We start from the raw sequence: 60,948 nt of genomic DNA, 5'->3' as shown, positions 1-60,948 counted from the left end.
TATTCTTACAGTAGAAGTACTCCAAACTTTTTCATTGGGAAATTGTTGCAATTTTCTTTTAAGTAGGATACATGGGATTATATAAATAATCTAATAATGTATAAATAGTGTCAGTGGTGTGCAGTTACAATCCACATCGTCTCAGGATGCCTCACCCTCAGAACAAACCTTGAGCAGAACCCAGCTCATATGGAAGGGCCGATCTGCTTGAGGCCAGCCTGATAGAAAGAAATAAAAATAAACTGAAGGGTGGAAAAGAGAAGTGAGGAGAAGAGAACAGCAAAAGCATTCATGCAGCAAATAAACATTGTACAAACCAGAGTACATGATACTAGCTGATGCATGATACATGGTACATTGATAATGGATAGCACTTATAGTTTTAATTGTACTTAGCAAGGATATTGTGTGCTCCTGAAGTTGATGGTATAGGAATAAATAGAAGCACAGAGGCACACAAATACGCCAGTGACGATAGTAGTTATTGTACAGTTGAGTAAGTCCACCTGCCAGCTGCGCACATTGAGATTCAACGTGTACAATGTGGCCCCATTGACTTCATGCAGTGCATGCATGTCGCCAGCAGGGGGAGTGCACGCACAACTCTGTTCACCAAGTAAGGAAATAAAGAAATAAAAATATAACCTGTGGTTCCCGGATGTACAGTACTGCTGCACCTCCCCCTCCCCCTCCGCTTCTTCTCTCCACCCCTCCGCCACCGCCTGCTTGTCAAACCCGAACCTCCTCCTCCTCCGCTTACTGTCCCCTCCCAGCGGGTCTCCCTCCCTTTGCCACTGCAGTGAAAGCCTCGGTAAAGGAGAGAGAGAGACGGCGAAGAGAGCCTTGAAGCTGGGTGTAAAGACCAGGACGAGACCTCGCAGAGAAACCACCGCCGTGTTTGTTTGTTTTTTTCTAACTTGTATTTCTCGCCTCAGCTCGGCGGCCCCGCTGACTCCCGCAGTTGTACCTCTTTTCCGCTAAACATCGCCTGGATTTCATCATCCGACCTGCAAGATGGTAAGCAGCTCCTATTTTCAACCGACTGGTAAACACACCAGTAGGCAGGCCCGCGTTTGAATGTGTCGAATAATGTGGCGTTTTGACAGGTTGTTTTTTCTTTTGTTTTGTTTTATTCGTAGTGAGCGGCTCTCTTCTTGTTTTGTAACAGTCGACAGCGCAGAGCTGTTGCGAGAAGGAAACGCTTTTCTCACCCACTTTTGACTCCCCCACCCCCCCGCCGCGCTCTCTGTGCAATACCCCAGGGCTGACAGTAGCCTGCAGCCTGTGGCCCACATATTTCTTATCCCTTCTCGGCGCAGCGCTGCACTCTTATTAGCAACGAGGCCTGTGCAAATTAGTTTTCGTGACAAAAATACGCGCGTATTAGGCCCTGGCTGGCGACTAATTGTGACACATTTTACGCACCAGGCAGGGGGAAATGAAGCCACCGCTCGTGTTACCGTCTTTGCTCGCACAGTGGCTCTGCGATAGACGACATTTATTTACCCCTGTATGTTTTCTTGTTAGCATGGCGCTGCCGTGCTGGTAGTTGCAACATTGATTCGTCCGAGCTCGTAAGCTTTAAAGAATAGACCGAGGCTACGTTTGTGTCTATTTACAGCCGCTGTAGAGGAGGCTGCCATAGCAGGCCACGGGATTGCTACTGACACACACACACAAAGCACATTTACAAACGTTGACGGGCCGCTTATTAACACGGGGACGTACAGAGTAGAGACTATGTGCAAAGTAAAAGAGGAACACAGTGAAATGAGGACACAGAAGAAACACAGCGTGATCAATAGCAAACGAGCTCTGCATCCCGATAAAAGAGTCTGAAGATAAAAGATGAGCCTTAAGATTGGTTTTAAATATCAATTGGTGCCAGCAGCTGAGGATGCTCCATCACCTTTGGTTTTTGAGTGGATGCGTGGGATGCAGAGCAGTGATTGGTCAGATCTGCTGACCAATCACTGCAGCTGGAGTGGACCTGGCCATGGGCAGTAGCATCCAGGCACGGATCCATATTTCTATCAAGGATCAAAGTTGTGGTTCCGTGTACTGGATTCGTACTGGACCATAGATTGAGCACACCTCCACGGCTATTTATACAATTTCTGATCAATTATTCATTGTTAGCCTGACTGATTGTTATTGCACAAAATTGGCAGTAACAGCCATGTCTGCAGGTGCCTGTTTAGAATCTGTCCAGGGAGGATTGATTTGCCATTTTCTTATTGCTGTGAAAAGAAAAATTGAAATTTTCATTACCAAATCATTTGTGGAACAGCTACAGTTGGTTGACCATTTGTTGTGGCAACTTTATTTGGTTTGGGTTTAGCAAACTTTGGTTTGCTCAGGTGAATATTGGATAATGATCTTTGTTTAAGTTTGGTCTGAAAAGCAACAAGAAATGTCAACTAGGAAGACTGTTATTTTAAATGTTTGTTATATTTTTAATCTGAAAAACATAGAGCCTAGTCATAAGTCTTCGTCAGCATTATTGATGAGCAAAATTAAAAAGCTTTCCTCTTGGAAGAGCTCTTATTTTAACCTCTGAAAAATGAATATAGGCATAATATTTCTTCATATTCGACAATGATTATATACCAACAGTCCTTATAATGTGTAAAGTAATTAGCATTGTTATGGCTGATGCTAATCTCTGAAGGGTCTAGCTACGGTTCATTCTGCACATAATTTTCATAAAATCAGGTTTAAAAAAAATTAAATACAAACACGTCACTCTCACACAAAGTAAGAGCAGCCCCAGTTATCTGAATCTGAATCTTCCACACATGACACTCCATTAAAAGGCAGTAGTGACAGCGGCTTCTGTACTTTCTTATAATATGAACATGTTATCCCAAGCTTGTTCCATTTCCCCTGCAGCAGTCTCGGCTCTCTGCCACAGGGTAGAAACTCTTGTCATACAGACAGTGTGCCAACTTATGGTACGTCACAATGTATTCTTCTCAGCTGCAGCTTTTTGTTGGGGGCAGGGACACACAGTTGCTTAAGCATGTAGTGGAGTGATCTGACGCTAAGGGGACCATATGCTGCCCAGCAATCAAGCGCCACCCACATAAGGACCGAGCCGTAGCTAATGTAAAAGAGATAAAAGCCACAGCGAACCACCAGCAGAAGTGATGATCAACACTACATGATCCATGCTGCACTTCCAACCAGCCCACTCAATCTGGATTTATTCTCCTCACTGGCCGGTGCATCTCTGCAATCACCGACACAGGCTTGAACTCAAGTCAGTTTCATCAGTAAACATTTATTTGTCTTGTATGTCAGCCTGTGTGCCCAGTGAATAGGATAGTATCATTCAAATGGTATGTTATGGATTAGGTTGCCTCTGTTATCGCTGGTTGGATCTAGGGCTGCTATATTGGTTATTTTCTGTGTAGTAAATAGTCCTTCTGTAACCACTGATCAAGAAGAACGTGCAAACATGAATGTCTATTCTAGAAACGTGTTTATTACTAAATACTGTCACTAATTACGAAAGACTGAGTATGATTTAAATTCAGTGACAGTGCTGATTGCAATTGGAAATGCCAATGTATTATTTATCTGCAAAAGTTTGCTTACACTCACTTAAAGCGAAACGTTAATGGGAATCTACATTGTTTACGTTAACAGGTCCATATGTGCAAACACAAACTGCTTATAAATGGCCTGGAAGGCAGCTTTGCCACACTAGCCATTAGTATCTGCTACAGAGAGTCTGTGTTCTGAAAAGCAACAGACGAGGACGCAACTATGACTCCAAGGCACTGACCGCCAACCATCAGACAAAAATCACTGAAATAGACCAAATACTGGGTTTTGAGGTTAAAAAGCCAGCAAATTATCTCTTCTGAAGGTAATTAATCATCATCCATTGTTGGTGTTGTCAGGTCGTTGCAGCCCAGAGTGAAGCAAGGTGTTTAGGGGATATAATGCACGAGATACATTTCAGTAGTGCCCAAAAGTAAAAGGTAAAAGGTAAAACATTTTGGGGTTTGGCAGTAGGACAAATGTATGAACTTTTGGTGAGAAGCACAACCTAGCTATGGAACCAACAATATGCTTTTTTTCTGCCTTGGTCTGTTACCTGCAGCATCTTGTATACTCTGAAGAAAAAAATTAAATGTTCTTCATTGGAAGAAACGTCAAAAATCCAGGATTGGTCAGCACAAATGTCTTGCAAGTAACATAAGTAATATGTTTAGAAAAACTTTTGAAAAGAATTGTTTTATCAAACACTAGTTTTATATTGCAGTCTACTGCTGCGTGTAGTGATTTGGCAAAAAGCCTTTTTAATATCATTGTGCCCTCAAGCATCTTTTAATTGACTGGCGTTGATACTGTTGTCAACACATTGTCTTCCTCTTGCATGAATCCTCATTGTAGTGCTGTTGCGTTGGTTTACTTGGTGCCAAAATGATAAACTATTCTAAATTAATCACCCAGTAATAATTCTGAGTAGATTTCAATCATGAAGTTGATCCCAGATCTAATTATGTGTGCTACTTTGTAAATTGAATCATTGTAAACCCAAGGTTCATTTTAACTTTTACTGCATGAAACTTTTAATGGCCTTTGGCTGTTACTTTTGCCATGTGAAACAAAATCACTGATCAGTTAACCAACTTAATCAATTAGAAATGATCTATAGTTGCAGAAGTTTAAGTTGTTGGGTAAAAATGGAGGAAATGTTTTTCGTGTTCTCAACACTTGGCAATTACAGTGTGGCTCCATCACCGCTAGGTTAATTCATAAGAAGATTTAGGCATTGTTAGTTTACACAGCATTATGAGGCCTTCAAAGCCCTTTGTAGACAAGCCCAAGCCAGGGATAGAAATGGCTGAGAGGATTAGCCCTGCTGGAGTTCCTTCAGGCAGCTGAGATTTTGGTAATTATTTTCATATTTGCACTTGACTCCTAAATCTGGTACAGATCCTCCACACACACTCAGAAACACACACATACCCACATAGAAGGCATATGCATCCTTACAAAGGAAAATTCAAACACTCCGACCAAGGCGATATTACAAAACAAGATTAAAAAGGTGGAAGAGAAGGAAAGTATCAGAATGCCAAAGACAAAGATGACAAACTCGAATCAGTTCATTTTAATACCCGTCTATGTAACTGAGGAGTAGTTGTTTTAGTGATATTGCGCCGTCAGCTGGCTATTGGCCTGGGTTTTGCCTGCTGTTCAAAGCTGGACTGAAAAATGGAAGGGTGAAATCTATTTAAAGACCAGTCTGAAAGCACAGCTCAACGCTCTGCTGCGACTCCGGAGGGTGCAGTGTGTTTATCATAAAGCTCGGCTATATGGAAGGTTCTGTACTTACAGATACATGTGTTTGTGTGGAGGAGGGGAGTCGTGTGATCCCTGAACCAACCAAGCAAACTAAGCAGAGGGAAAGCATGCAACAAATAAACTGACTTGAACCCACACGCAGCACAAATGTGTTACTAGCTTGCATTGTGTTCATAAGTAAGTAAAACATGCCAAGCGCACGCATGTGTTTAGAAGGAATGTTTTAATTGATTTCCCATGTGCATGCACATACCAGAGTTATTTGCATTTTAGATGGCCTCCTGGTTTATGACAAGCAGTTACTTTACCCCTCCCAAGTTTTTAGATCACTAGCAGACAATATTATTTGTACATTTGTATCCAACCAACAGTGTAAAACAGCATTAAAAAAAAGAGACGAGCAGGAAGACCAGACATTAGAGAATAGATAGTGTTTATATTTGCTTAAAAATTAATTATCTTTCAACATTTGATCAACTTTTTGTTAATAGACTAATAGTTTTAGCAGCACGGTGCGTAATTTCTGTAATTGCTGACATTTATTAGTAAATGAGTGTCATAAGTGTTGATTTGAAATATGATCACCGAGTGCTTTGGAAACTGGGTGGCCAAATGAAAGCCTGTGCCAGCATGGGTAATTATATCATCTGCTTGTGGCACTGTCTGCTGAAAGCAACACTGAGAAGCTGACTGGGGCATTTGGCCTAAAGAAAAATAATTAATGTAATGTCATTTTTTAAAGTTAAAGATTAGACCATAAATAAACACATATTCAGCTCTGAAACTGGTTTTTGAGGTTGATACTGGTGTTTGTGCATATGATTAAATTAACGTAGAGAACAGGATCCAGTGTGTCCCTCATCAAGCCTTTTGACAATATTTCAGGCACCACAGATAGAGTTCAGATGATGGCGTATGCCTCTGCTCTGTTCTTGCCTTTTTGCCTGTTAGTCACTGCATGGTTTATTCGTTTTTAGAATTTGTTCAAGCCACCACTTACATGTTCTTGGTTGCACTATAGTAAGGGAACAAATGTGCAGTGGCCTAAACGTTGGCTAAGCAGGCTGTTTGCCAAAAGTTTGCTTGTTCAATCAACCCGTTTGGAAAGGGAACTGAATGAGTAGCACTTGTCACTGCCTCATGTCATGGCTGTGCTGCAGACTAAAGATTAAACCCCCAAACTGCACATAAGACTTTAGTTCTGCTAAAAACATGTCCACTATATCATTAGAATTAGTTGGATATGAGTTTAAGACTTGCTATGATAATAATGTTTAGATGGAAGGTTTTGGCCTTTTAATTACGATAAATTAGAAATGTAACTCGACAGATTTACAGTAAGATAAGTATACGTTCTCATGTCCTGCTGAAGCCCCATTCCCTTCGGGTCTGCCGCCCCTTGCTCTGCTCCCCAGTGTTTCATGTTGTGACTGGGTCCTGCCGGTCTATAATTAGTCAGGTTTTGGGGTCGGCCACTGCGTTGCCACTGAACCAGCCTCGATGCCAGACTCTTCATTATGCAAAACGTGTTTTGTGTGCTAAGGCCTAATTGATTCTGAATGAAGCATGAATTATTGATGACCCAACACGAGTCTTTCTCTTTCTGCCTCTATTCCTCTCGTGTTTGCAAGATGCTTTATTTGCTCCATACATCCCTGTTTCCTGTTTTGTATTTTTATAATCATTCCATCTGGTATGCTTCCTTAGCATCTTAGCATCTAAAGAGGCAATTCCGCAAGAGCTGCATGGAGTGGTTTATTACAGAATACATATCAGCATTTACTCCTCACGCCATGTTGAGAACACAAGTTATCTAAGGCCGTAGTTAGTAAACCTGTAATCCACAAAACTAAATCTGCTTTGCTGTAAGTCTGCTTACCTCCAGAGACCCTACAGCGAGCTCTTAACTGAGAGTAGATGTCAGGGATGTCATCAAAAGACACACCCAACTCCACTTTATCCACCATCTTGTTAACAAGCCTTTTCTTTAGTTGCTTCAAAGACATGTAGAGATTATCTTCATTGGCACATTGTGCTTTAAAAAGCAGCATCCTCCTGGATTGTGTGGTAATAGTTCATTGTTTTTGTACAAAAACATATGATGCATATTTTGGAGGGATTTCGAATTGTCTTTCGTAGTTGTTAGTTATTGACATTGAATACTGACTTCTGTCCTTGACAGCGCACACTGACTATTTATCTAAAAATAAAACAGTATTTCTAGTTTTTAAAGCTGTTAGTTTTTGATGAAAGTGCAGTTGTGACTGAGTGTGTAGAAGTGACACCAAATCTTTATTTCCTGAACATTGCCATGAACCCTGAATAACCATGGAAGATCAGACAAAGAAAAGTCTCAAATAGCAGGGCGGGTAAGCATTGAGAGTGTGTCCTTGAACTTGTGGACACGGCTTCATGGCTGTCACTATGAAATCCAGGTGTGTCCAAGTGTAGTACAAGTCTGTGTAACGTTACAGTGCTATGCTGCAAACAAAAGGACTTTTCCTCATGGGGATCAATAAAGTATCACATTGTCACTATTACTGAGCCACACAGGCAATGGGACACCCGGTAATGGTGGAGTCATGCGCTACGCATTGAACTACACTGGAATCCAATCTCTAAACTGGCAGTGCCCAGCCACTCTCGACTTGTTTCAGAGAGGAAAGCCATGTACATGTCAGCCTTTGATCGCTGCACTAGCGGCTGACTTCACTCTCCTGATAGGGTGTCAAATGCTAAGGCGCTCTCCTGGCTAATCCTGTGTCACCTCTTTCTCCTCACTGCTCTTAAAATACCACAACTTCTGTGAGGTAAGTCTGCTGCTACACGGCAGCACAATGATAAGCCTGTAGATGACATAACTTGGGTCTCAACCACACTTCTCTGGATTTAATGCCAAAGTCCATCTGTTTGTATCCCCCTAACATTTCACCCGTAACTTAATTTCTCTGCTGTTTTTTTACAATGACAAATGGGATTCTTTTTTTTTTCTACTTTTTTTAATAGCATTATTTAAAGCTTGGGCTAAAACAAAGACTTCCGACTTTGGATACAAACATGATCCCCCTTGTCTCGTGCTGCCTTCAAATGGAAGTCATGAGCTCCACGCGATGACATTGGAAGTCGTGTATGCAAAATGATTGACCTTCATGTGGTGCCATTATTTGTAAGTCACGACAACGCAACTGTTGGTGTTCAGAATCCACCGAGGCTAACAGTTTAGCAAGCTAAGACTGGATGACTTAATGTAGGAAATGAAAAGGCTTAACGAAAGGAAGAGGACGTTGAGAATACCAACATTTTCCTTAGACAAGTTGCAGTGAAAACTCGATATGACTAAACTACAAAATGGTAACTTATAACCCATTTCCAAAATCTCTCTAAACGTAACAACTTGGGAACTCAAACCTCACCAAAAATAGTCATTTGACAAGGTCTTAATAACATGAGAGAGTTCATGTGGTCTGAATTTGTGATCACGGTAAACACGACCCAATTTAAAGGCAGCATTCAACTCGGACAATCCTTGAATAAAAACCTTATATTTGACTTCCCTGTTTGGACAGTTACAAAAATCTGACTTTCAAATCTTGTTACATCTGAAAAGACAGTTTAGGTAAGTTGTTTGCATTCATTTGAAAGACACTAAAGTGAGTAGCTGGTTTTCTAAACTGCATGTCGTCCATCTTCGGACTTGCTGGAAGTTTAAACTGAGCTGCGTGTCCAGTTTGTTAACCACAGTCTGAGCTGGCATTCCTCAGTGCAGCTGCGGGACGATTCCAATCGATTGCTCGCTGGCCCAGGGCACTTCTCTCTCTCTCTCTCTCTCTCTCTCTCTCTCTCTCTCTCTCTCTCTCTCTCTCTCTCTCTCTCTCTCAGCTGTAGGATCCCCATCCCATCTGACCCACCTCCCTGCAACAGGGATCCTCATTGGCTCCCATGTGAGTGTTCAGCATCACTCTGCCAGCGATCAGATACAAGCTCAGTGAACACTGCAGCGTGGGATAAGACAGGATTCGGATGTGACTGCTGATATGAGCCAATAGCACATACATTGCTGTGCAGAATTTTGACAATTATCTAGTTTTACTTTGGAAAAACTGGGAATCACAGAAGACAAAAGTTAAGTCATGCATTAAGAGCTTTGGGTGTTTTGTTTCGGGAAAAGCCACATTCATGTCAACCACAGCACCGTGAAGATAACCAGAAGATAATGACTGTGTGCACTACACTACATTTCAGCGTCGGTACACGTTGTACTGAACATATCCATTTAAGATCCAATCAATCTCTTATATTGAACAGTGTAGTCTCTAGGGCCCACAGGCCAAGCCATTCCTCTTACTTCATTCTGTTGATTGAAGACCTGTTTCAGTTCTCTCTTTCTTTCCATCAGCTCATTGTATGATACAGTGGAATTCTACTTACGATGAGCCATTATCTCTAAATGCAAGCATATTTGAATGTTGTGTTGTATTATTACTGTCACTGGGAAAATGTGTGGTATGAAAATCAACCCTGTGCTCACCCCATATCACCAGGCCCTATTGTCTGTTGTGTCCTAGAAGGTGCCATTGTTTGTTTAATAAATGAGGAAACAACTTTGAGTTCTGTAGAAAACCGGCTATTAGCGGTCCACGGCCACATTTAGTAGGGGGAGACCTGCATGCTTTACATAAGAGGAGAGTATTCACCTCTTGAGAAACAAAGCAAGTCTGTTTTCAGTGTTTCAGTTGTAGATGTGGTAGCTTTCTTTGCATTCTTATTTACTAAGGGTGGTGTTGGTGATTTGGGTTGCTTTCTTCTGCAACAGTTGAAGCTTTTTTTGGCAGGTGCATGCCTCTTGTCACACGGTCTGTAATGAGAGTTGTAGTGTGAATAGCAGTGCTAACTGTGTGACTGTTAAATACAGAAATGAAAATAAAATGATGCCTCACTGTAGATTTAAAATATTTGTATGAACTTGTAGATACGGTTGTTTTTCAAAATAGAAATTTCAAATTGGTCCTGGTTAAAGTCAAGCAAGAACTGTAGCCATAACATCAAGAAGCTTTGTTTTATACATGCAGCTGGTGTTGCTTTTACTTCATGAATACATAATTAATTATGAACATTATTGGTATTTTAATGATATCCCCCAAGGGGCAGAAAATTAGCTTCTCTATATGCATGTGTACAGTATATTGGATGTATTTTCACTTGATGTATGTGGTATGTGAGAATATAACTAACAATTTACATCACACATCATTTGTCACCCTGACAAATTCAACATCTGGTTGTATTTTCCCAAATGGAATATCACAGCAGTAAAGTTTAGCTTTTCACAAAATTATGCACCTCAGTGCCACAAGAGGTGTGTTTCAGAAAGTGTCAGGACTGATGGGTTCCTGTTTGACATTTTCAGCCATGCACGGCTGTAGTCGAGAGGGATTTCAATCACAGTCGGCGTATTTTTAATAAATTCAACACATGTAATTGGTTGCTGGTTAAACTCCACATGTATTGCGCGTAATTTTAGGTTCCTCCTGCTTTAACATGATGGCTGCATTTCTAACTCAAACTGTCTTCTTTCTTTAGGGAAATGAAGCCAGTTACCCCCTGGAGATGTGCTCACATTGTAAGTAGTTTCATCCTTGATTCAAACTAAAGACAATTGTTAAATGCATGGTGAATATTAATGATTTGTGTTATAATATGCTACCTGCTGTACTTAGAAAGTGCCACATTTGATGTCTGCCTAGTAGACATGTTTGAGCTCCTGAGTTTTGAGGAGGAGGAGAGCTGATGATGTGACTCACATTTCTTCCTTGTTGGCCTCCTGCACCTTCCCTACCTGCTGATACATCAACACAATATCTCAGCCTTGTGTTGCTGAAAACTCCCCAGAGATGCAGATTTCTCGTCGGCTCTCTCTGGTGCAAGTGGCACATTTTAGACTGGGAGGTTGTTAAGAACAAGAAGGGTATGTTTAATGAGCACTGAGACTGTGACGGCTCCCTCTGTAGTGTAGGTGTGCTTCGGGGATTGTGTCGCTGTTTAGATCGAACTTAAGAGTTATAGATGTAGCAGAAAAATATCTCGATCAAACGGTGCAGCAAAGAAAGTGAGTCTCAGAGTTGTGGGTGGAGACAAACATGCTGAGGATTTAAAGTTACACCAGAGTCATAACTATAAGCAGTAATTTTCATGTATATTTTACTAGAGTTACTGTACTACTTATAGTTTTGAGACCATTTGAGATGCTAGCTCCCCAACAAAGGCACACATACACACAAACATACTCTCAGTGACACTTCTTGTTAGAGTGAGTGGCGCTGCTGTGGCTGGTCCCTGGTCCATACTTAGATTGTACTACTGTAACATCATGGGGGACAGGACCTTGGCCTGCCAGGCCCTCCAGGCATTCCTTCCCCAGGATTATGCCACTGCAGTGAGGGGAGGTGGATTTGGATGATGCGTGACCCTGAACTGAACCCGTCAAGGACCTCTGCATTCAGTCTAGGATATTTACAGCTTCCATTTCTCTGTCCATTTCTTTCTCGCTTCTTTGTAGCTACCACTTCACCCCAGTGTTTTTGTCTTTCTACCATCTCAGCTCTATTTTCTATTGAGTAGACATGAAATAAAACTGTATCGAATATCCCAGTTTATACAGGCAGACAGTTGAGAGGAATTACAAGACTAATGGTGCAACAACACAGGTATATATTGAATGCATTTATATCATTTAGAGATACTCCTCATCAGATATTCTCAGTTCGTCTACCTCTGACTCTCAGTTTCTCTTTCCTTGATTTTTTTTCTTCTCTCTCTTCGTCTTTCTTTGGCCGTCTCTCTTACCCTTCACCAGCAGAGCAGCTGTTCAGCTCATCAAGTGCTTGGACAGCCAGGCACTAGCTGTGAACAAATTAGCTCTGGCCTGCTGGTCAGAGAAATATATCCTGCTGCACCTAACTGCCCTCAATGAGACATGAACCAGCAACGTCCACTCACCTGTACCTGCCAACAGTCACACAACTCTATGGATGTTCACACATCAACATGAGGAACTTCTCTGTGTATCACCTTGATTAGATGGATTGTGAAATCAGGTCACTTTTCTAGGCTGGAGGATGAATTTTTGAAAGGCCTGTACCCTCTTATCAGAGCAGTGTCTCACCACTGCCGGCTTAATCGTGCTTAGATCAGGCAAAATTTAATGGCCTACTTGTAAAAGCGTGCATAATTACACACACAAACCGCAGATATGCACACCTCCACACGCACACATCTTGTGCAGTACACACTTTTCTAAAGTGCATGCACGCACCCACTCTGTTCCGCCACTCTGTTCACCCCACACACACACACGCACGCACTCACACAACCCCCTCACCACATCATGCTCTCAGAGAAATGCAACAGAGAGCCTGAAACCATCGCAGGTCTGTCTGCAGCCGCCCAAAATAAACGGCGGGCAGCTTGCTGGAGTTCCATGTTGCTAGGGGTTTCCCTGAAGGCAGGAGCCAGAGCCACTGTTGGGGGTGGGGTGGAGGGTTGAGTTGGGGGTTTTCTGATGACGGCATGGCTATAAATACACGCCGTCAATGCTCTGTCCTGCTTCGTCTTCGGTTTGGTTCATGCAGGCGAGCTGTACATTATCAGAGCGGCCAGAGCAATCAGCCTAATGCACAGAGAGCTGGATCCCTCCTCTGTAGTACTCACTCTCTGCTCTGTAGCCTCCTCTTACCAGTGGCCTAAATGAGATAAGGCTGAGGGAGCGTGAGAGAGAGAAGGTGTGTGTTTTTGTACACGAGCCTCTTTATTTAGTTCCAGAAATGGCCCGGTTTTGAAATCCACAGGTACACCAGAATCTGTTCTGTGCCCACCTGATGTGGCTGCATTTAACTGGCTCTTCTGGTTGAGGTTTAGAATTAGGCACAATGAAACTGAACTGCAGGATGTGCAGCGATGTAACGATTTTTAGGTGTAAGGTAGTAAATAGAAAACACAATGCAAGCTTATCCAGATAGATTTAGTTTTGCTATTCCATCACACTGGCTGGCTAATTTCCCATGAATGTTCAGAATTAATCCAGAAGAGACTCATCTCGAAAAAATGTGACTTGTGCTCTTTATAATGCAGTGAATTGTGTCTCTTTGTTTGACCTTCTCTAACTGTTCAAATTAGTCTTTCAAATTCTCTGTCTCGTGTTTTATATCTGCAGGATCAAGCTGAGTTAACACTTACGACTTTATAAAGTTACAGAGAAGCCACAGACGACAGTTTAAGCAGACCCCTTTATGAAACTCAAGATAACCTGATTTGCGTTTTTTGCTTCAGTGATTATAGTCTGTGGGTTTCTTTTTCAGCTTGTTTCCTCTTGTCTTGCAGTATATTCCCTGGATACCACACCCTCATTGGCTGAGCACAACCCCGTTATGCTAATTGGCACAGTATCATGTGTCAAACTCATGTAATTACTGAGCTGTGCATGTAACCTTCTCATGTTTGCCCACACTTGCACTTTATCTCGCGCGCTCGGTGGAGCTTCATGCTGCCGGGTCGATCAAGGCTGTCATTTTCAGCAACCCGCCAACTGTATTTTTGCTCCGTGGCCTCGCTCCCCTCCCCTGTCTGCCTCAGTTCAGGTTAGCCGTGTTAATGGAGTCACATGTCTCCATTAATGTGCAGGGTGAGCCGTCTGAGGCCTGAGCATGCTTAAGAGGACACATTCATTAATGACATTCTGGGAACATTGCGATTTATAATTAAACAAAAATGGGGAGGAGAACCCAGTTGCACTTAGCAGATTTCTTTTATTCACACAGCTGTGTTGTGGTTTAGTGGTTAACTTTAGCTAGCTGACTGTTATCTTTTCATGGTGTCAAGCAGAACAGTTAGTGTGTGATCAGAGATGCTGCCTAAATGATTGATTTGCACCTGGTATTGCTTTTGGGACTGACTGAACTTGCAATTTCTGCTGTAGCTCAGTTAGTTAGAAATAGAATTGTCTCATTGAGTCATCATCTGAACTACCAGATGACTTGTAATATGCAGCATAAGATTGTAAGCTTACTATTTGGCACACAAACACACACGTTAAGACAACAAGAACAGCACGGGAGGCCATGCAAGACGAGCAATGTGCCACAGTGGAGAACGAGCACCATTTGGCTAACCACTGCCGTATCATTTTTTTGTTAATTGATGCTTATGCGAGAGTCTCCAGTGTGCAGTCAGAGGCTGATGATATCTACATATGCATGTCTCTTTATGCATACACCTCATGAACAATTGTTTGAACGTACCTCATTCCTTCGTCTCTCTGTGTGTGTGTGTGGGCTACTTTGGGGGGCTAACGGGTTCCAGTTGCCTAGTAACACAGTTAAGGGAGAATACCGCGTTTATGAAAGTGTGTGTGTTTGGTGCGCTGTGGTGGAGTATATGAGATTATCATAATCATCTCACAGTTACATTGGGTCTCCCTCAGAGCGGCTCATTAGCATAGCAGTGTGAGGAGCCTCTGCGACTATGCAGACCTCACAGAAACCATTTCTTTCACATTGGAACTTTTTTTTTTTTTTTTTTTAAATAGTTTCTCATCAAGTGGTGTATTATTATAGAGTTTTATATTATTACATCAAGCTCCTGAATCATCTCGCACTCATAAAAAAATGTGATTACAGATTATAAGATGATCTAGTCCATCCCCCATCAGATAATATCTGGAGCTTTGCTATAACTTTATTCATATTCTAACATTTAGACTGACAGAGGTGTGCATTTGAGTGTTAGTTTGCCACATCGCCCACATCCTCGCATCGGTTTTGGCCCGATGCTGGGGTTAAAAACATACTGATCTAATCTTTCTCTGTGAGCAGGATCCATCTTGCAGTTTATAAACTCGAAATTTATCCAGCTGCACCTAACTGCCCTCAGTGAGACATGAACCAGCAGAGTCTTAACGCCCACTCACTTATACCTGCCCTCAGTCACACAGCTCTGTGGATGTCCACACATCAACAACCTTTCCCTGTGTATCACCTTGATTATCTTGCAGTTTAAACTTGCCTATTTTAAACCTTTAAACATCCAGTCCCTCAACAACTTCCTGTTTTTCTTTTTGAAGGGGCAAAATATGTTATGTTATCTGAATTGCTTTATCTACAGCTGTAATTCTTGACGCAGTCTATGATTGCGTGTACAGGTGTTATTGCTCACATACTTTATCTCTATAGCGTCTTTCAGTTTTTTTTATTTTGGGACTCTGTTGTTGGCCTTGAAAGCAAACATTGGCTCATTTGTAGCTTATTTATTAGGCACTTTTTCATACATGCGCCACATTTTGGCTGCTGTAAAGAAGGAGCAGGGTGGTCTAAGGCTACAGCACTCATAAGAGTTTGCATAAGAGCATGAGATAAGGATAGCTGAATCAGGGAACTTTATCCGTTTATTGACTACTAAAGCTCCAGGTACGACACACTTGATACAGTGACATACGGACAGAATGTCACACGTTTTAGAAATAACCATATGTTGGATAAGTCAGTTAAACTAAGTGCTGTAGTGAATGTACCGTCTTAATCATACGTTTTATTTGGCCCAGCTGGTGGCCTCATGTGTCTGCGATGTTGGCAGACATGAGACTTGTCGGTTTGAGACTGAGAAGGGGACTCGGAATGCTGTTATCCTTACTAGCATGAATAATACATGTACCTGCTCACTTGGCAGCCCCTGACAACAAGAAGGGATCTGGGCACAGCGCTCAGGTGTTCCCTGCTCAGCGGCAGCACCAAAGTTTGTTGTGTGTTGTAAATGTCACAGCAGGTTTTCATCTGTGCTGCACCGTATCCTACTGACCCAACTGTGTAGCACTAAAAGGAACTTGACATGGACTGTGACATGGGGTTGCTTTGAAAGATTAACATCTGCCGTTTGGCTCACACTTTGACCTTAGGACCTGGGAATAATGAATATGTATATACTTTATTTAGCAGACTACAACTAATACTTTTCTTTATTCATTTTGTCTAGAAAATATCCAACAATACTAAACCATTCCCATCATATCGGCTTATCTTCCAGTGTAGCCAAATGTGTAAAGTTTATTACCAAAACTATTAGTCCACTACTTGTTTAAGCTCTTAATATTTGCTGGTGCTTGTGCTTTTTCTACCACAATACATGCAGTGTAGGACATTATGTCATCATCTTAGTCCTGGTTGCATCTTCACAATATTGTGTCTGCGCAGTCCTGATTGCAGCACAGCTACTCCACATGAATTCGATGATTTTATTACACTTTGTAGCACCTGGCTACATTTATTTGCACATTAATGAGGGAACGTTGATTTTCTGTCACACAAATCTGATACAGATCTGAACCTGTTAGCTTGAAGTAATACACACACACTGGTATGAAAAATCTATTATAATTAACAAACAAATTAGCTGAATTAGTAGGAATTTTGCATACTAATAACTTAATTAAACCATGTGTTAAATGTCTGTTTGCATATTACTGCTAGTAATATGGCCATACCTGTTCTATTTTTGATCATTGTGGGACATTTGAGTGTATTTAAGGGGACATAGCATGCAATTCATCCTTTTTGAGCTTTTTCTACATTTAGTGGGGTGTGTGGCATGTCTGCCAGCTCAGGGAAGCTGATACAAACCCATGCAGCCAGTTTGTTATGAGTGGTCTGAGAGTGAAAATGTGTGATTCAGCGAGCTGTTTCAAATTTGACTCACTGGTGACGTAGATGAGTTGCTCTGAACATAAGTCCGCCCCTGAGGCCTGTCCCTGCACGGCTTTAGACCACCCCTCCTTCTCTTGTACACAGGTAGCGACGACGCTAGCGAAGCCGCATTTCGTTTCAGCAAGCATCGAATACATATGGACAATGAAGCAGTCCTGGTATGTAAGCTGCTCTGTGCTTGACTGTAAAGGCTCACGGGCATCTTTACACCGAAACCCAGCCTCAGGAGAAACGAGCAAAGTGGCAATACTCAGCGTACATTTACTGGAAAATCTGCTTTTCGTGACTGATAACTGACATATAGACATGTAGCGTAGCTGTCTATAAACTGTACTAAGTAAAAATCATGTTGGTTGCGTACTAGCAAACAGTGGCTCAAAGTAGCATTAAGTTCTCCAGACATTCAGAAACTTCTTGTTCAAACCTTTATTGTCGAACTTCCACCTAACTCCTGGCTAATTTAAAACAAGAAATGGGCAAAGAGGTGCATCATGAGTGCAACTGAGTCTGCTGGGGGACTCTTAGGCAGACAACTAAGATACAACTATTATGCATGAGTGTTACATTAAAATATTGTCATGAATGGAGAAATTGCCTACAGAGAACAACTCTATTTCTTTTAGTTTTTTGTTTTTTACCAGGCTGTGAATATTTCTGCTGTAAAGTTGGACATTTTAATATGGAGGTCTGTTTGATGATTGTCCTAGAGGGTCTTTTTTTCTGTCAGACCTTTAATCTACACTTTAATCTTTAATCTAGTAAATTTAAGTATATTAGCATATTTAATTTTCAGCCTTTTGAGCCACACAGTCTCAGTTGAGTTCTCCATATTCAAAGACCTGAGTTACCTGAGACCCTTCTTCTCTTATTGAACAGAATGTGTGATATCTACAGGGAAGTGTATCAAGAGGAGGCGGAGTCCTAAATCACATTTATCTAGAAAAAGACGTGTGACAAGCTGTCTTGAACATGGCTTTGATTTACCATTGTAAACCCAGCATGGTGATTATCTGTAGCTTTGATAGCCCTTGCACAGGCTAAACCGTTATGAGCCAAGCTGGTGTCATCTGCTGTGAACAGGAAACAGGAGGCTGCTGATAAGGAAGTGTTTTGTGTCAGGACAGCCGTGTGCTCGGCTCTGATAACTCATGCCTAGTGGACACAGACACCCGGTGGTATATATCAGATTTTGAATGTGTTTGTGTGTAGATTTATCTTGTCGGGAACCAAAAAACAAACATGCGACGGCTCATCAGGAATAATTCTACTTTATATTTGCAAATATCATGGAAATGAGATGCATTGATTATATACCCAAGTCCTCTGTTTGCTTCTGATGCACAGGCCAAAAAGTATTATTATTCCACAGGTCAAAAGGGGCTTTTACATCACAAATTCAATTCACCAGGGGCTTGAACAACACACACACAATTAACTGGTGTTTGATGTTAAGAACCAGGGCGCTTGAAGCTGGAACAAGTGATTTTATTTTGCCATTTTAGCTTAAAAATGCTGAAATTAATCAAATACTTCCATTAAATTCTCTGCCTACACTCTAATCAATTGGACAGCTTTGCATTGTGCCATAGTATAATAATAGTCTTTTGTGACATGGAATTGTACGTAATATCGCTTCTCTTATCCTCCTCCTTTAATGACTAGAGTTTACAAGATACAGTAATGTTACCGTACAGTTCGGTGTTTTTTTTTTTTTTTATTGCACCTGTGAGCCAATCAAATTTGTTATCAAGTGACTTGCTGTTTGTTGTATCGTCGACATAGAAAAAAACAAAGAAACACTAACTATCCCGTGGAGGAGCATGACATCATGGCTTTTTCTGTGCCTGAGGCCATAAAAGTGCATGAATGCAGTCTAGATGAGTTTTTATTGAACACAGTGATAATTCACATGCTTCAGGAAACGATAAAGGAGCAGCCCCGAGCTGAAAAATAAAGTGAAATGTCAAAAATTGCTGTTCCTCTAATGGCCAATTGAGGCTATCCCTGTAGACCCCCATATTAAAAAGTTCAGCTTTCCAGCAGAATTAATAATAATAATAATAATAATAATAATACATTTTATTTATAGGCTTTCAAAACACCCAAGGTCACTGTACAGGTAAAACAGGGTTTAAAACACATAACAGACATCAAAAGCATTTAACAAACTATAAGACACTAAAAGATATGATAAAAAGATAAAAGATTTGGTTTAAAAAAATAAAAATCTGGAGAGAGTGACAGTCAAGGAGGGTATGATTGGAGAAAAAGGTGGGTTTTGAGATGGGATTTGGAAATTGCCAAAGTGTCAATGTTGCAGATGTTGGGTGGAAGGGAATTCCAGAGGCGGGGGGCGGAACGGCTGAATGCTCCGGACCCCATGGTGGTCATGCGGGCAGGAGGGATGGTGAGGCTGATGGATGAAGATGATCTAAGAGTCCGGCTGGGTTCTGTCAGATAAGGAGGGGCGAGGTTGTGGATGGCCTTGAATGTTAAGAGCAGGATTTAAACATGCTACAGTCCTAAAGCTTCATGTCACTTGTAGCCTAAACAGATAGCTCTATTCACATGCAACCTGTTTACTCATTTTTGAGTTAACCAAGATTGAGGCGGAGTCGGACGCCCCCAAGACAGCAATCCAATCATCAGCAATCCCATGGGTAATGTCATTTGGGTTTGTCCATCTTTATATACAGTATAAATGGGGCAGATTCCTACCCACACCTTAGTTATACAGTGACTACTGTACAAGTTATATTCATGACAACATCAACATGAGTCTGCCGCTGTGGTCATGTCCATCCCAACTTTCTCTTTCTCAGTCTGTCTTTCTCACACTCATTCCTCCCCTACTCCCCCTCCACACTCTCACTCTGATTAGTCATCGAGCTGATGTAGCACTGCATGTTGGAGCATTGAAACCCAAAACACAACCCACATCCCGTTTCTCTCTCTCTTCTCTTTTCTTCTCTCTCTCCCTCTCTCTCCCTTTACATCTCATAGTGAGAAGCATTACAATGGGATGACACCCTGTTGCTTCAGTTTTGTTCTTTTCAACCAAATGCTGACTGTAGAAACAGTTGACAACATAAAGTAAATATGTCTCTGAACGCTAGTGGATAGATGCATCATTTCCTCAAAAGGTGTTCCCTTATTTCATGTTTTGATAATGGTGGTGGAGAAAACTGTCCTGTAGGTGAGCATTTGTTGTTTGCTCAGGGGTTTTCTTTAATTAGCTACTTGTTAATGAATTCATGATTACTTGTCACCATCAGAAGAAATCTGAGCCTGCATATATCTAAACACAACCTTCTTGTTATTTCTACCAAAAGTTTTTGTACAGTACATCTGATATGGTGTAAACATTATAGCTCTGACTTAACGTTACGTTTCTTTGTCCACTCTTTTATAGTTAAAATCATAATTCTTATCTTATCTGAGCTGTCTCTTCTCATAAAGTCTATAAATGATAAACCTGATCTGAACTGGAATGAACTAGCCTCATAAATTTGTCACACCTTTCCATTGTTATTCTGTTAGCATTGAGTAAATATTAATAGGTGGACTGTATCATTTAGCACCCCAGATTAAAGCGGGTGAAGTAGTAGTTTGTGGTTGGCCAGTGTGATCACGTGACCGTGTGTGAATGAGCTTATATAGTAATTGACAACTGGCTTTGTTATTGCTTCTGGATTACTCCTTGCTGTTGTTCAGTATATTGGCCAGTGTGTTGAGGCTATTTCTGATGGCAGGAGAGCGACACATTCAGACCTTGTCTGATACAAAGACACCAGCAAAGACAACAAATGACAACAACAGAGACTGTGAGTTTGCAGAGGTTATGCACTGGAATTCCTCCACTCTGTTCTGCCCAGCTCTGATTTCTCTGCCTTTCTCCTTTAGATTTTAGATTTTAGTTTTACAGTAGTATGGTCAGAGCAGTTAGAGTCAGTTTCATGTGGTGCCTGAAATGGGAGCTTTTTTAGATTGTTGTACCTATTTCAGGTCTCACTGGAGAAGAGCTGAACAAAATGTACTGTGGTTTACTGCTGGTCTGAGGTTTGGAACGGTTAGCTCAGTCTTGTGAAGGCCGGAAGTGGTGCCCTTGACCTAGTTGCACGTGGTGGCTACTAAAATTTATGACTACAGTTTATGTAGGTGTTAGTATTACATATTTTGCATAAATATCCTCTGGTGTATGTGATTTAAAAAAATCTATGTTGTGGTAATGTTGCCTCAGGTAAACTGCACTGAATTTTTTCTCTTCCTCATGTCCTAGTATAGAGTTGGGCATCTGACCTCATTTTGTGTAAGATTTGTATAAGAATTCTCCAAGTCTAGAAGATGGAGAAGAATATCATCTGAATGTCTACAGAAATGTCTCATCCAGATCTTCTGTTTCTCTTTTGTTTTCTCTTTGTCCAGTCGATGCTGATGAGATTAAGAGGCTAGGGAAGAGGTTTAAGAAACTCGACCTAGATAACTCTGGCTCACTCAGTGTGGAGGAGTTCATGTCTCTGCCGGAGCTGCAACAGAACCCACTTGTGCAGAGGGTTATCGACATATTTGACACGGACGGGAACGGCGAGGTGGACTTTAAAGGTATGCAATAAGCCCTGCTGGTGTGAGTAACTACGTGCTTGATTTTACAGCTTTATTCTGGTTGTTTAAGAACAGCTGCTTCAGAGCAGTTTACAGCAGTCACTGTAGACATGACCTTAAAGGGACAATGTCCTGTATCAGACAACAGGTACCACACCTGTAGAGCCAACAGGAATGACCTTCTACAAGAGACCATCACCAAAAAAGGCAACATCAAAGAGGGAACATGCTGCAAATCCAGTTTTGTCAATTTGGCTATTTCCTTTCAGCCCTATGTAAATCAGCAGCATGAAAGCATCCTAATATACAGGATGGCCTACAATGCAAAACTGGAATTGACTAGTGTAAGGACTTGAGTTGAAACCGGTCAGTGGAGCTGAAAATGCTAACAAAATACGTGCAGCTAATGTTTGTAGCAGCCAATGCTAACTATTGTAACAAAGTTTGGGAGTGTAAGGTCAATAGGTCGGCCACAGCTAACGCTGTAAGAACCTGACCCCCCTAAAGTGTACCACATGCAGCATGTGTGTCTGACCCCTGCTCCGAGTGTGGTCTTTACTACTTGTGTGTGTTCAAATGGATTGGACAAACACAGTTTACCCAAGAATGATGAATATTGGGGGGAAAAGCATTTTGAAAGAATATGTTAAAGATAGTCTTGGTCTTAGATAAGGCCTTTATATATAAGCATTTATCAATATACATTACAAAGACACAGCCTTGTTTGGCCATGAATCCACACCACTCATTATTGCTTTCCTCTCTTCTCACAGAGTTTATCGAGGGAGTCTCACAGTTCAGTGTCAAGGGCGACAAAGAACAGAAGCTTCGATGTAAGTAAAGCTGCTGCTTCATTAAAACCACTTAGCCAAGGGTAGCACTGCTAATTCAACGTCTCTGATCCCCAATCGCATCTGTTTGTTTTGCTGCCTTGGGACTTAAACCACGGAGGACTTTGTCTCTTGTGTTTGTGTCACCTTAAAGTAAAGAAATAAATAAACCCCACTAGGGAAACCATGGTAAATGCTGTTTACCTTTTGGCTCACCTGTTAGTGGCTGATAAAAGTGAGATTTTCTTTTTTGTTTTTCCTAGCCATGCTAATTTAAATGTCCCCCCTATGTCTGCCTTAAGCATGAAGCTAATCAGCTTCTTATGAAACAAGAGGGACTGGCATTAAGCTGATATTCATTTGCTTTTAGGGTAACCTGTGTGTCTGGAAGCCAAACAAGAGCATGATTAAAAACTAATCTTGGCTACTGGAGTTAACAGTGATCAACAGAGACAAAGTTTAAGAAAAGGTTAAAACTTTATCTATAGGCATATACACAGGAAGAAAAATAATAAACTTAAGGGACACGCAGTTGGAAGATACCAGTTTGAGCTAATCTTAACTTCAGGCTGGCACCATTGATGTAGTTGATTGACATATGACAGAGTTTCCCAAATTACCACAAGGAACCACAGTCCAAAACTTTGGTTTCTACCACCAAATTAACTATCCTCATAGTGATAGGGTGTTGTGTAAACCAACATGGAGTGGTAGAAGTGGAGTTGACTACTTCCTTTTCAAATATATGACTAGAAGAGCTTGCTCTGTCCATACATCAGCAATGTGTTTATATTCTGATTGTTTTATCTGGAATCATTTGGCATGGCAAATCTACAAGAGGGCAACCAAAACCCGGCACTTCCACTCATTTTTACCCCCGCTTCTTTTCCTCCCTCCCTCACCACAGTCGCTTTCAGAATCTATGACATGGACAAGGATGGCTACATCTCCAACGGCGAGCTCTTCCAGGTGCTGAAGATGATGGTAGGCAACAATCTGAAGGACACGCAGCTCCAGCAGATCGTGGACAAGACCATTATCAATGCAGACAAGGATGGAGACGGCAGGATATCCTTCGAAGAGTTCTGTGCAGTAAGTCAGAGGCCTCCTGGGGTATTTTGGGGTGGTGGCATTTCTGCTGATGCAGCCTGTTGTGGTTTAGGCAAATGTCAAAGGGGCAGAAAACTCTGGAAACACAAGCTTTTCTTTTTTCTTGGGCTTGACAGCATTGGGTTTCAGTTTCATGCTTCCTGTTGAAATCCAGTGTAAAGGACTGTAAACACATATGTAGGAGGATCTGTGTCATCCAGAAGTCCTAAGGTCTGACTGATAAGACTTATCTGGTTTGTAAAAGCATTGATGTTGAGAATACTTTGCTAATATATGACTGCACTGCTGTCACACTGATTTATAAACTGCTAACATAATGGAGATAGAAATGACATTGGTCAAATAATCTAACTTTAGATCAAAGAGGCAAATAAAGTTCTTTCAACACAGTAAGTGCTCTACTATTGAAAAGTATGATCCACTAAAGTGTCTCTAGTTGACACTCTAGTTGCTTCCACTGGAAGCAGCTCTGCTCGGAGACACTTTCAGACAAGAATGGCTCCATTTCTAACTCTGACAGACATAAGGCCTACATTTGACAGCTGGATCTCCAGAGCCTTGAACTAAAATGGCTCTGAGCCCTTGTGGGAAGGTATTTTCAGGCTGGTGTAGCGAGAGAATATTGGATTCCGTTTTTAACAAAGCAGTGCACTTAAAGGTTCAAGGAATAGACAATGTGACAGTGTGTCTCTTTGTAGCTGTACCAGATTGATTACTGCGGAGTAGAAAAACAAGACGGCAAAGAGTGTAAAAATAACAAGATAATTATAAAAATAGATTTAGCTTGAAGGTTGGGAGGAGTAAAACAGATTTTTACTCCTCTCCGATGCTACTTCAAGATTTCAGCACATAGTAGTGCTTTGTTATTGTTTGTAGCGCTTCACTGTTGTGACTTAATGGGACACCTAATTGAACATCTTTTGCTGCATTAATATGGATGCTAATAATAAGAACAACAGCTCAATTATAGTAAACATGTCTGAAGTAGCCACCATCAGAATAAGAGGGATAAGCTGTTCAAAGGGGAACTATTAGTGACTAATAACCATGTGAACCATTGATCTGATCATTTTTCTCTGTTGGAATAAACACATTGTCCGTTACATGTTTGCCCCACATGGTCCAGGTCATTGTATGAGGGTCTGTAACAACCAGATACTTGCCTGAACTGGAGGAATCCGTTTTGATCTTGTTTTGTTTCCCCCAAATGGTACTCTAACGTTGGACAAAGACTCCAGTTTCTAGTTGTAGAATACTTTTAATTAACTTCCGTATAAACAGTTCAGTTGGTATCTCTAGTTGGAATGAATTTAAACAGGTTGAAGAAATACTGTCCACGTAGCCTCCAGCGTCATCTGTGTGGAGAGCAACTGTTCTCAGTAACTGGAGACTGAGTGTCTTTTCCCTCTCTCTCACTCTTCAGGTGGTCGGCGGTCTCGATATACACAAAAAGATGGTGGTGGACGTGTGAGCGCTCTCTGCTTGCTGAATCCCCCCTTTGTCCTCAACACTCGCTTTCTCCACCATCTCTGAAGATCTGCTCAAGACGTCCGGCAAAACGCTCTCTGTGTAACTCTATGGAAGTATTCTCTCTCTCTCTCTGTCTTTCTCTCTCTTTCTCTCTCTCTCTCTTCTCTCTCTCTGTGAAGCCACTTTTTCTTTCTAAAACCACAGGCCTCGTGAAGCCAACTTTGAAGTGTTATTGAACTGTAAATCCTCTCAATAACCTGGTCGTAGCACTTTAAGAGACTGAAGGACATCTATTTGTCATTTGCAAGAGCATCTCCGGTTTTGGATGAGGGGGGAGAAAGGGGGGGAAAGAGGGAGCAGTGAAGAGGCTGGTTGGCTTGTTCATATTTCATCCTTTTTTTTTTTTTTTTTTTTGTTAATTGTTATTTTTGATATTTATTTTTTGTTCTTGTCTTTTATAAAGAAGAAAAAATACAAGTATATCTGTGGTTGTCTCGTGAGGGGAAGTGTGTTGTGTATTCAACACTTGACTTGCAGTACAACTAGAAAATAGGGTATGAAGTGCCAACCAGAACATATCCACAAACCAGTCCAAGTTATTACCTGTCATCAGCGCAGTCATCCATGCCGGACTAACTGGCTTGCGACACTTCCAGCTGCACGTGCGCGTCACATTTAGATGCGAAGCAAAATTTTCAGATTTCTTTTTGTTCTCCGTTTTCGCTTACAGTTTGGACAGACCAGTGAAGCTTCCAGTCACTCTTAGCAAAAGCAACTTTTTCTTTTTTGTAATAGTTTTATTTATACGTAAGAATGTGTTTATATTGTTGGAGATTATCCTTGTTTCCTGTCATGAAACTATAGGTAGATACATTAATGCCAAGAAAATGTCTTTCCAAAATAATTTGTGGCTGCAAACAGATACACGGTTTACTCTCGACGAAGCATTTTGCATTTAACAGTGTGCATCCATAAGACAATCTCCAATGCAAAGAACAGCTCTGCACTCACACTCACTAATGAACTATAGTGGAATCACTAGTATTTCAAGACTTTTATTTAATGTTAGGAACAGAGGGTGAATAATGGTGAGATTATACACTGAGACTTATCTGCAGGCAGCGTTTTTGTAACCAATATGTGTATATTAGGTAATCAATGTGTGCTCATCTTATTTAACAGCGAGCAGGGACGGCTTGGCCTCTGCTTAACGTGAGCCCTTCTCAATACGTCTCGGTGCAGCACAGGACGGGTCAGAGTTTTTCTTCAACACTTAAAATCTTAACATGTTGGCATGATCAGTGTGCAATGGGGTAGACTGTATATTGTAGTTTTGTTTTGTTTTGTTTTGAAACGTGTACATTTCAAAAGTTGGCTTCTTCTCCCACTTCTTTTTTTTTTTTCTGTCACAATCACCTCATTTTCTCCCCCCTCCCGCCCACTAATACAAACTGGGAGAAAAAAATCAAATACCTAAATTCAACCAAATTTTAATTTCCAAAGGGGAAAATGCTTCCTACTATAGAAACAGCATTGGGATTTTGTTTTGCTTTGGAGGCCGACTGCTGGTCTGAACAGGAGTTCTCAGTCAGAGATGTGAATCTGGAGTGCTCTATCGTCCCCTATCCCAAAGCTCTGCACGGCTTGGGCCTCCCTGTGCTTGCATGACATGGAAGTATATTATTTTTTTTTTGTTGTGCATGTAGATCAATTTTTTGAAATAATCCTCTTGTTTACACATGGATGGTGATGTTAATATATTTAAGAATTTAATGGTATACAATATGGATGTTGCCAAACTTTGGTAAATGTACACATATTATGAGAGGTAATCCAAATGAAATGAACTACATGTAACTTTTTTGTATTTTACCCGGGTCAGCGAGATGCTTCGATTCCAGTAAAAGTTGCATATCTGATCCTGTCTCAAACTGCCACACACTGTACTCAGCTTAAAGGGGAAATTTGATGTTTGTTTTTTTTTGTTTTGTTTTTTTTCTTTCTTTCTTTTGTATATAAGTATTTGTTAAATGCAGTTCTGGCTCTCTGTTCTCTGTATAGTTCAGACCGCGCTTTAGTTTGTAAGTGCTACTTTTTCTCTGAGGGACATGGGTTCTTTTTAGTTTGTGTGGGGATATCTGAAAAGATTTAAGTTTGAGAACCTTTTTTTTTTTCCTTTTTCTGCATGCTGCATCTTATGCTGTGGGACTGTTGGAAACTTGATACTGTATGAAAATTAAATAAAATTTAAATAAACTTTGAAATGTTGAAAGTAATGTTCTTTTTTTTGTTTAGTTTTTTACCAGTAACTTGCACACTGTCACTATTCATCATATCTTTATTTTATTTACAGACGTTCAGATACCAGAATTCTGTTAATGCATGTATTCAAATTTTATTTTTGAATCCAGGTGATTCAAAAGCCACTGAAAACATGAGGCCATTATAGAAGAGGTATCAGTTCATAAGGCAGTGAACAGCTGACGAAGATCAAAGTGGGAGTTCCACCAGCCAATGGGGGAAGAGATAAATACACACAGCAGCCAATCACACTTCAGAATCTCTCTGCAGTCCTGCTAGCCACCACTCTGATGTTGCCATAGACCTTTGAAGGTGGGCTTCCTGTAGGGAGAAACAGTGTAAAAGGTCATCTGTGGGCACTAGCGTGTACTCGAGTTCATTTTCAAGAATCATCTACATGATCTGCTACAAAAAACAGTTCTTACCTAAGATTAAGTTACATATCGCTGTCCGAGCCATCTTGATATTCTGGAAAGACCCTAATATGTGAACTTTTCTGTTGACAGATACAAATACATGTTAAAAGAAGCAATATTACATATGTTGTTAGAGTAACCATGCAACCGTCATGCGTGTGCTCAAAAGAGTGCACTTCTTTCACCATTTTACATTTTCCAAGTCTGTGTCAAAGAGTAAAAAACACATGTTCAACTCATAAAGGGTTGAAGAAGAAACACTTTTATAGGTTTTCATGGAAGATTTGTCTTAGGACTTAAACAAGTCACAAAAAAAGACAGCAAAAAAATGCAAGGAGAGCAATGAAAACACTTTCCTGACCAGAAATGTGCACACTAATTTATTCAAACTGTGATTAACAATGATTAAAAATAACAGAATTCTACTGTAAAGCTGGAGGAACACTGGAACACTCACGTTTCTGCAAGCACAATCCGAGTCTTTGTGACGTTTTCAATGGTAAACTTGGTTTTTCCTCCCTTCCCTGCTATTCTTCCAATGGCTCTGGATAAGTGGTCTCCCTTCAGCGGTTTCACTGCCAAAACATGAGAGAACAATTAAATTCACCGCAAGACGCATTGAGTTCCTTATGGGGCAGGAAAAGAGAAGTGGGAATAAGACACGAGGAGTTTCAGAGCAGACAGAAGCAGGCAGACGAAGTGCTGGCGAAATCTCACCATCTGTGACATCAAAGGTTTCAAGGAAAAGCTCATCTAATCTGATGAGAGCCAGGGCGTCCTGGGAGGAGAAAGCGTGCATGTTACATCTCAAACAAGTCTCTAACAAGGTTCAGTATCAAGAATCACATACTGTGGCAGCTGTTATAAAGAGAGATTTAGGTTCCTCACAAAAAAATTCAAAACATCTGAACAAACAACAACAGAAAGCCACCATATTGGTTTTGTTCTGGCTATGACAATAACAAATACACATTTTGTATAACTGTAAATGACAAATCTGATAAATCAGTCATGCCCCACCCAAAATAAAAAACATGACAAAAGCTCAACAAAAGTTTACTTACTTCAACCTGGAATCCCAGAACAAACGCTTTAACAAAGTCTGCTGCTTTAGTGAGGGAGCCGATGTCCTGCGTTTCTTTGCACGTCTGAAAGAAACCAGGTTTATTACATACTCCACGCACCACTAGAAACTCATCACTGCTTAAACACGACGCTTGGGACTCTTACTTTGATTTCCACATTCCTAGTTTTGAGGTTGAATCTGACTTGAAGGTGTAGGTTCTCTACGATGGGAGTGAAGATCTTCAGCCAGTTTTCCTTCAGTGGGGTGTATCTGTGAGCTGGAACTGCAATTTTACGCATCTCATCTGGTCCCTGAAACACACACACATGTAACAATATTAAAACTATTTTGTAACACTAGTTTGGGAATAATACCTCAGTGCTCCAGATGAAGTCATCAAACATTTGCAGTGCTACTTTAAATTAATACTTATTAGAAGTATTAAAACCATTAAAAGTAAAGCACACTTGTTATTATGCTCGAGTGTGCTTTATGGAGTTTAATTACAAATGCATAGATTTACTATCTTAATTTTAAAGTTGTGGGAGGTTTCTGTAATCCCCATCCAGCTAGGCTGATATTGGCTATAAAAATGTTATATATTTTCTATTTTTCCCTGGGAGCCAGGTAGCGACTGCAGTCAGTCAGAGCATTGTATAATGAATAGTATACAATTTCCAAACTTAAAAAGTGATAGCACCATCACAAACATTACATAATAGTGCTGTTCTGATTTCCTTCCTGTGCTTTGGTTCAACTTAAAGTAGCTTTATTTAGCGCAGCCACAAGACTACACTGCGCATGCGCCAAACAGTAAAGATTTAAAGGGGTCGGGGGCTACTTTCTGAATAAGACACACTTACTGACATTTATATTATAAAAGTGAGATAATATAATTAGAACATATGCACAGATAGTTACCCTTAATTTGTCGCCTGAAATAGGTGGAAACTGCGGCCGCTTAAGTGGCACGGGCTCTTCTGTGTCCATGCCCGCTCCTTCTTTTTCACGTTTCCGTTTCTGAGTCTTTTTAGACTTAACTTTTGTGAAAGACTCCGAGTCCTCTTGACTCTCCATGGCTGCCCCAACCTCTGGGGTGGGATTTTTATCGGGGTCCATAACGAAAGTAGCTTTTAAACAGAATAAACAGTAAAAAAATAACGCAGACCCTAGTCACAGACGCATGAGAGTATCCTCGTGCAACGAAAAGGACCCAAACACCCAAATCGTTCACGCCTGTAGAATGAGAACGCGAATCATTGTGTCGTAATTAACAAAAACGTCTCAGTGAGTCGCTAGAATCCATTATGAATTAAAAACATACCCAAACATATTATTTATATGCTTCCGCTATGTAAAATGTCCACTTTGTATGTACACTTTTTGTCAGGCATCTCATAAGGCAGCCGCACTCTCAAGAGGAAGGCCTCAACGTCATTTATTTTGGCAGCTAGCTGCATTCAACGGTCCCTTTTCTGCTTTTACAGGTGGATTTCAGCCGTTTTACAGAATATTTCCACATCAGCAAATATGTCATCGCCACTGTCAAAGCCTCAGATTATTGCGCATGTCCAGAAGAGTTTGAACTACACGGTTTTTGACAGTAAATGGATTCCGTGCAGCGCGAAGTTTGTCTGCCTGGGGAACTTTCCTAGAGGAACCGGAGTGATGCAAATATATGAAGTGCAGCACGGAGAGGCTCAGCTTATCAAGGAGGTAGATTAACAATTTACTCTTGTTTGCTCTTGTCCTTCCTTATTCTCAGAAATGTATTTCAAGCAAACGGCTTATCTTGGGGTTAGCTAGCTTATCTGAGCTTTCTAGAAAAGTCTTGCTAGCTTGTCTCCATGACAACACGCAACATGGCCATTGTCCGATACTTGTCAAAAGCGCCTATTAACAGCAACTACCAGGAAGTGAGGAGATTCTAACGGCTCCTTCAGGTGTACATAGGTCTAAAAATATGTCAAAAAGCTCTGAGCAGTACACACTGGCAACAGAATCACTTGAAATGTTCCTAAAAGTCTGTAGCTTGACATCTGGCAGTCATCAAAATACAGCTCAAGGATAATAACCACGAGAAAATGTGCAAAGAATGTGTGAATTAACAAAACCCTGGAGTTTACTTGGCTAATTTAAAAAAGTGAACTTTCTCAAACTTTAATAATTTCTCTAATACTAATATTAAACCATTCCTGGAACTAAATACCTTTCCTCTCATATGTTTTAGGTAGAGAAACCCAAGCCCATAAAGTGTGGGACGTTCGGGGCCACCTCTCTCCAACAAAGACACATAGCAACTGGGGATTTTGATGGAAATCTCAATATATGGTACTTTATCCACACACATTAATGTCACATTATCTGTATCCTGCCTGCAATGGGACTGATTGAAATGTGAAAGGGTGGTTTTAATTCAAATTGTAAATTCAATCATAATTGGTATCTTTTTAGAGGTGTTGCTTCATTCCACACTGATTCTTGTGTCGTTGGCAGGAATCTGGAGGCACCCGATGTGCCAGTGTACACTGCGAAGGCCCATAAAGAGATAGTGAACAGTATTGATGGTGTTGGTGGCCTGGGAATTGGTGATGGTGCACCTGAGATAGTCACTGGAAGCAGAGATGGTAAGGGCATGAAACATTTTCAGTGCATTGACAGAAAGAAAATTATGCACACCAAGAAAAGAAGTAGATCCTCAGGTGATTTTTAATAACGTATCTCCCCTTTTTAACAGGTACAGTCAAGGTGTGGGATCCCAGACAGAAGGATTCGCCTGTTGCCAACATGGAGCCTGTGGAAGGAGAGACTAAGAGGGACTGCTGGACTGTTGCATTTGGTGTGTAAAATACTGTTAAGTGTTGTGGATACACATAACACAGAGTCATGACTGTAATGCAGCTGTACACTAGTGATTAAACAGGGTGACGTAATATAGATAGTTATTGCATTTAACATCGTACGTGATCACAATACAACATTTTCTTGTGCACAGCAACACACGGTTACAGAGATGATACATTCTACCACCAGAATAACAGCACATTATTTTTGTTAATACTGTATAACAACATGGAAACGCTGCACATGATGTGAGGACTGTACGGAGAGAAAACATAATTAGTGCAAGGAAAATAGCAACATGATGAAGCTCTGAATGCTTTTGTGCACCAGTAAAAATATTGCCGTAAACCTGTGTTGCACATTTTGGTTTATTTTCACTTCCCTTGGTTTACTATATATTTAATGTACATTTCAGGTCACGCCTTCAATGATCAGGACCGTTGCGTGTGTGCTGGCTATGACAACGGTGACATCAAACTCTTTGACCTCCGGAACATGTCTCTACGGTGGGAAACCAACATTAAAAATGGGGTGAGAAGAAAACATCTGTCAATCAGTGGTGTGTTTCACCACAGGAAGAAAATGACTTCCATTTGGTAAGAGAGTAGCAATGCAAACTGACAGCTTCATTAAGCCAGTTCAACTCTAGACAACAAGGAGTAATCCCAACATTTAGAACTGATGCTTTTATTTGGATTAACTGCATACAATATTCCCTTTGCATCAAAACCCGGATTCAAATTACAACGCAGACAAAAACAAGAAAAGTGCTGAGCTAAAAATTGCTTCCCACCATCATTGAGGCTGCACATAAAACCACAGGGAAATCAGAGGTGAATGTTCCCTTCACATGCTATATTCAAACCACTGCAATGATTTGATTACACAGCTCTCTCACTTATTCGCAGCCCCATGAATGAACCCGCCAAATGTCATTACGTTCATTTCAAAACATTCTGTTACATGGGAAATGATGTAGCCATGCTATGTGATAAATATCCAGGGAGTGTGACTGCTGTTTTCTTCTTACATGTCCAGGTATGCTCTGTGGAGTTTGACAGGAAAGACATCAATATGAACAAGCTAGTGGCCACCTCACTGGAGGGAAAATTCCACGTCTTTGACATGAGGACCCAGCATCCCACCAAGGGCTTTGCCTCTGTTTCCGAAAAGGTAATTGACCTGGGTGGGGTGAGCCAGACGGACGTTTGGCTCCCTTGCATGGGAAAAATGTCACAAGATCATTATCGTTGTTATTATTATTCTTGCATTCATGTGGTACAGAGGGGAATGGGGGGTGCATGTCGTTTTAACCGTTTTCACAGCTGGAAATGTTTGGGATCGTGTTTGTCTAACATTTTCTGTGGCTTTGTGTCACTGGCCAAAAATGACACAGAGCCGGTGAGGAGAAATAAGTGTGGCTTTTTGTGCTAGAAAAACACACTTAAACTGGCATTAGTGCACAGTCCAGCTCGCCAAGAGTTGGCTAGGACTAAGAGATCAGGTGCCTCAGCTTTCTAAATATTTGTCCAGTTCTTCTGAGCAATCAACAGTTGGCACATTAACGTCTCCAAACACGAATCAAAAGGTTACCCCAGAAATCTTGTTTTAAAATACAAGGCAGACTTTACAAGACAGACAAACAAGATGTCAAACAAACATTTGCAGTCATATTCAAAGTATCTATGATTTGGATATTTGTGTTTTACATTATTGCATTGTTTTATAAGACTAGACTCAGGAGTTTTAATGGACTTAATAATAATGTTCCAACCACTTTCTCAGGAGGCGTCCTGCATATGCAAATTACAAAATAATGGAAGGGAAAATTTCTGTTAGTACCAAAGGATAATCAGAACTGTAAGGCACAAAATAAAAGGATCAAAGAGGTTTTCTGGACAGTTTAAACAATGTGTTGGAAGTTAACAAAGCCTCTCCTGCATTTCAGGCTCATAAGTCAACCATCTGGCAGGTGAGACATTTACCTCAAAACAGAGACATCTTTATGACTGCAGGTGGAGCCGGCAACTTACATCTATGGAAATAGTAAGTCACAGTTAAAGATATTTCAGTACACATTGTGGTGGTTGTTACATATATTAAATGCATTGTGTGTTTTGATGATTTATAGCGAGTATCCTGCTCAGAGAAGTAAGAAAGACTCGGATGACGTGGATGTGGGCGTAGCCGGCTCTGTCAACCTCTTACAGAATGTCACTCTGTCAACTCAGCCAATCGCCAGCCTGGACTGGAGCCCTGACAAGCAGGGCCTGTGTGTGTGTTCGGGTTTTGACCAGTCTGTCCGTGTGCTCATCGTCACCAAACTCAATGTGGTTTGAAAAAGGAGCCCGCAACAAAGACTCATGATGAAGTGCAGCTTTATATGAGATGAAGTATAATTGCAGAGATTCACCAGCAGCGTGTAAATCACTGCTTTTTTGTGACACTTAATTGTCTTCTGTTAGAAGACACCTATTTCATACAGCTTGTCTCGGCAGCTGCCTATATTTTGTACAGTTCATACTCATCTTGCCAGACATTTTACTCAGCTGTTAAACTCTTGATTGGGTTTAGTCGTTTAATAATATCCCTACTACATATGTAGTGCCTGGTTGAGCCCTGCAGATAGTATTATGCTGTATTGCAGAAAAATGCATGGAGTAAAACATGTTCAGTATCATCTTATATTCATAAGCCTCTATTGGAATGAAGAAATGAGTCATACAGCCTCTGGCTTGGAGTAATTGCAGATCATTTTCCATTTCTGGCTCACTGGAACACCTGTGTTTTGTTAGTGAACAAGTCTACTCCGGTTTTGTCAAAATTGTCTCTTTTGATATGACATTTTTATTGAGAACACTGTTTTCAAATTAAACATGCACCTTTGCAGAATATAACTTAAGGAAAAGTGAAGTCAAGAGAGTTACTTTTGTATGAACACACTTTCACTAGCTCAAGACAAAACATGCATATTTTTTATATATAAGCAGCTACAAACTCATAAAAAGACAACGGGCATTGTTACAAACATCATATCCAGCATTTGAACCTGAAGAAGTCCTGCAGCTCCTGATCGTCCTCCTGTCTGTCATGGATCCTCGCGTACACACTCTTGAGCAGCGTGGTCATGGACTTTCCATCCAGAATGTCAATGTATTTCTCTATGCAGCCTGCAAACACAGCCACAGATGAGCTCATCAACTTTACTGCAGCCACACTTAAACAAACCCTGAACTACACTATCAAGTAGTTTGAAGTGGCCTTTATGTTCAGCATCTTTAATTAATTATTTTATTCTAACCGGGCTTATCTTGTGGCTTGTTGGCTATTTGACCTAATGCTGCATGTGTGTATTACTATATAATATGTCATCCCATCTGACCATTACACCAGGAGAGTGTTTAACATCTCTATAAATAACATGACATGGCATGTCACATGGGTCTGACTGCATGATTTCAATATAACATCGATTGTTAAATATAGTTCAGCTGACTACTGCTATAAGAAAATCACGTAAGACCTATAAATAGTAGGTGTCATGTCATTCAGGATGGGTGGAATTTTAGTTTTTCACTTCATATTTATACCAGATTCTAGTCATATCCATCCAGAATGATTAAAATGTTAGGAATTATTTTCTTTAATTAATGTGATTACCCATTCGTGAAAACTTTATAAACATGTTTTCCTGATTATTTTAATATACAGTACAGTACATGTAACAATAGTAAGAGTAATCACTTAGGCCCATGACTTTGCCGTATGCTACCAGGCTGGGCCCCAGCTGCGGGTGGTCGTACTGCTCCTGCGACATCAGCATGCGAACAATCTCTCCTGTGATGAAGGCGTCGTCAAAACTTTGCTCAGCCACGGGCTTCAGAGGGAATCTGCAGTACACGTCCACTGCAGCCTGAGGGTCGGATGGCTCCAGCAGCTGCACTAGCTCAGTGTAAGCATCGTGAATCTAAAAAGTCCATTAATTCATTAATTACACATGATCTTTTTGTAAACCTCTTTAAATGCCTACTTTAACAACTTCTACAGGTTACACTTGAAAGACAAATTTTTCTAAAATGTTGAACTGTAAAATGCAGACATAATGAATGCAGACAGAGACCATGAACAGTGGACCAAATCTGAGAGGACATTTCCTAAGAAATGCTAGCTAAATATGAGCAGATTGCTCAACTAGTGATCTGTATTATTATGTTATTTCCCACATATGTTCAATCATCCAATATGGAGACATTCTTTTAGCAAGCAAAAAAGTGTTTCCATTCTTGTTATATTTTTCTAAAACTAAAAGTAGTATAACAGAAGAATATGGGCTACTTTCATGGAAATGAATCACTGAGAATGGAGTAACATTGGGTGGGTGTGAATATTGTGATATTTTTCAGTCACTGCAAGCTGCATTGCAAAACCTCTGAGGAAACGCCTGAAATCTAAATGCTGCAGATGAGAACTGACCCCTGGTGACATGGCAATGACCTCTTGGTAGAGCTGCTTTGCCTGGTCCTGGGTGTCCGCACAGCGTGAGAGGGCTCGAGCCAAACCCAGCCGTGCTACATGAGATTTGCGGTTCAGTGGACCGGACACGCTGGCACTGTCCGCCACTGCAGGCTCTGAAACAACAGCTATTACACACAGCACATAAAGAAGGATTACACCCAGGAAGTTGTTCCATGCTTTGTCATAGATGAGGATTCACAATGACAAATTTAAGAGCCGGAACATTTTTTTCTCTCTGTTGCAAAATGTAAAGAAAGCACCTGAAACAGTGCAAGGTGTGACAGTAAATTATCTGCAAGTGAAGATATCACCAGAGTAAAATTTACATGTTTTTTGTTTTTCACCTTCTAAGCGAAGGCTCCTGAGGAGAAATGTTTTCACTTGACTGTCTGTGCCACACTCTATATGTCATGTCTCACCCTCTGCTGCTTCAGCAGTATCAGGGCAGCAGTCCTGTTTGGACTTGTTGGCCGGGTGTTGAGGTTTAGTACTGTTGCTGGAAGGTTTTGCAGATCTATCTGGCTTGGCAACTGCTCCAGCTCTCCCCCTACAGGAGAAAAAATATAATACAAACACTGGATGGATTACAACATCAGAAGAGGACAAACCTGTTTATGTTGTTCACAGTGACTTTATCTTGATCATGTGTATTGATAACCCCAGAATAGTTAACAAGCAACAGCATGAAGACTGTTCTAACATGCTTCATGAATAAGAAGGGCGGAACTATAAAAAGTATTTATCCAAAGGAAACTATCCGTGAATAAATAAATAAACAAAGACATCCATAGACAACCACATAACAGGTCTTTCAGACACTATGAATCAGCAGACCATCAGCGTGACTCACCTGGCTGCAGGGGTTTTGGCTGGAGTCCGGACAGCTTTCCCTCCCCTGATGGGGGCTGGAGCCGGAGCTTTGGTTACAGCTACTGCCGTCCGTCCCTGACTAAGCCCTCCCCTGCCCTGCCTAGCTCCTCTTTTTGCCCCGGTGGTATCAGAAGGCCCCTTCACTCCAGCTGGCTGAGCGTTGGACTGCCTGGCAGCTTTCTCATTTTCAGCGTGCAGCCGGTCCTGCCACCACTTTTGCTCTGAACAAAGAGAGATAGTTAACGCGGGAATACTGAGAGTTTTACTGAAATGTAAGACGAGCCACATCTCTACATTATTATAAAAAGCAGTAGGTGTACTCACTGCTCAGCTGTTTAGGTGGCTCTCCACTCTGAGTCTTGTGTTCCAGCTCAATGCTGGCCTGGAAGCTGAGGCAGGCATTGCTTAAGGCTTCCTTTGACCTGTCTGAATTGGGGTTGCTGTCATATTGAGCTAGCTGGGCCAGACCCAAGAGACACAGGGCGTGGCTGTCCCGTGGTGTGGTCACTACAGCTAGATGGCATGTCTATATGCAGCAGTAGTGAGGTAGAAGGTACAAGTCTGAATGCTCTGTCATACCAGACACTTAAGTACATTATCAGTCAATACACAGTACAGACTAGCTACCTTGCACAGTATAATAATTCTAAACACTATAGATATGTATATATACCGTGATTTTGTAACACACATAGCACAAACCAAAGCTTAAGACTCTTACTCTTTCCTGCATGTCCAGCAACTCCTGACAGGGGGAGATAGAGGTGAGACGTAAGAGAGCTGTGAGGGCCTGGCATCTCTTTGCCACCACGGACTGCCTCCCGATGCCAGTCTTAGCATGGTGTTCGCGCTGCTGGATCAGCCTCTGCAGCAGGGCAAAGTGAGCATCCAGCAGCACCCACTCCAGCTGCCTGATCGCCTCCCCACGACACACACACTGACTCACTCTCTGGGCAGTCAGCACTGCTACTCTGAGGCATTCCAACACAAAGATAAGAAGAAACAAGAGTTTTATGTAGTGCTTAAACAATTAAACTAGATCATAGTGTTCGATGTTGGACTGATAGTTTATCCAACACTGAGGAGAGGACGTAAAACCAACAAAAAATATCACATTTGTACTCAAACAAAACGTCTTGTCTGTAACATACATGTGATAGACTTGTTCAGCGCTCAGAGCCTTTACAGACAGTGTGTTTCTCTGCTGCAGCTGACCCAGAGTGAGAAGGCCTCGCAGGAACTGTGTATTGAAGCTGGACAGAGGGTCTGATGGAACCTGCTCCACCCAGCTGTAGACAAAATAAAAAAGAATGAAAGTAACAGCCATGATGACAGTGATGAACCTACTTACTGTTCAATCCCCAAATCTTGGGGAAATTCCCAAATTTGAATGTTTTTCAATTTTTGACTTCTTTTCTCCCAAATTTGGATTTTTAGGTTGTAATAAAAAAAGATAGTGGTCCATGGAAAGCCACATTTAGACTATGAAACGCCTTCCAAAGAGCACTAAGTACAGATGCCACTGCAGATAGAATATCAACAGAGGCAACTGTCTTTTTCACCGTCATATTCTCCCTCCTGAGGCCTTAAACAGAATGACTGGCTATTACTGTTGCTGTCGTGCCCTCACACTCTCTCCCTCTCTAGCTGAATGCATCCACCTCCACCACACACATACACACCTCTTGCTGCAGCGCTGGCTCACAGAGTGTTCGAGTCCTTGTTGTAAGAACAGAGCAGCCTCCTTCTCCGTCTCCTCTGAGGCTTTCTGCTCCTGCTGCAGCAGAGCCAACCCGGTGAAGAATCTGGGAGAATGAAGACACAAGACACAACTCACTTTGAGTCAAGTTTTACATGTTAATCTAGTGTTGAATATGCCTCATCTCACACGTTTGAGTAAAACAATTAAAAACAAAAAAATATATAGTTTTTTTAAGTTCCCAATCCCTTTTTGAAATTATGACATCATGTAGGGGTAAGAGGGGAGTGAGCATTGGAAGAGCAGGTTAAGGGTTTGCTGTCACGTTACAGTCGCACAGAAAATGTTGTGCATGATTTAAGCGCTCTGTACTCTATTATTACTTAGCATCAAGTCAGTAGCTGAGCTCCAACAAATTAAGTTGCTCTAAAGGTTTTAAAAGGAGATGAAATCCATGATCTACTGCCATTTCATTTTGTCATTTGTGGCTGACTCTGAGTTTTAGAATTTATTTCATATCACTCTACATATCTGTGAATCAGACCACATTGTGATATCCTCTACTACAAACCATACAGCTCCGTGGATAATATTAATTCAGGTCATTGTTGGTACTATTACACCTACTGATACAATATAGTTTCTGTTTCTACAACCATAAATACCTCCTTGAGCTGACCTGAGTGCAGGATGTAGGGGACGTAGTGCCAGGCCGCTCTGAAGGTGCTGCAGGGCTTCCCTGCTCCTCCCCTGTAGCAACAGCAGCCTACCTACATGGAGGCTGTGCTCCCAGCTGTCTGGACTCAGAGACCAGGCGTCCAGGTACTTCATGAGCGCTCGGTGGACACCGCTCTCCTCATCTCTCAAGGCTGCTTTGCTATCCTGCAACAACATGCAGTCAGTCCACTGTAAAACTCTCTTAAGATCTTTGTACAGCCTTTGCAGATAATATACTAAGACTTTGAACTCAGAAAGTAGTTGCCATTGCAAAAAGGTTGCAATGGCTGCATCAGATCAGTCAATAGTCAGAACAACAGTTCTTCACTGGACTAATTCTCTCATCACCATCAGACAAAGATACATACAACACATGTTTTTGTTTTTTTCAGAAGTTTATTAACTGATTCTTCAAAGTTAAACTGGATATTTCACTTTCCAGAGTAGAACGACTGAGTTAAACTTGATCATCAGCAGTAGAAGCAACATGCTGACACTGTTACCTTGCCAGTTTTCTTGGAGAGCCAGATGTAGAGAGTCTGAACATAGTCAGCTTTGTTGGACTGTCCTTGCTCTTTGAGCAGCTGATACTCTTTGTCCAGGGCCTGCAGCTGGTTCTCCACTGTGGGCGTGCCAAGGAAACCATGCAGTTTGCACACAGCCAGGATATCGTCTTGATGTGATGTTGATTTTGCATCGCTTAATTCATCTTTGTTCTTGTCAGCCTGGAAATCCAGGAATAAAAAAAGGAGTTTGTTGATTTTCAACTGCACCAAGTCACCACCAGAATTCAAAAATGCAGTAAAGTAAATGATAAACTGTTCAGATTGAAGTAATTATTCACACTATATTTGCAAAGCAACTCTATTATAATATTTAAAAAGCTGTAGAATTCCATGTACTTCATGATCATTTTGAATTAGTAATGGAATATCACCCATTTCAGTTGTGTTTGGGTTGGTGGGAAAGTTCTTGGATCCTTTAAGGTTTCATTTAGGAGACATTTTTACTGAGAAACTGCACCGTGCAAATGTGTGCACTGTCATTCGTGTTATACTAGAGCTAGTCATACGTACATCACCTCACAGAAAAAGCTCGTCTCTAATGACAGTACCTTCCTCTGAGGGCCGAACATCTCCATAGCGTAGTGCTGCTCCTCCAGAACCAGACCTAGCTGGAAGTGAAGCCTGGAATCTCTGGAGCTTAGTCTGATAGCGGATGCGTAGTGGACCACAGCCTGCTCCAGGCTATACAGAGGAGACTGGCTATCCTCACACTCCAACTGGACTCCTATGGTAATGTGACAAATAAACACTGCGGTATGCACCAGAGTATTTGCATATATTGGTGGGAGAATTTGCATCAGTATAGAGCTACAGTACATCGACCTTATTTGTCTGCTTGCTACAACGGGCAGCAGTGGGATTAATTTTAGGCTTGTTGACTTATCATACTTGTTATTTACTTTACTTTGCAATCTGCAGTCAGCTCGGGTGGTAGTTTTGGTTTCAACTAAAACCAACTATAAGCTGTAAAACTCAGAAATCTCAGCACCTGGCAACAAACTCTGATTCTTTAAATCTTTAAAATCATATTACTGCACTTTTAACTGTACAGGAGCAAATGGAAAATATTATTTGGCTACAAGAAGGCATTTAAAAAAGGATTATAAACACAAACACAGATACCAAATGACAGTATTTTTTTTCATCCCTTCATAGCGTACTGCATAAGGAGAAATAAAAGTATTTAGCTGCCCTCTCTTTCAATTACCAATGAATGGATGCGTCTTTTGCATTAAATATTCAGAGAGAGTAACTTTCCTTAGCACGAGTGTCCTTTATCTGTCACACTGCATTAATGTCACGGCTTTTAATTTATAATATAGCAGGCAAGTATTACAAAACACACCATCAAAGCCAATAGGCACATACTGCACCTTATAGAGTATGTAGTAGCTAATAAATAGATTTTTTTTTTTTTTGCCTGGAATAAGAGCAAGCACGCCTGTTTCAGCATTTTATACTCAGGACATGTTCAAGTGATACAACTTAATCTTACTGTTTTGCAAGTAATACAGCATCAGGGGACTTTTAATCCACCATCCTCTGTGCAGCTTGATCTTGTGCAAGAGAAAATAGCTTGTTTATATTTTAAGAAGTCTCACTCTGGTGTTACTTCTCGGTTCAATTCCAGTAACTATCACTCAATCATCTGGGATCATTCTCAAATGTCACCTCTCAGCGTCCTCAAACAATTAGCAAGTCCGAAGTGCCTGAGAAAAGCAGTAACTTGAGTGCTTGGCATGTCGGATAAAAGTTTAAGAGGCAACCAGTAACTAGCCCATTTTCATGTATTTTTAATAGAAGAAGCTTAGCTAAGGCAGGGGAAGGAAAATGTCACACACTTGTGTTATTTAACTAGCCGTCAAATGTAAAGGGACATCCAGAAGCACTCTAGCAAAACTCTCTATTGAAGTTAGACCGATTAGTCAGCATTTTGTAACTGTATAAAGACATGGTTTTAGTGCACATATTGCAATGTTTTTCTAAAAAAAGAAAAAAATACACTATCTCTTTCTTTTTTGGAACGAATCCCCAAAAATGTAAGGTGGTGATTTATTACGTATAAAAACGAAGGAGTGAGAATGTTATTATTAGGGGCATGTATTGAAAGCTTTAGACTTGATGAAGATTGACTTGACTTCATTTCTGATCCTAAACTCATGGTTTAGTAAGTGCTACATGCCTTGTTTTGGCAGGTGTTGTCTGTAGAGTTTCAGGTGCTCTTGGGCCAAAGCACAAAGCTTATCCACACTGTCTTCTCCTGCTATCGTTTGTAGTCTTTTCTCCCAGTTACGCATCTGAAATAGGCAATTTCAACGCGTCAAGCAGCAAGGTGCAAGCAGCCTCAGATTATACAGCTCTCAGTCATTGCTATACAAAAGCAATGACTATATAAACAGTTTAACTATCCTACTGTACATACAGCCATCAAGAATGGGGTGGAAGTAAACCTCACTAAACCTAGTTTGTCTCTGTACCATCTGTCAGTATATGAAGATATGAAAAGTACATTCTAAATGTCTTTACTAACCATTCAGAGAAAATTAACCAACTGTAGACTTCAAATACAAAGTAAAAGTACAGATACGTACCTCACATGTGTGTTTAGTCTCTATCTCCAAACATGTGGATGATTCAAAATTCTTCTTATACCAGTCTGTATCTGTTACATCCTGAAAGGTACACTGGTTAGACTAAAATGTTTTTTTAAGATTAATATAGACACGGATGAAGAAGTGAAATGCATTTACCAGATTCATTCATTATGATATTAAATCTTTCATCTTATACAAACATAAAACATAAAAGTAGTCAAAGTATAGTGACGAGGTAAAGCAGCAATGGACCACTACACGACAGTGTTACAAACAGAAGCTACTTTTACTCTGGAAGTTAAACCGGCACTTAGTCACAGTGAAGGGAGCGCTGACTTGTAAATAAAGGATGAGGTGAGCCAAGGTCGATAGCAGTGATTCTGGCAGTGCAGGGTGTTGCTTAATCTTTCATACTGACCTTTGCAACCAGGTCCCCCGTGGGTTTGTGTGGACAGTCCATAGAGTGTGACCCCAGCTCAGACAGTTTCATCACGCTGTCACATCCTTCGTTAAAAAAACATCAAAGGCACAATAAATCACACATTAGAGGTCAATACTACTTTAGTTGTGTCCTTCACTTCTGAAAAGCAGAGCAGGAAAGGCTATCAATGACTTAAATTACACATTTGTGGCAAGTTTAATCAAGTTTCTGTCTTTGTGAGCTAAACTGACACATTTATTATATAAGAGCTCTGTAGTGATTAATTGGCTGCAACTACAGGCAACCATCCAAACTAACAAGTTAAGTATCTGAAAGGCATTTTTGTTGTTTAAATATACAAATCAAAAGGGAAAATCTGCTGGATATAAAGGCCTGATACAAAAAATCCATCCTTCATGGAGGTTACATGAGGTTTTAGTTAAGTAATAATATCCCCTTCATTACAGCAACATAATCTTTGTCTACAGTACCATCATGTTACATGATAGTATAGGTTGTGTAACCAGGTAAGGCAGAGTGCACCAATCATTATAACCTTGAAGTTAAACAAGCATTTCCTTAAGATATTCAAAAGATGGAAACAGTTCAGTAAAGGGTCCATGTAATTACAGTAATTCTTTATTCACTATCTTGGTTAAGGTTTAGTCAGAGATAAAAGTGAGTCTACTACTCTACCCACTGCTTTTCAACTCAAATAACATCTTACAAGGAAGCTCTAGCTTTAGATTAATCTCTTTGAGGAGCTAAGACTCAGAGCTTCACCTCGGTAAGAAAAGAAACACTTGACTAGAGCGGCTGACATCCTCCTGTCAAGGTCCAGTTCGACTACCTCCCAGCCGTCTCCCAGAGGACAATCACTGAGTGGGTCGACTTTTGACCTTCGTGCCAGCATCTCAATATAGGGCCTTGAAAAGATGTTCTTTGGGTCACTGCAAATCAACAAGAGAACTGGAGTGATCTACACCGCATTTTTTTTTTTTTTACCACAATACAGAAGGTAGGGAGTGTGGATGTTCTATGGTACCGAGGTGCCACTCAACATAGTAATTTCTCATACTTACATGTAAATTAAAGGTGAAAAGAATTATATTTAATATTTAGAATTAACAAGCATGAATAAAAATAGCTAAATTAGGGGATGAGAAATGGAAACAACCATTTTAATAGGTTCTCACCTGTGGTTGATGGACACAGGCCTGTAAAAAGCACTCAGGGAAACTGGACATTCATATTCCAGCTGCTGCTTCCCATCGGTGAAGATCACAGGCATGGGAATCACCTCTCGAGTAACAAACACTGTGTAAACCTGATAGAGTTAGAGGGTTGTCAGGTATACTAGAGTAGCATCACAACAGAGCAATATAAAACCTGGACGCCCCAAATGAAGTATATGATGCTTGAAATGAAAGATTATTACAGGAGATGCCAGATGGATGGAGAGCTGATATACAATGCTATGCATATGTATATGTTATGACATATAATTAAGATATTTCACCTTGATAATCAAGCACACACAAAGCCTTTAATCACATCAGTACTGCTGATATTGCGCAGTCATCGATTCATGTGTCATCATACCTGTGAAATACTGCCATCTGCTGAACAGACTGAAACCTCTACAGTAGTGTCTCCAACATTCAGAGGGACTGGTTGTTTGCTACTCACACCATTCGCTGAAACTTTTATGTTTCTATCTGGAGCCTTGGGAAGCAGAGTCACTGCATCACAATAAAAGGGAACGGTGCCTGGGAGAAGAAGAAAAAAAAAAGTTTGCAGTACATTGCTTTAATATTTTTATTTGACAAAACAAAAGATTACCATGCATTTACATTATGAATAAACATACAGCTTCTTTGTGTTTATAAATAGTATATTAGTTGATTCACAAAATAAAAGCACAACTGTAGAATTCTCATACAACATGTGCTGTTTTTACTCACTATTGTATTCATAGACCTTGGCGCAAAATGCAGGCTGAAGTGGAATATCTCCCTCTAAAGCCAGATCACTGAGCTCTGCAATCTTTGCTGACAGTTTGCTGATTTCCACACTGTATTTCTTCATGGTGCCATCCTCAGCCACGACTTCGATTTCTACCCTGTTCAACCCATCTTTCAGTTTAATGGAGCTGGAACCGTCACCACAGAGCTGAAATACATCACACAAGGTTAAGTGTATTTAATGTGAAAGAGACTCCTGTTCAGCTTGCAGGACTGCACTCACAATTCTGTATGACGCTCCACAGTCACTGGTAACCACGTCCAGAGTCACGTTGTTCACACTGCTCTCCACTGACACTTTGTAGTCTGTGACTTCTGGTGTGAACGCTGGATGGAGCTTCCCACCAGACACAGAAAGCTTCTCCAAATCACAGTTGTCCATGCCTCAAGCCTCTGGTTTATTGAGTTCAGCTAAAACAATGTGTCCAGCCTGAGCTCTGAACTCACTCTGTTGTCTTACACCACAACTCAGCTTCATTTACCACACTGACGCCCAAGGTTACCATAGTAACTATTCCACGCTACTGCTGCCGTCAGATATAAAGTTACTGCAGAAATTTTTTAAATGCATTTAATAATATAAAACAGTTCCCAGGAAGAAATAGGTGCTTAAAGTTTTATGTTATATTTTTGTGTCGGTTAAAAGTAAACAAAGGTATATTTGCCTATTATTTAGTTATACACCAATGTTAGAATCGACATACCAGTAACGTCAGTTAAAATACAGATAGATTAGGTCGTTAATAATAAGAATAAGAATGTACAGGAAAAAAAGTTTTGGTAGATATAAGTATTATCAAGCTTTAAGAGTAACACACATTTTTGTATGTAAAAATATTCAAACAAGCTAACGTTAGCTAGCTACTCCGGTCCTCCACACGGCAGACGGCAGTAGACCACAGAAGAAGAAGTCGAAGAAGAAGAAGAACGTTGTTTTCGACGTCACTTCCTGTTGGTTAAAACGTGCTAAAGAGGTAAATATGTCTACGTTTGCGTTTAATATCGTTCTGTAATCGTTTCCATTGAGCTCGTATTGAAGTTAAATTAGTACAATGTGTATTTAAAGGCCATTTATAGCTAATCCATAGCTTGCTTCCTTTTTTTGTCCTCTAAAATGTTTGCCTGCATGTGGTAGCTCGCTTACTAGCTCACATAGCTAGCTCAGATTTAAATGGTATTTTTTTTCCTGCTCTAGTCTACTATCGACTGACATAATTGTATTACAGTAGAATTATATGACAGTGTGTGGCTGTATTTATTTTAAAGGGGAGAATGGCAGCCGAAAACAGTCTTGAGGATTATCCTCAAGAGATAGATGAACAGCTCACCGGCTTCGATACCTCTGTAACTTCAATCAAAACCATGTTGGACAAGTTGATGTCGATGCCCAGAAATGACCAGCTGGAAAAGGTACAGCCAGCACCGCGACTCATACTTGTATTTGTTATGTTTTCATTCTCTAAGTTCAAATTTCATATGTGAGAGAAGCATACAGTATATCTAAGAGAAAATCGGAGCGGCAACTTTACACACAAATAAGAAAGATGTGTGTGAAATAGAGGTGGAAAGCATCAACCTGACTTTTTGTCGTTAACTATATATTCATATTTTCATAATTATAGCATTAAGCCATTCTAATGTTTATTTAGCTAAGAGAAAAGGTGCACCACCGGACATATCTTCAGCCTCAACTCAGTAAATACGAGACTCTTATAGCCATGGCTCTGCAGTGTGGATCAACCAGTGTGTGTACAGTGCACATTGGCAGACTTTTACCACCGTGTTTATTGTTTTTACATAATGACATTTTTGTAAAGAGATGTTTTATACACCTGATATAATGAATACATCATATTTACTGACAGCTGGATCCTTTGGATCAAGCCAAGTTGGATCTCATGTCTGCCTACACCCTTAATTCATTATTCTGGAGTAAGTTGTTTTTATGGATTTATCCTGATTATTATGTTGATAGGATGAATATAGATTTAAAGACTGTGTTATTATACACACAAATCTTTTATCTTTTTTTCTTCTGTCTTCGGTGGAAGCATTATGAAGAGCCAGATACACTGCTTAGTTATTATCGCAAAGTTTGTCAATTAATTACATTTAGATAAGCATTTATTAGATAAATAAAGGATTATCTTGTATAACTGAAGTGAATGAATTGCAGTTTTTAAAAGATACAGTTTTATTTCGGAACATTAAATCCCAGTGAACTGTGAACTGAATTTGTATCTTTTTTGATATTATGTGAATATGTCATCTTACTTTTGTTCCTGTTTACAGTGTACTTGGTAACACAAGGAGTAAATCCAAGAGAACATGGAATCAAACAGGAACTGGTATGTACTGTCTCTGGCGCGTTCACACTTTCTGTCTAGTTACTTGCATTGTCTGATTCCTCTGTAACAATTCTGTTCATCAGGAGCGGATAAGGACGTACATGAACAGAGTGAAGGAGATCACTGACAAGAAGAAGGCTGCCCGTCTTGATAAGGGTGCTGCTTCACGCTTTGTTAGGAACGCTCTTTATGATCCAGAGGACAAAGATTCTACTAAGAAAGCAGCTTCCAAGAAGGCAGCAAACACGCCGTCTGACTCCCCTCATTCAAAGCGTCCAAAGCAGAGCTGAGCTGAAGGAGGATCTGTACAGTCTGGCTTTATTGCATTGTGCACCACTTTTACGGGTGATGAACACTGGAGTAAATGCTGTGGTCACAAGGCAAATTATAAAGCTAAAGCTGACTGATGGACTGTCATACAAGAAAACACGAGACAGCAGTAATACACATTGCTGTTCACTTGAGTTGATCTCCAGTTAGGGTTGCAGCATGAAGTGAGATCCTTGGTCACTGCTTCTCTGAATAGAAATAGAAAAGTTATTGTCATCACTTTGTCCCAGGCAGTGCCAATTTCTGGATGCTGATGCAGGCTCATTTAATACATAACATGCTGAATTTTGATAATGATTCTATGAATCACAAGTTGGTTTTTGCAAGTTTTTACACATGTGCCATGTTTTAAATACCATTTTGGGAAATATTTCTGTAATATATTGCTTTTTGGAATATATTCAGCATAAAATTACTAGTCAGACATTGTGTTTGAATATTTTTTTTCCCCCTGTTGGTGCCATGCGGTGAAGCATTTTTTGGATGTAACAGGTCAAAGTAAGCTCCCACCCTTAGTAAGCACACAAAACATTTGATATGTAACAGAAGGTAAAACAAATGCATAAATGATATAACCAGTAAATTCTGTTTATCTGAAATAAATAGTAAATGGTCCTGGTAATATTCATGCTGACTCCGTGTCATGCAGCGCTCTAGTAGGACACCTGAATGCACCAGAACCATTGTTAATGTTATTAGTGGCACCTGTGCTTTTCTTGCTTCGACGCTGTGAAAAGGGCTCGGACCAAAGGCCTCTTTTTATCCGTTATGTAACAGTAGCACTAATACTGGTAGCTTGATGTGTATTTTTGCACTGTTGATGAGTAGTATACTTAATATGAGTGAGAAAATGCACATTTTACCTCATGAAATGGCCTCATTTGAAATTGGAGCTACAGAGTAAACTTGTTGCAGATTGATCTGTTGTTATTATTATGCAGAATCAGTTCTAGAATATGGTTGTATAGGCTAGGCTGGATCACATAATACACGTGATTTTGGATTAGAGGTGCTCATTGTCACAGTAACTAGTCTGTATGCTGTTACCATTTTTGAACTGTAACCCTCATTTCATTTGCATTCATTTCACATTAATCTAGCACTAGCAATCTAGTTAACACTAGGACTAGTGGTTAGAGAAGCAGCCATGAGGTCCTGTATGCCCATGGCTGAGGACCCTTGAGCAAGCACCTAATCTTCCAAGCCGTCCTGGACAACTTTCATGGCTACGGAGGCTGAGAACAAATTCCTTGTACATAAACATGGCCAGTAAAGCAGATTTCATTTAAATACTGTGGAGCAATTGTGATCCGAATCATAAGACCAAAAAAAAAAAAAAAATTACGGCTCCTATGAAATACCAATCAAGCTGAACATTATTTAATTCATGGTAGCAGTTTAGATTGGCTCTCTTGCGGGTCAGATCTGTGACCTTTTCATTAAAAGCGGCCTCGGTGCTGTAGCTGCATGGCTGCACAGCATAAGCACCGACTGTAATGAGACTTCCTCTTATAAAATCCAATGTCACATTTGATAAAGGCACTCGTATAGCTTCCTTTTTGTAATTCCCTGTGGACAGCCGAGATCTTAATCTTGACGTACCCGCGAGTCCCTGCATCCCTCTAATCAAGCTCAGGAAACAGTGAGGCAGTGAGTTAGAGTCTTAGGAATTTATCTTTTCATTCTTTTCATCATCTTTCCTTTTCTCATCCTCCCTGCAGCGGCGTCCAAAAATGACATTTGTTTAGCCAAACCCCCTACTCCATCTTTTTGACTTTTTCCACCAAGTTGTTGTTTCTAACTCTCTTCAAAGACATGTGTCAAACTTTGCCTGATGAAGCCCCGTCTGCATATTGGAAAAATATGGATTTTTCCACTTTCTTCCCCCCGCCCCTCTCCCGTCTCCGTAACGTTCGCCTCCCTATTCCCTCTTCCACACATGTGCTCGGTATAAAGGAGTTAGGTCACTGTGCGAGCAAATTTGAACAAACAAACTCTCATGCTGAAATCGTGTGCTCTAACAAGCTCCAAACGCTGGATTGTCCCGCGGTTGTTTATTTATCCTGTTTGTGAGCAGCTTGTGGTGAGGAAGTTTATGTTACATGGAGTGAAAGGCATCAGACCAAATGACCTCCTCGGGCAAGATGAAGGTAGAAGCAGACTTCTTTATCTCCTCAAAGGATGAATTGTGCTGACAACAGCCTACAGTAACCTGCTTAGAGAACCAAATGGGTCATATCCCATAATTAGAGGTAGGTTGTTAGTTAGATGATAAATAAACTAGACCATAAGTACATCATGCTGAAATCCAAAAACCTTTCCACCTGTTATGTATTTTCTATAATATCCCGGAGTTTCAACATGTTTATTTCCATCAGAGACAGCCAAGTAACCTAACCGATTCAGCAGGGAAGTTCAACATGATTTAACCAAAAATTTATTTCTCAGTCTGGCGGTTTCCAGCCCTCTTGATGCAGAAATCAAAGCGCTGATCTCTTCAGAGTAGACACTTTAAACAAATCAGGGAGAAGTAAATGTTTTTAAGTCATGCTGGAGTTCCAGGTTAGAAGTGGAGAGTTGCAATAGCAACTCAGAGCTGGAGTTAAACAAAGAAAACACAGAAGAATGTGAGATTCAGAGTTTATTCTTCAAGTTTGGAAAGGACGAAAGATTCTCTAACAACAAGGTATAATTAGAAGCGTGTTGTTCATCATTATTCGTGCATAATGACTTCTTCAGTCACTTCTTGTCCATGTTGTTAAATCCTGAGATTTAAAGTCATACATTTTTTTTAGGGTGTATGTGACTGGCTCACAAAATGTGGGTGTTTTATGTAAAACGTGCACACAGAACATTTTTGGTCGTTTGTGTTAGAGCCTAAACTAAATGCATATATTTCAAACTGTAAAACAAAAAAAATGTGCCCATCCAACGCCAGGTGTTTTCAGGTGCAACTCAAATTGGCAACAAAGCAAAAAGACAAACCGCCAGATTACAATAACATGTCGTGGCATGATTTAAAATGCAATGAAATTAAACCTACTGAAAAAAGACCCTGTAACATGCTGCACGTCTTAGAATTTAACATGAAAAAGCTAGTGGCAAAACACACATTTGAATATTTATACTACATGTAGAAACAACATATTTTGTGTGGAAAACTATTACTCATTCAGTTAATGAGATTTATTTTTGAAGCTGGGTCAAAAAGGGCAAAAGGCAAATATTTACAGCAGGTAAGCCAGTGTCTGGATGGTCATGGTTTACAAGCCTGACATCCATCACCTTCACACACCTTCAGCAACATTTGTTTGCGGTCTTCTTTGCAGAGAGAGCCGGAGCCCGCTGGAGCGAGCTTCCCTCGGAATAACTGGGCGAAGCCGAATGTGAGTGGAGGACGGACGCTGCAGCTTTATTCTGTCTGACACGCCAGGAATTTCATACGGTCATTTGTGCCACTTTCCATTCACCTCGGCCCCTCTGACAGAGCCACAGATTAATCATGATAACAATGTTTTCGTTGTAGTTAGCCTTCACCTCCCAGCGCCGAGATAAATTACTGTTTTTCAGGAGTCAGCAGGTGAGGATCAAGTTCGGACGACCGAGATGTCCAACAGAAACAAAGAAAAAAAAAAAGGTTAAATTCTTCTTCTTTAGCTCCAGAAGTTCTATTATTAGTTGATTTCGTGTGAGATGACTTTTATTTATCCCGTATTACCAGAAGTAATCAAGCTAAAAGCAGTCACTTTTTTTTAAATGGTTCAGATCAAAAGGAAAACAACAATTTTCAGCATTCCCTATCTGATTTATAAACACATTCCTGAGGTCAGTACATTCTCTGGTGTCCTGGAACTGCAACTGTCTTACTTAATTTGCCTAGAATCATTTCTACATTCAGTTTGTCTTGGTGTTATTGTGCAGGGACATGGATGAATCTGACACAGCACGGTCGCGTTGACCTTTTTCTCGTTCAAGGCGTTACTGCTCAAGTTCACTTCCAAGGACTCCCATTCATTTCTCTGGATTTCTTTCATCGTAATCGTCAAGCAACAGGAGCAGCAGGACCTGGATAATTTCATCAAAACACACACAAAGCGGATCCACCTTTCTTGATTTACTCTCTCCCTTCCACTCTCCTCCTCTCTCCCTCACTACTGTTGCGTCCCAGCGGCGTTTGACCATATATGCAAGAAAGTGACGCCACGCTGAAAACATGCACCAAGCGAGGCCTTAAAAACCCTCCTCGCTAAACGCATCACATCATCATCACAGTTCATTGAGTTTCCACTCTTTACGTTACCTTTCTCCTGCCAGTGCGTTTAATCTGCAGAGAGGAAACAGGAGTACATCAGGTTTAAATGAAATACTGGGTTTGCTTCATGAATAAATGTTTTCTCAAACCAAGTCAAAGTTGCTTGTCTGTGATTGTACTGAGTAGTTTCAGCATTCGAACGAGGGGAAATGTGAAATAGGAAATGGTTTCGGTGACATTTTAACGAATGAATCAAGTTTCGCAATTTAAACATTCTTATTAAGCGAGGCTTATTCATCGTCATTCTCCCATTTGCAGACCAGCTGTACGGTGATGTCAGTGTGCGGCCGACGCTGTGGATATTTGAAGACCTCATCTATTACCGTGGCCCAGTGTTTACCTCTGGCTTGGACCTGTTTTCAAGGGGGAAACGTAACAGTCCATATGGCAGCAATGTGAAATCAGGGCTTTTCCCCTTTAAACCGTGGCCTTCCGATGCATAAAGCCTCAGGATAACTGTCCAGCCATCAAAGAGCTGAGCGCAAAACCATCTCTGAATCCTTTGCACACAAGCACACGTGCACATACGTACAATTTGACACACACACACACACACATACACACACACACACACACACACACAGGGGGAGTTAAGCAGCTGCAGGAGCACTGTGGAAGCAGGAAAACTCTCGCTGCTGCTCACAGGCGTACAAAGGCATACAGAAAATGGCTTACATGTGCATATATATGTACACTCGGAGTTGATTGGAGGTGTGTAATGGATTGGATCCCCCTCATAATTCCTGGGGTAGCGATGTCTTCTAGATCCGTACAGAGGCGGATGAGACCACAGCTGTTTGGACATAAATTTTCAGAGGAATGCCTTAGGTCTGAGCCCTCAGCGTAAGGAGCATGACTGAAGATTCCTCCTCTCATGACAAATGATCGCCCAGAGGACGTGTGTGTGTGTGTGTGTGTGTGTGTGAGATTACGTGTTTGTGTGTGAAAAGTGCTTCTCATGCAGACATATGCAAGGTCGCTGAACGCATTATGTCCGCTTCTCTGTTGTTGTTTTTTATTTATCCATGCACGATGGCTCCGCGCACGTATCTGCGTACCTTTGCAGGAAGGGGTCGAGGAGACAGCGCTGGGACAGGAGCAGGTCTCCTCTGTTGTATTTTATGGGGGAGACTCAACAGCTGGGGAAGAAGAAGAGGGCAGCTGGCCAGCCTCGTATAAAAAGTCAGACTTTCCTCTCCGTACGGTAGCTAATGCCGGAGTCGTGTTTTCATACAAGCGTGCAGGTTTATAGGAAGATTTTGGATAGATTTGGTTGCATGTAGCTTGTAGCATGTGGTGTTTTGCCAGCTTGGAAAAGTTTGAGTCTTCTTGGCTCATATGACTTGTTTATTAGATACTGGAGGGCCTCAAGATAATTTCCATTTCGAGATTGTGTCGACTCTTTAGTTCCTGGCATTGATCTGAAAATCAGTCTGATTAAAAACAGAAATAAAAAAAATCAAAAGCAAGCCGCTCATTGCTTCTGATATTTTGGTAGCTTATTTTGCAGGTATATTCCAGTGAAAATTTTAAATATTATGACTTGCACGTGGACTGTGGAGTGATTCCCAAATAAGGCTATGAATAGCACAGTGTTTTCAGGGATACTCCCTGATCTTGAACAGAGGGTTACTGGTTGATCCAAATCAACTAATATTTTCCAACCTCATGGGAAATATTCACGCACTAGTTCACATTTCAAGTGAAATCCTGTGCTTCTTGCAGTTTACGGTGCTTCCGCACAAACACATAAAACAAGGTCCCGTTCCTCGTCCTCAGCAGAGACACACCTGCTGGAAATGGACGGGCAGAGCTACTCCTCTACTTGCCACACACCTAGTTTCCTCTCTGCCTCCAAGAAAAAAAAAAAAATACATTTATGGCACATCAATAATCCCTCTCATCCCTCCTCTCTTGTACATTCAGAGCCGTGGTTTACAGCCAGTGTGGGGCGGAAGGCTGTGGGCCTTGATGTGAGAGCCCGGGGCTAACGGTAGCGCTGGGTACTGTAAAGTGATGAAGGGCCTCCACTTTTACGATGATGTGAATGATGTAGCCTGAGAAAGTAAAAGAGCTTGTGAGAGCAGCAGCGTGTCCATATACTGTATTTGACTGGACTGCTGGGGAACTGGATGTATTATGTGCTGTAGTACTCAATAGTTACATCACTTTTTTTTTTTTTTTGCTGATAATATTATCCCAGTTATTATACAGTCGAGACAGCATCATCTAAACAGGCTTTGATGGAGACATTAATGAGTAATTCAGCAAAACATCATATTTTATGCCAACCTCACCTGCCCCATCTTAGAGATAATCAGATTGTCGTGTTATTTGGGTTTTATTGCCGCATAAACCAATCAGTAAACGACCGTTATCTTCACATTAGTCATTTAAAAACCATCAAACAAATGAGCACAGTACAGGAAGTGAAAGTCAGCAGTAAAATCTCAATTTTGTGCATGTGCTCAGATAAAAGCATAAGTAAAATAATTCTGACCTAAAAAAAAAAAAAAAAATGTAGAATCTGATCTAATGGTCCACCTTCAGAGGAATAGATTTGAACTATTTAATTGTGTTTGCTATTCAGTTTACAAGTGGTAGGAAATAATTTAGCTTTAAAAACTGGAAAAATATTTTTGATCAACTGTTAAAGAGAGGTTCTGGCCTTGATGACAAAAATAATGAATATGTCCAGCCTTGTAAATCAAATAAGAGGCCAGTGTGTGTGATCTGTGCCAGTAAAAATGAGGTGGATGACTTATTATTAGTGCTGTGGATACTATTAGGACCAAAATTGAAAATAGCTTGCATTTTAAATTTGTGCAAAAATCTTTTACTGCATTCCTGTTTATATTGTTAAATTATCTAATAATAATGCAGTTCATTGAGATGTGAATCACTCTTTAAAGCCTCTACAGTGAAGTTGTACTTGTGTTTACATCCAAACCCAGTTTTTACAACTTCCACAAAGATTTTTTTTTTCCCCAAAAGAAACTTAATATGCGATAATTCCCCTTTTGAGTCCCAATAAGGGCTCTTCTTCTCAGTCTAAAAGCATAGTTTAAAGTCCCTCCCAGCAGCCACTGGGAGGCAGTCAAACACAACGGTACGAGCCTGTTCTCCAGTCAGGCTTGAGTGGCAAGCTGAGGTTTGCTTTTCTTCCTACCGCAGAGCAGATCAGAGAAGATTAGCCCTCGCTTGGCCAGTAATCACCCTTATCACACAAGAAAACGACAACAATGCTGGGAGTTTAATGACAGAAGTAATTGTTGTGGAAGTCCCGCGTTATGCTGCGGTGCTGTGATGAATGACAACCGCAATGCACCACGCTGTGAGGAGATTGCTGCTGCATGTTGTTATTTAAACCCATTTGTTATGGCTGCAACTTCCTTCTGGGGTTGTTTAGCCGAAGGAAGTGACTTGATTTCAAGGGAGAAAAGTTTTTTTTTCCTCAATGAAATGAACGGACGAATAAAAGTGAATAAATGTCTCTAATTTCGGTGTATTTACGGCTTATAAAAAGTGTCAATTTTAACTATAAAAGGCTGAATACTTGCAGACTTTAATCCCCTAAGTTTCCATACCTAAAACACAAGGTGTATTCAATGTAAATAGGCTTATTTGCTTTGGTTTTCACTGACTACACTCTGCCCTTAATGGTCTGTTCACAACTGTAAATCTCCATGAAAAGTATAATCAAAGTGTATTGAGTAGAAACTGAAAGCCTGAATGTTGATATAAGGCTTTCAATAAAAGTCTGTTGTGTTATTAGCCACATAAATCCCTTAACAAAGAAATGCAAAAAAAAAAAAATATGGATGTCCTATGTTCTACTTGCTGCAGGCGGTACGGGCTAATCGTAATCTAATACACAGCCACTACATGCTTGGGTTGACATCAACTGACTGTTTTTTCAGTACATCTGTGTGCAAGTCCATATGTGTGTGTTTATACAGCGTGTGTACTCTACTTGATTGTATTTGTGCGTTTGGATGTGTAGCGGTGTTACTGTTAATGTCTGTCTGTGTGTGAGTGTGAGGCAGAGATTACCGTGCCTTTCAGTGAAGGTTTGGAATGCGTCCTACCGAGACAGCTGCAGTCTAGACTGTCATTCTCGCGTCACTTTATCGCTTCGGGCCCAAAAGACAAATAAGGAGGAGCACCTAGATATGCAACCTCATCTGATAAGAGGGGTGGTAAGAGGATCTGCTGATGACTTCTCCAAACTAGCATGAAAAGGCAGCTCCGGTGTCTGATACAGCAGGCACTGTCAAAGGGTTTTCGGGCAGGCGATGAATGAAGTGCATGAGCTGCCCTGCTTTAAGTGTATGAGTAATGTAGCTACATGTATTGTATACTGTACGTTTGGTTGCAGCAGGAAAGAGAGTAGGTGTTTTTGTTCGCACTTTTTTAACAAAAGCTGGACATCACATGAAAAATTCGGTGTGAGAAAAATCGGTAAAAAAAAAACACGGCGAAAACTGTGAGAAACTTTCCAGAGTAGGAAATTCCAGACCTAATGTCAAAGGGCTGCTCAGTCGTATTATGGCAAATCGAGGCAGAATGTATCATTAGCCAATCAAGGGCTGGTTTCTCCTCCTCTCAAAACAGCAGACAGAGGGCAGCCTCTGTCCCCAGCACGCTAGCCTTCAAAGTCCCCCATTATACTTCAATGGAGGGTAAACAGTGGCTCCCAAAAATGACGGTCTCCAGAGTTTAAAGCAACATCGTTTATCACCCCTGCCAGCCAGTGCAGGTGTGACCCCATTCCCACGGGCTCATCGGCTGCGAGGGCCAGTGGGAAAGTACACCTGTGTGTACGCGCATGCATGCGTGGTCATGTGCGCGCCATTTGATACACGGATACAAAACTCTGTGTCTGCTCTTAAGTATGAACGAGCTCTGGAATACAGATTGTGTCCGTTTAATGTATTCAGATTATTAGCATTTCAGCATGGTTTTTATCAAATGCAGAAACTTGGTTTTGACTTAAGGCAACCGAAGCTACATATATGTTTTTGGCACATCATGAGTTTCCACTTTGGCAATGAGATCCTTTACGACGTGCATGTGTTTTTGAGTGTTTTTGTTGTGCGGGAGAGGAACACGTTCACCACCTACTCCGACACCTTCTCCCATGCACTGTGCTAAACATAATTTTATTCAGGAACCTTATTAACAAAGAATTATTTTATTGGAAAAAGAGTAGTTATCTGGGTTTAATGATAATCGAACTACACTGATCTGCAGTTCGTGAGACTACTTTTATGGGTCTGTTTTAAGTTGCTGGGCTAAATAGTGCTTCAAATGCCTGAACTTCATTACTGATGATGCATAGTTTTTGTGCAGGTTTTTCGTTCTCAGCTATTATGAAATGTCAGTATTGTTGTTGCATTGTCAGTTCGCATTGAGCGTTTGATACGTCTATGCCAAGCTGAGGAAAGAAGGGAGCATCAAGTCATCATTCATCCAGATTCTTGGCGAGTGACCTCCGTTTCAGGCCGATTCCTGTGTCTGTGTCTTCCATTCAGCGTTTCACTGCGCAATGCTTGCATGAAACAGGACACTAACTACGCCTTTCACGAGGAGGTTTTCACTCATGACGTCCAACATTTCAGAGGAAAGGTTTAAGAGAAAGAGATAGATAATTAAAAATTCATTAAAAGCAAAGTAAGCGCATGCATGGTCTCTTCCATAAACATTTACACAATTATATGCATTCACAGCTGGGACACTCTTAAGACACAGCTCTACAGGAACAGCTGGTTTTGAGACACCTGGCTTTTAAAGATAATTGTTTAACTAGATAAATCCAAAAAGGCCATCAATTAGCCCAGAAAACTCTGCTCTAAGCGTGTTCTTAAAAAATGTCGTTATAGTTTTTACCTTGTTAAACAACCAAATAGACAATTTATTTTCAACAATCAACAACTGTCCCAATAGTCACCTTATTCATGGCAGTGTTGACTTCCCCAGTCACATTTTCCCAGATGGATCAAGGATGGTACCAGTGACCTTGCAGTCACAGTGCTTCCTCTGTAACATCTAAAATGTGTGTGCGCGCTAGCCAGCTGACAACAGCTGTGCTCCCAGGAGTGACTGTGTCTTTATCTGTGTATGCATGCTTTATCAAGTGCGTGTCCACTGCTTGGTTTAATTAACACAGGCCATGTGGACAGATCCCATTGGGGTCAAGGTGATTGAGGCGACTGAGCAGGTGGAAAATCAATGAGATTGGCTCACACAGAGCATATCGACCACTGGTCAAACACAGGCTCTATTGATTGACATGTTTACAGTGGAAGTGTGTTTAATAGTGGAGTTCATGTGTTGGACAGACACTAAGTACGGACATAAAACAAAAGGCCGGTGTGGATTCCAATTATTTATGTCCTTTTCGAACTTTGTTTAATTGAGATCAAATCTTAAAATACGCTTTTGAGAATAAATATATATGTGGGACAAGCCGTGGATTTGCTTAGGATAATGGCTGGTCATCGCTTCAGTATTAAGACATCATGAAAAGTCATGTTCCTCACCACTGAGTGACCCAAGAAAGAAAAGGCCAATGATGCAAAAATAGTGTCATTTTTCATCATTTTACTTTTCTCCACAGATCAAATATGAGCTGCGGCACCTGAACTCATCATGCAGGCCCTAGGCGCTGCAAGGGCGACGCAGAAGATAAGGCAGGATGGTGGAGTGAAGCAATGAGCGGAGATCAAGCAAGGGTGAGACAGACTAGGGAGTAGATTAAGTAGCCTTGAAAAGGCTGGCTTCCTCGCACACATATAAACCCCCTGTGAAAACACAAGCTAATTATTAAGAAAACAAAGGGGGAACTGCAGCGACGTGCCAATGCACACAGATCCCCGGCAGAGTAATTGTGCGTAAGCTATTTGGGCTGAAAACAGCACGATTTGGTGCTCTTCCCCAGCACAGCCAAGCAGAATGAACAACAGCTGTTCCCTGGGATGGGGTTTGAAAAACTGCTCAAGGAACGATTCTCCTTCTTCTTTGTTTCATTCAGCAGAGTCTGACCAAATACAATCATTATTAAAAACGTTCAAATTCAGTCTGATAAAAAAATTAACACCATTTCTGGTTTGTTTTCCTATGCTAGCATGCTAATGCTAAAGCAAACAGAGGTCATTAAAAATACAGTCATTCTGCTATATAGGGATATATCATCATCATGAACAGCCAAAGCACACAAAAGCTTGGCTTCATAACAGTGCTATCACTGCCAGCGAGGCTCAGAACTTGGACAGGGTTAGGAAGAGGTGAAAAAATCCTCAGTGTTTTTGAAAAGGCCCTGAATGTTTCTGTATTGCCTTCTTTCATGCATGATTAAGTTATACAATCTAAGAGGCTTTTTGCGCGTCCCCTGTGCTTTCGCAATCTTTACACAGTATCGCAATGATCTCTGTCCTACACAGCTGAGCATATTACTTCTCAATCTCACTCTGCATTTAAGCGTTGAGGGAAGTGTCGCTGGGAATTTGATAATACTCACCAGCGCAGTGGATGCCTTGGTGCGGAGCCATGTTTTGAATTGGTTCTGAAGCTGCAGAATTAACCTTAGCGAGACGCCAAGAGCATGGTTCCATTTGATTTCTGATGGAGTCAAAACAATTGATGTCAGCGCATGAGAAATGGCGGTAACAGAGAGTCAGAGAGTCATTGTTTTTATGATGTGACACCGCTTGCATGCGGTGAGCTGGTGGTGCAATTAGTTTTGGCTGAGTTTGGAAAGTTATTTTTTAGTTTTTTACTGTACATCTGCTGTTTTTTGTTTTTTTTTCTGTGTCTTTCTCGGAGAAGCACTGTGAGCACAAATATTTCCTATAAGTACAGAATTTTACACAGCTTGACAGTGATTGATGACGACAGAAGACTTTAATACTGTATCAAGGGGTCATCGGTTGGCGGCCAGAGGGAGGTTTCAAATGACAATTGTGGTTGTGTGACTGTCTTAATCTCTCTGCTAAACACACCAGTCAACTCCTCTCTCTCTGTCCTAATGGAAACTATGCCAGACTGCTAAATTGCGTGTGTATGTGTGCGTGCGTGTTTTGGAATGAGAGCCGCCTATCACACTGCTGCTGATGAACAGCTATGTTAAGTGCACTAATGCGTTGTGTTCTCAGAGGCCTGCAATCTTGCCACATTCCTTTTCGAACATGCTCTGTTGGTTTAAAGTCGCATGCATATGCAGCGACACCATACACGTGCGGTTACACACGTAGACTCACACACATACAAATGTAAGCCCACATATGCCCAAATTTACAAAGATATGTGAACATGCTCAATTCAGTGCATGCATGCATGTACACACTCATATATGGGGGGGACACGGTGACTTGACAAACATTTGCACGCTTTCATTTATGCATGCATACATAAGCATTTTATCAAAACGTGCACACTTTCTGGCCTCATGTAGCTCTCATTATATGAGCTATGGCAACAATTAGATATAATAGCCAAAGATAATAACAGCAATTTTTATACTTACGGGAATGATTAAACACCAGCAAAATATGCGCTGAATTATGCCTTAACTAGCATTCGGTGGTTTGTTTGTGTGTTTTATTCGAGTGAGTGTTTTCTTTATCATCTCGAGTGTCAGTCAAACACACAAGCGCTGACAATTACTCGCAGCTTTATGGACAGATAAAAGGAGCTTTGGATAAACTTTCGCTAATTATGTGTAAATCAAGATGCAGGAGTGCACCGAGGCTCACACTGCATAAAACTCTATGGAGCAATTTTGCGAAGTTGTTCAGGTCGATTTAGATCTCCATTCATCCAAGCACTTTTTGTCAAATATGCAAA

The 60,948-nt window shown here is 40.9% G+C and overlaps 6 protein-coding genes across 6 annotated transcripts; 3 read left to right on the top strand and 3 right to left on the bottom strand.

The window, feature by feature from the left end:
- The first annotated feature begins 767 nt into the window (after positions 1-767).
- Positions 768-27,353, top strand: ppp3r1a (protein phosphatase 3, regulatory subunit B, alpha a). The gene is made up of 6 exons (XM_084561862.1): positions 768-1,017; positions 10,903-10,942; positions 21,495-21,671; positions 22,445-22,504; positions 23,409-23,593; positions 25,035-27,353. The coding sequence occupies exons 1-6, from the start codon at positions 1,015-1,017 to the stop codon at positions 25,080-25,082; spliced, it is 513 nt and encodes a 170-aa protein (XP_084417988.1). The 5' UTR covers positions 768-1,014; the 3' UTR covers positions 25,083-27,353.
- A 48-nt stretch (positions 27,354-27,401) lies between these two features.
- Positions 27,402-30,056, bottom strand: pno1 (partner of NOB1 homolog). Its single transcript, XM_084561861.1, has 7 exons — positions 29,786-30,056; positions 29,029-29,175; positions 28,863-28,946; positions 28,516-28,576; positions 28,256-28,373; positions 27,808-27,878; positions 27,402-27,703 (listed from the first exon to the last, which is right to left on the bottom strand). The coding sequence occupies exons 1-7, from the start codon at positions 29,981-29,983 to the stop codon at positions 27,636-27,638; spliced, it is 747 nt and encodes a 248-aa protein (XP_084417987.1). The 5' UTR covers positions 29,984-30,056; the 3' UTR covers positions 27,402-27,635.
- A 250-nt stretch (positions 30,057-30,306) lies between these two features.
- dnaaf10 (dynein axonemal assembly factor 10) lies at positions 30,307-34,617 on the top strand. The gene is made up of 8 exons (XM_084561274.1): positions 30,307-30,580; positions 31,095-31,195; positions 31,361-31,491; positions 31,602-31,703; positions 32,124-32,239; positions 32,747-32,881; positions 33,657-33,754; positions 33,840-34,617. Exons 1-8 carry the CDS (start codon positions 30,395-30,397, stop codon positions 34,045-34,047), a joined length of 1,077 nt encoding a protein of 358 aa, XP_084417400.1. The 5' UTR covers positions 30,307-30,394; the 3' UTR covers positions 34,048-34,617.
- A 232-nt stretch (positions 34,618-34,849) lies between these two features.
- LOC311500096 (uncharacterized protein) lies at positions 34,850-37,381 on the bottom strand (the record flags this gene model as incomplete). The annotated part of the gene is made up of 4 exons (XM_084561275.1): positions 34,850-35,675; positions 36,182-36,348; positions 36,643-36,770; positions 37,074-37,381. The coding sequence occupies 4 exons, from the start codon at positions 37,379-37,381 to the stop codon at positions 35,409-35,411; spliced, it is 870 nt and encodes a 289-aa protein (XP_084417401.1). The 3' UTR covers positions 34,850-35,408.
- Positions 37,382-38,458: 1,077 nt separating this feature from the next.
- On the bottom strand, positions 38,459-41,463 carry LOC311500236 (uncharacterized protein). The gene is made up of 4 exons (XM_084561500.1): positions 40,624-41,463; positions 40,013-40,234; positions 39,472-39,674; positions 38,459-38,898 (listed from the first exon to the last, which is right to left on the bottom strand). Exons 1-4 carry the CDS (start codon positions 40,891-40,893, stop codon positions 38,700-38,702), a joined length of 894 nt encoding a protein of 297 aa, XP_084417626.1. The 5' UTR covers positions 40,894-41,463; the 3' UTR covers positions 38,459-38,699.
- Positions 41,464-46,041: 4,578 nt separating this feature from the next.
- Positions 46,042-48,800, top strand: c1d (C1D nuclear receptor corepressor). The gene is made up of 5 exons (XM_084561412.1): positions 46,042-46,088; positions 46,381-46,524; positions 46,980-47,046; positions 47,407-47,462; positions 47,546-48,800. Exons 2-5 carry the CDS (start codon positions 46,387-46,389, stop codon positions 47,750-47,752), a joined length of 468 nt encoding a protein of 155 aa, XP_084417538.1. The 5' UTR covers positions 46,042-46,088; positions 46,381-46,386; the 3' UTR covers positions 47,753-48,800.
- Positions 48,801-60,948: the final 12,148 nt, after the last annotated feature.

Source organism: Chelon labrosus, assembly GCF_963514085.1.
Source record: "Chelon labrosus genome assembly, chromosome: 15".
Lineage (NCBI taxonomy): Eukaryota > Metazoa > Chordata > Actinopteri > Mugiliformes > Mugilidae > Chelon > Chelon labrosus.
The sequence above is the reverse complement of the archived record's forward strand: the minus strand, read 5'-3'. Positions and strand labels throughout refer to the sequence as shown.

Excerpts from the sequence above, each read along its gene's own strand:
- c1d (XM_084561412.1), top strand. The coding sequence starts at position 46,387 with ATGGCAGCCGAAAACAGTCTTGAGGATTATCCTCAAGAGATAGATGAA. Across the intron at positions 46,525-46,979 it reads GAAATGACCAGCTGGAAAAG|CTGGATCCTTTGGATCAAGC; the intron begins GTACAGCCAGCA and ends ATTTACTGACAG. Across the intron at positions 47,463-47,545 it reads ATGGAATCAAACAGGAACTG|GAGCGGATAAGGACGTACAT; the intron begins GTATGTACTGTC and ends TCTGTTCATCAG.
- pno1 (XM_084561861.1), bottom strand. The coding sequence starts at position 29,983 with ATGGACCCCGATAAAAATCCCACCCCAGAGGTTGGGGCAGCCATGGAG. Across the intron at positions 29,176-29,785 it reads TTTCAGGCGACAAATTAAGG|GGACCAGATGAGATGCGTAA; the intron begins GTAACTATCTGT and ends TGTGTGTTTCAG. Across the intron at positions 28,374-28,515 it reads AACCTTTGATGTCACAGATG|TGAAACCGCTGAAGGGAGAC; the intron begins GTGAGATTTCGC and ends ATGTTTTGGCAG.
- ppp3r1a (XM_084561862.1), top strand. Across the intron at positions 10,943-21,494 it reads CCTGGAGATGTGCTCACATT|TCGATGCTGATGAGATTAAG; the intron begins GTAAGTAGTTTC and ends CTCTTTGTCCAG. Across the intron at positions 22,505-23,408 it reads CAAAGAACAGAAGCTTCGAT|TCGCTTTCAGAATCTATGAC; the intron begins GTAAGTAAAGCT and ends CCCTCACCACAG.
- dnaaf10 (XM_084561274.1), top strand. The coding sequence starts at position 30,395 with ATGTCATCGCCACTGTCAAAGCCTCAGATTATTGCGCATGTCCAGAAG. Across the intron at positions 30,581-31,094 it reads AGGCTCAGCTTATCAAGGAG|GTAGAGAAACCCAAGCCCAT; the intron begins GTAGATTAACAA and ends CATATGTTTTAG. Across the intron at positions 32,240-32,746 it reads AAACCAACATTAAAAATGGG|GTATGCTCTGTGGAGTTTGA; the intron begins GTGAGAAGAAAA and ends TTACATGTCCAG.
- LOC311500236 (XM_084561500.1), bottom strand. The coding sequence starts at position 40,893 with ATGTACTGTAGCTCTATACTGATGCAAATTCTCCCACCAATATATGCA. Across the intron at positions 40,235-40,623 it reads TGTTCGGCCCTCAGAGGAAG|GCTGACAAGAACAAAGATGA; the intron begins GTACTGTCATTA and ends CTGGATTTCCAG. Across the intron at positions 39,675-40,012 it reads TCTCCAAGAAAACTGGCAAG|GATAGCAAAGCAGCCTTGAG; the intron begins GTAACAGTGTCA and ends ATGTTGTTGCAG.